The sequence below is a fragment of the Styela clava genome, chromosome 6, assembly GCF_964204865.1.
Source record: "Styela clava chromosome 6, kaStyClav1.hap1.2, whole genome shotgun sequence".
Classification (NCBI taxonomy): Eukaryota; Metazoa; Chordata; class Ascidiacea; order Stolidobranchia; family Styelidae; genus Styela; species Styela clava.
In genome coordinates, this window is record NC_135255.1 from 24,092,458 (window position 1) to 24,161,770 (window position 69,313).

General features: G+C 37.5%; 2 protein-coding genes across 6 annotated transcripts; one reads left to right on the plus strand and one right to left on the minus strand.

The window, feature by feature from the left end:
* The first annotated feature begins 2,698 nt into the window (after positions 1-2,698).
* Positions 2,699-23,320, plus strand: LOC120330897 (transmembrane protein 184B-like). Of its 5 annotated transcripts, XM_039397878.2 has the most exons (12): positions 2,699-2,879; positions 4,682-4,801; positions 5,550-5,715; positions 9,707-9,800; positions 10,544-10,619; positions 11,780-11,871; positions 12,807-12,976; positions 13,611-13,808; positions 17,125-17,242; positions 18,622-18,642; positions 19,339-19,377; positions 21,730-21,868. In XM_039397878.2, exons 1-11 carry the CDS (start codon positions 2,829-2,831, stop codon positions 19,370-19,372), a joined length of 1,140 nt encoding a protein of 379 aa, XP_039253812.2. In that variant the 5' UTR covers positions 2,699-2,828; the 3' UTR covers positions 19,373-19,377; positions 21,730-21,868. The 5 variants fall into 5 exon arrangements, with proteins under 5 accessions (XP_039253812.2, XP_039253813.2, XP_077969648.1 ...); XM_039397879.2 differs by lacking the exon at positions 18,622-18,642; XM_078113522.1 differs by lacking the exon at positions 19,339-19,377 and having other exon boundaries at positions 21,730-21,843.
* A 15,890-nt stretch (positions 23,321-39,210) lies between these two features.
* On the minus strand, positions 39,211-42,763 carry LOC144424273 (uncharacterized). Its single transcript, XM_078113400.1, has 5 exons — positions 42,570-42,763; positions 41,111-41,294; positions 39,997-40,346; positions 39,300-39,437; positions 39,211-39,252 (listed from the first exon to the last, which is right to left on the minus strand). Exons 2-5 carry the CDS (start codon positions 41,145-41,147, stop codon positions 39,211-39,213), a joined length of 567 nt encoding a protein of 188 aa, XP_077969526.1. The 5' UTR covers positions 41,148-41,294; positions 42,570-42,763.
* Between the last annotated feature and the right edge of the window lie 26,550 nt (positions 42,764-69,313).

Genomic DNA, 69,313 nt, shown 5'->3' on the forward strand with positions numbered 1-69,313 from the left:
AACAAACATTCACGTCACTTTCACTGCGTCGTTGATCGGAGCTTTATCTCGTCTGATAGAAAATACTGAGTTCTTTTTGATAACTAGAGTACCGGTAGATGTATATTTAATGATGGTAATGAATTTGATTTCTGTATGGCGAATTGTTTTGATATTGCAGTACCGTAGAAGTATCTGAAACGACCATCAGACCATAGGCGACGGCAGAACTTGTTAGACACCTGGACAACGCTACCGTCAAAGTACGTACGGAGCTTGGGACAATTCCAGTATTAAATGCACAATTACTCTGATCATATATACAAATCGCTTCAAACTTAAATGGTAGGACATAGAGGGTACGTTTTAATGAATGTTTGGTACCGGTACTGTCTGACTGTTCACTTGTTTAGAAATTCCAACTATTTCACTTCAGAATTTGGCAATGGCAACCATTACCAGTCTGCCAGTACCGGTACCGGTAATAAAATATTAATATGGTGTGGCAACTAGGAATATTCATTTTGTTATTCTTGTTTTCTACTGGTATCGTATGTATGCACGGGAGGCTAATTCATTTTAAGTTACTTACCATTACCGGTACCGTACTCTTTCAATCTTTGGCAAAGCTTTCCATCTTATATTATGGACGGTACATTTTAAAACTCATATAACTGTATAAGGTCAGAAGGTTTTGTTTGCTCTTCTTTATCAAAATCTTATCGCAGTGTTTACTGCTATGCTGATCGCTGACTATAGATTCAAAATAAACTTCTGAACTTATACTAATCCGGTAATCCCATACCAGTCGTCTTATTGCAGTATTGCAGCATTGGCTTTTCTTTTCTTCAGAGTAAATATGTAGGCTATAGATTCAACATAAACTTCTGAACTTATACTAATCCCATACCAGTCGTCTTATTGCAGCATTGGCTTTTTTTTCTTCAGAGTAAATATGTAGGCCGTCAGCCGTCAGCCCTATATACTATCCTAACGTATAGTGAGAGAGAGAGATTTATTATTTGTCAACCAGAAAAAACATAAATAAATTGATAATAATAATAAATATAAAGCAATACGAATAACCAACATACGAATAACATAGTGGTATGGTTTGTTATCTATTTATAGTACATTATGGCAAATTCTGTCACTTATTTGTAATTTGTCAGCCCCAATTCAATATCTCTAGCAGATGTAATATGACTTTTATGCTACTACTAGGTATGTTACAAAAAAATTAAAGTTCATCCGATTTAAATAAAAACTGCACCAGTGGATAGATCTAAGTACAAATAAGAAAACAATACCAAGTTTGCGAAAAACGGTCAAGAATTAACGGAGATATCGGCATTTCAGTACCGCCTGATAGGTCAAATTTTTCCATAAGGATTGTATTGCGCCGGCTCAAAAACTGTGACCGCGAGTATGTCAGACCGATAAACAACAGAATGTATCTCGGCTAGTTTTGAAGGTAATCGAAAAAAATTAGTAACGAAAAGTTATTGTGAATAGAAGAACCCAATGCAAAAAAGTTTACAAATTCTTTTTAACGATATTAGCTGCTTTCCAATTAATTATGTACGAGAAAATCTCTGAACTTTACATAACCTCTGGTCGACAACGACTTTCCCACTACGCAAGTCCCCGCCTACGCGGCAATTAACAGATTCAGCGTTTTTCATATCCGACCTTAATTGATGAACGATTAATTATTATTTAATATTTTTTATCTCGTAAGATACTTACCGCGCTTAGTGAAACGCAAAACGAGAGAAATCGCTGCGAGGAAAAATGTCGCCATTCAATCGATAACTGATGCGCATTGATAGACGCGTGCTAAGATCATACTTCCCGTACCTTGAATTAATTTGTACCGTTTCGTAAACGTATGCGAATGGACTTTTTTTAATAAGAACTTTAATGAATATGAAAAAAGAACACATATCAATGATTAATCTTTCGATGTGCGTCACATCTACGAAATATTGGGATTATTTTGGGATTTTATTCTGGCAACGGTCATTGACGCCGTCGGAAGATCGTCGCAAATCAACTCTGGAGTTGTGCATATTAGTTTGACAGTGCCTCATTGCGGGTAATAATTAACAATGTTCTGATTGAACAAACTTCATAAAAAGTGGTAAGTATCAAGTTAGGAATGACATACACGCGTCCATATATATTTTATTGGTGTCCATAGACAATATCATTAATTTGCAGTACGTATACTTTGAGCGTAATTTTTAAAAGCCCCGAATGTTGGGAAACTTATGCGCTAATGAAAAAATTCAAATACCGAAGCATAGTTGTGTATTTTATCTAAGTTATGTCAAAATTTCATGGAATTCCGAACAACAGCGGGCAGTCTGTAATCTTTTTTATGGGCGGTATTCTGACACGTCGTAACGGTACTTAGCAGACTTGGTGCGTACATTTTTTGGGGCGGAAAAGCGCGTTTTGTAACATTTCTACTACTACTGTATTAATCCATCTCATACTGCTGTACTTCCATATTTCCTTATTCAAGTCTCGTTTAGTTTCGTTTCGTAGCACAACAACACTTTATGAAGAAACAGTTACGCTTGGCCCACAAGATATTATGGTACGGAACTTTACAAACTTTACCTTCGTATTCCTGGTAGCGAGGAAGTCAGAATGTTGGTTAAGGCAATACTGCCAAATGCAAATATAATTCCATGATTCAACTCTGAAATAGAAAGTTTTTTACAGATTATAATAAATTAAAACCTTTACTTATTATTCGAGTAAGATTTAAAACAGAAGAACACTTTCTATACGTCTGATATTTGGGATATACTGACTGCAGCCACTGGGGAGATATTACAATGGCGGATACTTCCAGCCAGGCGACACCTGTGACGGATCAAGTGGTCACGGTAAGTGTTCGTCTCTTATTGTGGAAAAACTTGTTTTTTGCTTCGAGTTTGATTTAATAGTATCTTATTGTGTTTTTCATTGATATTCATGTGTCAGGTCCATCATCCTTGCATCTGAAAACAAATAACTCGCTAACTTATTCCAATATCCGACATGGTTCATTTCCCCCTGGGGTAAATATTTGAATCCTATCCTATAAGCACAATGATCGCAAGCTTGAAGCTCGATTAAAAATATATTTCATCATTACAATGCCTCAATTGGGAAAAGTGCTAGGCTATGGACCTTTCCCCGACCTTTGACCCCCGAAAAATTCTTCCCATACTTAACCATTGCATAATTTTCGTAGCTATTTCAAGAGTGCTTTATCGAGTTGGCATCTGTAAAATGGGTTATGTGTTTCAAACCATCATTATGATTCATCGCATACAACAATCTGTTTTTTAAAAGTACCGGTAAGGACTTTAGTCTAGTCTATCACAGCTATTTCTACACTAATTTTTTATTACTGTGATTAAATCAAATCTCCTAGGACGACAGATTGATCATTGGATTATCTGATTTATATTTAAGTTTCCGAAACACACTGAAACTAACGAAAAAAGTTCAAAAACGCGAAAACGAGGTAATGTTTACGACCACGCTTGAAAACCTGTCTGAGTGAGAAAAGTGTCTGAGCGGAGGTGAAAAGGGGTCATTGTTACGTCACTTTTAGCATTTTGCTGATTGGCCAATGTCACAAAGTAAACAAGGAAGTCGATGCTCGGGGAAAGGTCCATTGCGCAATCTCTTTCACCTATCAACCAGAGCTAATTGCTTTGAGTCAATCATCTTGATGTCGCCTCATTACATATTGGTCATTATCATAGCTTTTTGCACTTAAGTGGCATTTGCAACTTGTCGTGACTCTATTTTGTTTTGGCTGTAAAGTGTAAATGCCAAGATTCAGCTGTTAGCATCGTGCAATAGGATTACGACTAGGTACTCTGTGTGTTTCCAGATTGTAATCATCTGAGAAATACCATAGTGCAAGGGGATTGCTGGACTGTGGTTCATGTAACAGCTGGTCAGTTACGGCTTCCTCCACCATCAATTCCATGCTTCCGAAAACAAATACCAAATCCGTCATGGACTGGGATTATAGTTCGTGGTTTGCGGAATTTTGATAAACATAACTGAAAGATGATTGAATATTCTACAAATTGTACTAATTTAAATCTTTAATTGTTTTTTTCTTCCAAATGCTGTCTATATGAATCAATAAGTTCATTTCCTCTTTCTATGTCGTTTATTTTTTGTCTGCCTCTAGTGTTAGTATTATTATAGGTAACCACTATTTGCTGGAATTTATCTGCAGTCCATTTATCTGCTGAATCGAGATTTTTTTAGCATTTCAAATGATATTGCATGGGCCCACATGCGTACAAACTTTAAAAGGCATAAAGTAATATATAATATAATTGAAAGCAGCATTTTTTTTCGCGTAAGTGCGCCGTGAGTTTTTTTCCTGGTAAAATGGCGCCCCACGAACAAAAAGTTTAGGAACCGCTGTGCTATAGGATTAGGTCTCTGGTATTCCTCTCCCCCAGGATATTTTTGAAATTCATTCCTTTTGACCTTAGAAGAAAAATAAGGCCACTCAATTTCAGTGTTCAGTAGAATCCAGCCTCTAACTAGATTAAGGAATGGCATTGTTGAGAGAATTGATTAAACATCAAATTTCCACTGTGATGTTCATGTCCTTATGTCTCAGCATTACTGTCTTATTAATTCAGACATTCTAAAACAATCTTTTACACAGGAGAACACAACAGCAAATGCAACAGAGGTTGAATTATCGAAGATATTTCTACAGACCGTTGCATGTCAAGCGATATCCGGATTATTCTGTTGGTTGGCTGTGCTTGTCACCGGACATCAGGTATGATTGCCAATATCTGAATCTTGTGTACAACTCAGAGACAAATTATTTCTATTTGTCAATTTGAGACTTTTAATTTTATTGCCGTAATCACTTCCAAGCATTCTTGTGCCAATGGCCACATACGGATCTGAAGTAGAAAGTAAACAACGATAATATCGGTCGGAGACCGAAGACTTATCAATCGAAAGTTAGGGGATCCCCCAAAACAGAAATTGCGGTTTCGATTCATTCGCTCTTACTTCATAGTGACATTGCGTGTCCCTTCACTAATTAATTTATAACTCGCTAATTATACGACATAATTCATCCAAAATCAATAGGCTCCTAATCCGAGATATGATGAATGCACATGCAAAATTTGGAGCAGATTCAACCTCGCCTTTGTGAGATATCGCGTGTATCTAACAGACAGACAAACAAACAAACAGACAAATATCTATCAACATACTTACCGATCTTAATAAGACTGATAAGTAATAAGAAAGGACTTGTAGTTTGTTACACGATATCCCAGTATTCTCTGTAAAAATTGCTATTTCACGGAAAAAGATTATATTATTCATACACATCACATTAATACCATCTCTACCAAGCGTCTTTGTGGCAACGGCCACATGCAGGTCAAAGGGCAGGAACGTAACAGTAATTCGGTCTGATGGAAATTTACTGAAATAAGTTTTCAGCAAGGCTGTTGTATCGACTGAAATATTTTGTCTCTTATCTGAAACATTTTCTTTTGTTTCAGATATATAAACATCTGAGGTTTTACACAGTTCCAAACGAACAGAGATGGATCGTTCGAATCCTATTCATTGTTCCGATATATAGTTTCGATTCGTGGTTGAGTTTGTTGTTTTTCAATCAGAATCAATACTACATCTATTTTGACACAATACGCAACTGCTATGAAGGTAAGCTTATTGTTTGCTCACAATGTGGTGGGCATGAATCACTAAATTTTTTTAATCTGGGTTTGAATTTGTATTTTAACTTTAAAAAGGATGTTTTTTCAAAGGGAAACTTTGTTGTTTTTTCTATTTGCAAGTCATTGATTGGTACACCTTTACATATGTAAACTTATATCTGGGATTTCTAGTACATAATAGGTCAGGCACGGGGTCATTGTTTTTCTATCCCATTTCGGATCCACATTGCTACATTGTGGTTCCTATTATTATAGAAGCGTCAGACTAAGTGTTGTATATAATAAGAAACACACTATAATGATCGGTGGCATTAAGACGTGATAAACTGTTTTTTTCATATTAAGTTTTTAGCCTTCAGCCTAGTAACAACGTCTATTATCTCGAACTGACGCATTCAGAAGGTAATCACTGACCCCTGCTGCAATACATATCTATACAGAAGTTAGATTGCGAGTGGCTCAGAACACTAGTTATTAATAGGTACTCCCGAAGTATGTGCACCAGGTTAGGGTTGGGCCATAATTTGATTTTATTTTTTTCAATTTTAGTTCTATTGCGAGTTAGGGGACTGTCCGTGTTAGCCAAGTGAATATACCCCCTGCCCATAGGTTTCAGTCCTTTTACAAAACTTGATGTAAAGTAGTCAAACAAAATTAGTTACCTTCATATTGGTACACACACTTCTGGAGAGCCAGTTAATAAACTATTGAATATTGAAAAACAAACGAACAGTATAGTGGGAGGAATCATAAGTCTCAAAATAAGCAAGGGGAGGGAAAGGTTTCAAGCAGCTGTTGTAAGATATAGAAATTTATTTTCACTCTCGTGTTCAATAAGTTTAAGACGCATTGACGATGAACGTTTGTTTAATAATTAATGAGTCTCTGATTACTTCAATTTTACTGAGGCCTTTCCAAAAACCAATTTAGTGCTAACTGAATATTTGAATACATTCAAAACCAGTTATAGTAGCTAGGCGAGGTAAATTCTAAATTTGAGAAAGAATTATTTGACTAAAAGAGTATTTGAACTTAGAACTTCATCATTTTTGACAAACCATGACGTTTGACAACATCTACACTTATGTGTTATAATGGAGATTTATATTTCATATTGAATTTCTCAAAATTTCCAAAGATTTCTCAATTATTTACTTTCATAAAAATGGAGTAAATTATTCAAATTTGTTGTGCGTGCCTTGGTTCTGTGACTGTATTTTAGCGACCTCATGTTCAACCTGGTAATAGATTTCATGCTACTTCGTTTGGCCTTCGTGTTCATATATTTGACCATCACTCTCTTGCTAAACCATTCGAAGGTGCCAATTACTGTGAAACATTGTCTAATATTAATCTCAACAGCATTTCACACCTTTATTGATTACTCAGTTAATTCCTGTTCATCAGCCATTCATCCCAGGGGAAAAGTATTGATGTTAAAACTAATTGAAATACCTAACTTCCAGTCTTGGTGTTTCGAGAGTTTTGCTGCACACTAACACAAATATAAATAAGCAGAAAATGAATAATTTTAGCAATTGAGTTCTCACTGATGATAGCAAATGCTTTCATATAATTTCTAAAGATATCATTTTTCATCTTTTCTGGATTTCAAAATTCAAACCCATTGTTTTCTTTGGTAAAATCTGGTCCAGATTAGAAAATGAATTCGAAAAAATTTTTCAGAATGTATTTTTAGTCATATAAAGCTGCTGAAATATAATTCCATTATGGGTCACCTCTTCTTACTCTTATATTTTCAAAAGCCTAGTGTTGTATTCTGGCTCGGCCTGAATTGACACGCCCACTTGTGTAAACGACCACACCCACATTTGTAAACAAGGATATGAGTTAGTTTTGTTTGCTTTGCGTGAACAGTGAGTTCATAATAGGAATAGTGAGCTCATAGGTTCATTATTCTGGCCTATAAAGAATTTAAACCTATGAACAATTGCCTTAAATAAAATCTGAGGGGGGCACAGAGCTGCAGGAGGGGGCCACAGTGCTAGGCGAAAAGCAGATTTCACTTTTCTCTTTACATGAAAACTTCCCGTTCTTCCCAGTTTCATTGCTTAATGAGGTTATTTCACAGGGTGTTTTTACTTTGTTGAGCATGAATTGTTTGAACATAATGGGATTTGGAATCCACCAATCAAAATAACACTATAAACACAACTGGAATGTTAAACAGGGGGCATAAGTGCTAAAAGCCTCTGGGAGGGGGCCATGAGCCATAAAAGGTTGGGGACCACTACGCTGCCTATGCCATCATGCCATAGAAAAGATTCGAATGTTTTAAAATAAGTCTCTTTGGTTCAGATAACACAGCTGTTCGGTATACGGACTGTTCTTCCCACTGACTTTTCGAATTTTGTTTTACATTTGCCTTGGGAGTTGTTTAAAATTAATAATTAGTAATTACCAGTATGTGTTGATTATGAGAATAGATATTCAGTTATTTGTTTCAGATGCATGGACATGAGCCAGAGATATCCGGCCATCTTTGATAGTAGTGTTTTCTATTAGCTCAGTGGTTCTCAACTCTTTTTTTTCTGTTGTGCCCCACTTTTGTTGCACAAAAAATGCTGTGGCCTATTAACTTTCTCATGCTTAAGGAAAAAATTGAGAAATATGAATAAAAGAAAAATTGAAAAGATAGACACTTTATTAAATAAATAAAAGCATCATCATTCATTTCATTCAATTTCAACTAATTTATGATTGGCAATTTTCAATAGTTTTGTGGCCCAGAAGTGAGCCCACTGGTTGCATCAGTGCAATTAGATAATACCAGTAGTTTTTGGTGGAGCAAACAGAAACATTCCAGAGACTCGAAGAACCCCTCAAGCTATCAATATTCATAAAAGCGGACCTAATATTGGCAAAACAAAATGATCTTTAAAATGCAGCCAGTCGAGTCTAATACTCAAAAAAAGTTGCTGAATTAATTAAGGGGTCGGATTATATGCACAAAACTCTGATCGCACTGAAGATTTGGCTTATATGTGAATAACTCTTATTGCACTAGAACGAAATGACCGCGATTCAAACAACAACTCGAACCAACTTCTCACGATAAGAGCATGCATGCACACACATGCGGCTGGTATGCAAGGACATACAGTAATTGAGTATTTGACTCTATTTAACAATATAAATATGTAGACATCCGGATTTGAATCTTGCGAAACCCCTGGACTGTAAGCGTAGAACACGAATTGAAAGTATTGTATCAGGCTATTTGAGCTTTGTTACCACAATTAAAAAATATCGACAACGTTCTATAGAACATTTCATGCTTGACTGCATATTTTTCACGCTAGACACGGAATGTTTTTAAACTCAGTGAATTGTGAACAACAATATTTTATCCTTTTTGTCTAGTGGTTGCAACCCCTGGGTGTTTCAAAATGAATTTGAAAAAGTTTAATTTCGTGAATAACTGAATTTTAGGACAATTTTAATTTAAAAGATTTTGTTTCTGTGTGGCCAACTACTTATAATGGGGGCCTGACATATGAAATGTTGCAGAAATATATTTGTGTTAGTTTGAAACAAGACTGTTGAATCACGTAGATCCCGTTCACTGCCAAGTTTTTACGCAGTGATACTTCCCACGTATATAATTACTATTTTGATACCAAATATATTTAACCAAACACTAAATAAAAAATAAAGATCATCAATTTTTGTTGAAAAAAACAAATGACAAATGTATTTACCAATATGAGGAAAATCATTTTGTTTGTCTACTTTACATCAAGTTGTGTAAAGGGACTGAAACCTATGGTAATAGAACTAAAATAAGGAAAATCGGAATAAAATTATGGTCTAACCCTAACCTGGTACACATACTACGGAGGTACCTAGAACTTTTTTTGGGAAACTTAAGGTTGGGAAATCTTGATCTACAGTACAGCCTTCATAAAAGTAACGGATTCATAGCATTGATATTTGCTGAACTTTTGTTTTTTCAGCTTTTGTGATTTACAATTTCTTGAGTCTCTGCTATGAAGGATATCTGGGAGGTGAGAGCATCATTATGTCTGAAATCATCGGGAAACCTGTGAAGTAAGTAGAGGATGCTTACGGCCAGTATATACCGCAGTAATACTGCACATTCAGGGCTGAGTTTAGCTTTTACCACGTACGAACCGTAATCGTTCGTCCTTGAGTCAAAAAAAAAAAATTTGTAATACTGGCAGAACCAAAATTCCAATTTTTTCATAGCCTTTTTAGTCCAATGGTTCCCAAAGTTGATTGATTGGGGGCCAAAATTACCTAAATTTATATTTAAGATACCAGTATAATTGAATGGTATTGAATATACACGTGCTCAAACTTGGGTAAGGATGTAACAATTGGCGGTATCTAGAATGTAAAAAGGTGAAAACATGGATAATATACTATTTCACTTAAGTACGGCGGGCCATATTAAATCGTAACATGGACCGCGGTATGTGAGATACTGTCTTAGTCAATGCTGAAATTTTCATCACAAACCCGAAAGTATGTTACTAAGCATTCTCATCAGACAATTGAAGAAAATTTAGAAAGTTATTGTTGTAAAAATTCATTTTTTTAAATTTGTTTTATTAACACAAAAGACAGTTATGAGTTAGAAATGTTCCCGTTGAAACCAGACTTTAAACCTTCAAGAGGCGTGCCCCACTGTGTGAGAACCATTGAAAATGATTTGAGAAACACACTAAGTTGAATCTCAATGTCGTTTAGTTGAGTTCGAATCCCTTTGAGTCATTGATGATTGGTCGATGCAAGGACGACACCGATTAAATTATTTCTGTTTGTTTCAGAATGAGTTGGATCTGGTGCACGTGTTGTCTGCAGGGAAAAACTTACTCTATAAGTTCATTGAGGTTTTGCAAACAGGTTTGTGAAATGTGTTCTTTGTTATTCGAGGTTTACTAATTGTAGCTTTTGGCATTCCAGTGATTGTCTGTAACTTTGCTTGTGTCTCCTTAACTTTGAGTAAGTGCCCATAACCTTACTCTAAGATGAGTCCCCTTTACTTTTTGAGTGAGTGCCTGCATCACAATAATTCTATATAGATTGGGTAGGTCTTAGAAGCTCATAACTATGCTCAGATATGAGTATCCTTTTATCCTATACGTGCCTCAGTGTCCCCTTTCTCAGAAATAAAGAAGATGCTCACACAGAATCACAGGGGACTCATCTCGAAACGATGGAGGGGCTGCTACTGAAGTGCCAAGAGCTACTGAAAGAATTTGCACTATCTCAGAAGTAAATAAGACTCATCTCAGGGCAAAGTTATTGGCACTCACTCCGAAGTAAAGGAGACTTATCTCGAAGCAAAGTTACGCGTACTCACTCAGAAGTAAAGGAGACTTATCTCTGAGCAAAGGTACGGGCACTCACTCAGAAGTAAAGGAGACTCATCCCATAGCAAAGTTACGGGCACTCTCTCAGAAGTAACGGAGACTCATCTGTGAGCAAAGTTACAGGCACTCATTCAGAAATAAAGAAGACTCATCTCAGAGCAAAGTTACGCGCACTCACTCAGAAGTAACGGAGTCTCATCTCGGAGCAAAGTTACGGGCACTCTCTCAGAAGTAACGGAGACTCATCTGAGAGCAAAGTTACAGGCACTCACTCAGAAATAAATAAGACTCATCTCAGGGCAAAGTTATTGGCACTCACTCCGAAGTAAAGGAGACTTATCTCTGAGCAAAGTTACGGGCACTCACCCAGAAGTAACGGAGTCTCATCTCGGAGCAAAGTTACGCGCACTCACTCAGAAGTAACGAAGTCGCATCTCTGAGCAAAGTTACGTGCACTCACTCAGAAGTAACGGTGACTCATCGCTGAGAAAAGTTACGGGCACTCACTCAGAAATAAAGAAGACTCATCTCAGAGTAAAGTTACGGGCTCTCACTCCAAAGTAAATGCCTCTGGGCAAAGTTTATGGGTAACTAGAGTTATGATTTTCCCTCACTCAGAAGTGAAGGCTAATCAACCACACTTCATGTTTATCATATTTATGCAGTGAACACACTCATACATTTTTGCAGGGAACACTGCAGTTCTGCATAATCCGTCCCCTCATGGCCGTAATTACTGTCATTCTTCAAGCTAAGGGTCTCTACAAGGACGGGAACTTCAGGTAAGCTATGCCAATTTTAATTCAGGAGTCAAAGTTATATTGAGAACTGACTTCATAAAAAAATTGTAATTGTAAAGTGAATTTATCGATACCATCGATGTTTTGGCCCCTACAGAAGTATTACATGTAGTAAAAATACTTGAACAATTGTTGATTAAAAAACAACAAACCTGGTTACGATATATTGCAAACTGACTTCATACAAAATTGTAATTGTAAAGGGTCACCCTGTATAACTTTCACTCTTTTAACACGTAACCCCAGCTAAGCATAGAGCTATATTTTGAAGATTCTTTGATTCAAGAGTCGTCGTCCTTATTTATTGCTGCCAGAACATTGTTCATGTGTTGCCATTATGAATATCTTTTACTACCAGAGAAAAATGCGTGCTGATCGAAATTCAGCGTGGATTTTCCCTGATCTTGCGTTGTTGTGATGTAACAATGTGAAATTTACAGCTTTGCAGCCAAATTGTGAAATCTAAAAAGACAATGTGCTGTTTGTCTGTCTAAAATCGCCCCTTTAATTGAGACACTTATTCGCAATAAACATTGACAGCCTTCACACTAATGTTTTGTATAAATGAAATAATACTTTTATTAATATCCTTTACAATTTAAAAATTGTTAGTCAATATATTACCACTTTGTTTGGCATCCATTTACTGGGGTTTCGGGATGTTTCATAACTCTTCTTCCTTAACAGGAAAAAGGTTGAGAACCCCTGCCATAGAGCAAGGAAAGTTAGTTAATCTTGCTTAACCGCAACTGAAATTTTTTTGAAGAACTTGAAACTTTCTTGCCTGTTTTCTCATTATTTTCTCCCCTATTTGCACAATGCGCTTATCGCTGGGGTTAGTATAGCTTTTGAAATAAGGGGGGGGGGGGCCTTTTTTATATTTTCTACTGTTCCTAATCCACGTACTATTTTTTCAGCCCAGACAGCGGTTACCTTTACATCACAATCATCTATAACATATCAATCTCTATCGCCCTCTATGCTCTCGGATATTTCTATCTCGCCACGAAAGATTTACTGAAACCTTACGACCCTGTGCTCAAGTTCATTGTCGTCAAATCTGTCATTTTTCTCTCGTTTTGGCAAGGTAAGAAGGGAAGAATGAATTATGTGCGCCCCCGAAGTATTGCACCAAGATGGCGCACAACCTGAATCCTAACCTGGTACACATACTATATTCAGGTTGTGCGCCATCTTGATGCACATACTTATGGGGGTCCGAATTATGTTTACTGATAATTTGATTTTAGACATTATAAATTGCCCCGCGACGACTGTTTCAAAAGCTGTTGTATGGTGAAATTCTGATTTTGAAACCCCCAACCCTCTTGAATATCGTGTATGCACCTCCGGTCAGATTAAAAAATCTCTACAATTTGCTATAACTCTCTTTAATTTTCTTCCATTGTAAATATCCCCGTTTCCACAAGCCTGCTGTGAATAAGTCTTTCAAATGCATGCTTTTCTGAGTCAGGGTGTTGAACCTTCAATATCGGATGGCCAGATTTAAATAACTGAGTGAAAGCTCTATAGGCTTTGCAACAGAAAGAATTTGGGATTACTTGCACATACCAGATTGAACTAAAATGCTCTTAAATCGAAAACTGTGTGACGCACGCTATTAAAAATTTTCCCTTGCGGGCCGCATTTGGTCCGTGGACTGCAGGTTAGTCACCCTTGATTTACGTAACAATCAATTTTGTTATATTTATTCAACGCAGGAGTTCTTCTCAGTATCTTGGAAAGCACTGGAGCCATCACTGCTGTAACAATGGGAGGTGAACAAGCACCGTTGGATACAGGAACAGTATCGGCTGGATATCAGAACTTTCTTATTTGCATTGAAATGTTCTTTGCTGCAATCGCTTTGAGATATGCGTTCCCGTACCAGATATACAGAGAGAAGCACACAGATAGAGGTAAGTGACGAGACCAGTCGAAATTGAGGTGCACTCAAAGTATGTGTGATTCAGGTTGTGCGTCATCTTGGTGCACATACTTCGGGAGCGCCCAAATTGATCATGTATGACAGGGTTGTGCAAGCTTCAATACAGATATACAAATAACTGGGTGTAACCGCCGGGCGCACTTTCATTTAACATAGGCTATCTAGTTATGACATGCGTTTTTCGCATAAGCTAACTGTTAGGCCATTTTAAAGTCATACATATCGATTTAACTCTGGTATATGCAAAGGGATTAGAATTACTCGCTCATACCAGATTAAACTATTCTAAAAACTTAAGGGCCGCACAAGTTTTTCTCAAAGATCGTCTTTGGCCACAGGCTGCAGGTTGCACACCACTGATGTATAAGATTAGCCGACTTGTTCAAGCTCCATGCAAAATTTTTTTTTGATTCGTATACTTTTATAACTCAAAGCAGTAGTTTTTTCGAAATATTTCCTCGTTTGCCTATTTTGGAACTCTTTATTCCTCACTATGCATAGAAACTCTTTCTGCATTATTTGTTCAATCAATAAATAAAAATAATATTTCTGTATTTCCCAAAACCCCGATTGAGAACTTGAAGCAAGCGTACCATTGAGAAACTATATCGCATCGATTTGCTTAACATACTCGGAACTCACACACGTACAATTATAAATAACACATACATCTTCCAATCGAAGAATAATTTTTGAGCAAGCTTCTTACTGGCACTCAAAATCTGGCATGTTAGCCTTGTTTTATTACTGGTGAAAAACTCGCAAAAACAGGCAAAACTCTCACTGGAATATGCAAAAAGTGCATTTTTTTTACCCAGTACACCACTTTTTCCTATATGAGCTTTTATCTCACCCTGGGTTGTTCTACACCAAGTTGAGAAGAATTGATTAAAATCAACTCACAATAAACCAGAGATAACGAGTAAATTTCTATTCTAATATGTATCGAAAGATATCTTTCTAATCCAAAGCTTGAAATTAAATTTTAGGCTCTCTTCGCCTACTTTATACCAAGTTGTGTAAAAGGACTGAAACCTATGGGCAGGGAAAATATTCACTTGGCTAACACAGACAGTCCCCAACTCATGATAAAACTAAAATAAGGAAAATCGGAATAAATTATGGCCTAATCCTAACCTGGTACACATACTAAAGGAGTACCAATTTTTATATCTGGAGCAAACTTTCTTGCTTGTAAAATTTATCCCTAATGCAGGTCACATTTATTTGAGAAGTCTGTCTGCAATTAAAATTTTTAAACAAGCGTATTTAGAGTTTATTTATGTGGGAAATTGTTTTATAGTTTTATATTTTCTTGGCCATTTAACAAAGTCAATAATGGAGTCATTAGTGAGTAGAATAATTTTTGAATTTTTTGAAAGATATGACTTGAATGTTTTACTGTTTTTTTTACGCTACTCAACCTCAAATTTATCTGTTTTGTTTCCCTTAAATACTAAAACAACGACTTTTTGAAACACTCAATCTCTTAGTAACAATTTTATTTCATTTAGAATTTATTTTAGTAATTAATTCGTTTTTTGGCATCTGTAATTTTTTTGTTAAATACAGATTTCTATTGGAGTTGGTATCTGCTTTAAAACGAAAATTTGAATATTTTTTATGTTCATCTGATTTGAATTGAAAGGAAATGATTAGCGTAATCCTTCAATTATCACTTAATAATCAGATTTTAAAACATAGTGTGCAGTAATAATTGCTGTAGTAATTACTGAGGATTATCCTTACTACGAAACCTCTGACTTTGGACGTATGACATGGACGTGTTGATTGCAAAAAAACTCTTTCATGAATTCTTTTTCATTAAAATTTGGCTATTTTGCCCCCACTTTATATGCTTAATCAATCCATTTGCATAAAGTTTATATCTATCCTAACCCAGAACATACCACGAATCCTACTTCATATGCTTGCTTACTCTAACCATTTGCCTGAAGTTTTATATCTATCCTAACCCAGAACATACCCTGAATTCCACTTCTATGCTTACTCTAACCATTTCCCTAAGGTTTTATATCTATCCTAACCCAGAACATACCATGAATCCCACTTCATATGCTTACTCTAACCATTTCCCTAAGGTTTTATATCTATCCTAACCCAGAACATACCCTGAATCCCACTTCATATGCTTACTCTAACCATTTGCCTAAAGTTTTATATCTATCCTAACCCAGAACATACCATGAATCCCACTTCATATGCTTACTCTAACCATTTCCCTAAGGTTTTATATCTATCCTAACCCAGAACATACCACGAATCCCACTTCATATGCTTACTCTAACCATTTGCCTAAAGTTTTATATCTATCCTAACCCAGAACATACCATGAATCCCACTTCATATGCTTACTCTAACCATTTGCATAAAGTTTATTTCTTTCCTAACCCAGAACATACCATGAATCCCCATTTATATTATTGCTGTAAGTGGCGGACACAGGATTTAAACTCAGAAAGTAAATTACTGATTATTTTGACGGAATTTATGACGTCACATTGTGACATAACATCTGCATTATTATTTCACAATTTCCACGCATGATTGCATTTCTTATTTGAATGTTTCGTGTCAATTTTATTGATCAAAATTCGAACTTTCCGAGAAAAATATTCATTTTTCTTCAATTTTTAAAACCTTTTTCACCGGGCATGTGACGGACAAGGACAGTTTTATCCAACTCCAGACAATTAAAGAACTGATTCCTGACGTTGGCTAAATTTGAACAATAACTAACTATCAAGCTTGTATTCTAGAATAGTAAATTATTTGGTACTCCTGAAGTATGTGAACGAAATTGATTGACACCGGACATATTATGTGCACCAGGTTAGGGTTAGGCCATAATTTATTCCAATTTTTCCTATTTCAGTTCTAGTACGAGTTCGGGTACTATCAAAGTGACTCCCGTGATATTTGTATTTGAAATTATGGCCTAACCCTAACCTGGTACACATACTACGTTCCGGTGTCCGCCATCACCATTAATCTGACTCGTCTCTCCCAACGACTAGCCCTGCTAAAGAACTACGCATGCCACAACACCAGCGGTTCTCAAACCTTTATGATACCCAGGCCCCTTTCAAAGATTCGCAAAGATTTATTTAAAAATGTTTGGGGATCAGGACCTGGAAAATGGGGTCGGTTTTTTAAATTTGCTGGAGTTGGGCGGACCAATTTAGACTTAGTTCAATGTTGTCAATGTGTTTGAATCTCTAGCGCTATCGTGTGTACTGCATGCATTTGTGTTGTCCCATCCACAGGAGGAGCTAACACGCAGACGATCTCATCTCGATTGAAAGATACTGTGAATCCTTCAGACATGGTTGATGACGCAATACATAATTTTTCTCCCACCTACCAGAACTACACCCATCTCAAGTAAGAAAGGGGTTAATTGGGAGAAAGGGGTTAATTTTATACTCTTGCGTTTTTTATAAAGTTCGAAGCGAGGTCCTGAGATCTGGCAGCGTACTGATAAAAAAGAAAAGCGGGTTGTACTTGAAATGATTCCAGTCAATACTGACAAGGAAATAGCTAGGTGGGAGAAAATTCCGTTGTTCAAAATGGATTATAAATTTGTTTTTTGTTCAATTTCCAAGATTAAAATTAGACAGGGACATGGGGGGGGGGGGGAATAATGTGGTTTGTGCAATGCTGGTGCCGATGCTTAACTTCAATTTATTCTATGACCAGGGAGACATTAGTAGGTGATTTGCGGTCCAGTGGTTGGGCCATTGAACTTGACTACATTGGAGAGAAGGTTGGATATCTCCGGATTAAATCCCATCCTCGCAGTCTAATTCCAATGATAAAGAGAGTCGCTTGTGGCGAGCCTTGTTTCGAGCGTAAATTTAAAACAACATGATTCTGAATTCAGTTTGTTCTCCAAGTCCACAATTTTATTTTTTGGAAATCTTTTTTAGTTAAACGCTTATCTTGTTTTATGAGATGCAAAGATACGACAAGCTGCCATGTTACATCACCGAATCACATAGTCCTTCTCGATGCTATGGTCAAGCGAATCGTAGTCAAATCTTTTTCGGCAGCTAAATTTTGGTTTCGGATTTGGTTTTTTAAACCCTCCTTACAAGACTGAACAACCGCTGTACAATCATTTTCTAATGCACAAAGAGCTATCATGCTCATTAAAAGTCCAATTCCTTCTCAATTCAGGGTAACGCATCTCGGTCACAAATTGAACGCCATACGCACCTAGTACGTAATAAATTGAGCAGGCAATATTTATGGTCCCTTTAAAAATAGTACGTGTTGTTAAATATCAGTCGATTCTTGTACATTTGGAACTGGGCGTGTCAAACTTTTCTGCTTCCCGGGGCAAGTTTCTGATACTGATGCCCCTTATACCTAACTTGAAAAATAATTCAGGTAATAAAAAAATTATAGATGTCGTTATACATGAGAATGAATAAATCAAAGGGTGAAACGTTTGTATTATTAATAATTAAATAATTAAACTAAGCAACCGATTTAAGCTTTTGTACGCACGGCCCGGGCAGTTGCCCCTATGGCCCCCTCTAGACAAGCCTCTGATTCGAGATAAGCGCCATGATAACTCAACTCTGAGATTTACAACCTATCGCAATAGGTCGAACCATGCCCACCACTTGGCCGCAACTCACTTGCCTTGCAAAACATTTCATTTGTAATTCAACTTTAATTTTGTCTCATTCTGGGTGTATTCATCATAATTTGCATGGATATAATTTGGGAGTTTAATTTTTTTATTTAATTTATAGGGACGGTGCCCAGCCCAAAGTGTAGGTATCTGCATGTAATAAATAACTATATATACCTGTGTGCTATAGGGGTGAAGATCGTTGAATTAACTAAAGTTATCTTTCTTAAATGCTTCCCCTTCTTGGACATGAAGTGGACCTACTGTTTTGTTGTTGAGAAAAATCGCAAAATTCCACAATCAATTTAGAATTTTCAGTGCTTGAAGCAGTTGCTAGAAAGCTTTTAACTTTTCCCGCGGCACCTGATATTCGCCAAATAATTTGTTGTTTCAAATAAAGCGAACCTAACTTATTTTCTTTTGCTCAAGCTAAGGCCTTACCAGTACCGATATCTTCGTGTCCATATATTCAAGCCGTGCCTTGATATAAAAACAAACATTTTCCTCTCATGGGAGAAGTACTTATATTACCCCATTGTCATTATATCACTGTAATATTCGGTACTTCCGAAGTATGTGAACCAAAATGGCAGACACCGGAACGTAGTATGTGTACCAGCTTAGGGTTAGGCCATAATTTTAGGTACAAATAGTACGGGAGTCACATGTCTAGTCCCCGAACTAGTAATGGAACTAAAATAAGAAAAATTGGAATAAAATTATGGCCTACCCCTAACCTGGTACCCATGCTACGCTCCGTTGTCTGCCATCTTGGTTCACATACTACAGGAGTAACCAATAATCATCTCAAACTTACAACCATTTTTCATTCTTTCAGTGAACCAGCTGACGATCGTGAAAAACAGCCCTAAATTTGGTAATTTATGATGCAATAATGGTCCTTCCTTCAATGTCAAATCATTAGAAACTCACGACATTCGCGACATATTTGTGGAAAACAATATTTCTAACTCACATTGATAATATAGGACTTTAGACCAAACTTGGAACGAGCATATGATTTGGCTCAAGTCATCCAAGCTTTCAAATGAGAGTAGCAGCCTAAATTTTAATCAGTCTCGTGAAATTGCCCAAAATTTTTTAAAACATGTTATCATGATACAAAAACTGACATCATGGTAGAAAAACTGAGATGTTTAATAATAGAGGAGATCTTAAATAATAAAGGTGATGTCATAGTAGAAAAAACTGACATCATAATGGCAATAAATGATTTTTGTAAACAATCTTTAATGAATTGTATAAATTGATATAATCTAATGATTTGGCATTTCTGTGCAGACCGTTATTGCTTTAGTTCAGTGGTTCTCAAACGTTGAGGCGCGCCTTACAAGAGGACATAGACAAATTTTTTGTGCGTTTCGGTTTAATTTGATCTTGCCTGCCTTGTTTCAGATATTTGTTATTGTTTAGAGATTGGAGAGAGCCATTGTGCTTGCTGTTATCTTTATTATCTGTTATACTACTTTCGCTATATTACTATCTGTTATTTTTAGCTTATTGTTAGCTATATAGCCTATAACGTGGGACGCACAATTTGACAAATTCAAAAAGGGGGCGCGACTCAAAAAGTTTGAGAACCACTGCTTTAGACGAAGCATGTTTGACACGGTGTGGTTGGGTTGTAGTTGCATAGTTTAGACATGACTAGGGATGTCTGGTTAGTAAAAATTAGAATTTCAATAAAAATACTTTGACTAGAAAATAAGCTTGAACTTGTTATGCATAATTCTGTCAGCGACGAGAAATGTCATTAGTTTTCACCTTACTTGTATTACAACCTTGGGTGTTGCTGCTTGATAACCATTCCTGGTTCCCGATACTTCCCTTCCCCAGTAAAACTGTGTCGTCAGTTTTACTTGTAAAGGATGCATCATTAATATTTACTGGTTGGATGCAACACGACCCAACTCCTGAGTTCAATTCCCATCTAAGTAAAAGCTAAAGAGCGGTTTTAGGATGTCAGCGAAGTGTGTTTGCTGAGTATATGTGCGGAACCGGGTTAAATTATTCCGCCAGTCACGGTTCAACGATTCCTGGTGGCACTTTTGTAGCGAACACTTCTTTGCATGTAACTACTGTTCTATACAATGCCTGCTTTTGTAGAAACTGCATGTTTTAACATTGTGTTCTAAGTTTGGTGTTATTGAGTTTGCATGCCTGTTGGTCTAGCAATTATGTGTTGCGCTGAATATCACCATTGCCAATAATTGCACTGATTTTCTTGCATGACTTCACAGCTTCTAATTTAGAGGTGGAGCTTATATATTTGGGGTTACGGCATGGGGGTATATTTGACCTGTATTGGAGGGGAATTTGACCCATACTGGGGGTAAATTTTGCTGCAAGAAAGTACATGACAACCCCTGGTTAGTGCACACATAGAAAATTGCAAAGTACTCTGTTGCGCAATTGATGTTCATTATGCTCTCACTTCAGCGAGACTGCCTAGCCTAGCGTCACTTTTTCATAATTTACTTACCGATTATAGAATATATCAAAAATGGAGAGAGTGAGTTTTACTCATGAAATTTGCCAAGAAAGAACAAAGGTTTTAAATAGAGAAGGGAAATTTATTTTATCAAATTTGTTAAGGTGAACGATAGACCACAACTTAAACCCCTTGTTCCCTCAATTTCTAAACTCATACGGCTGCAGGGTGGTTCATCTAACTTTTATTCAGTTTCTATTTCAAGCTAAACGTTAGGAATTTGTCATTGGACTCAAGCCTTGTAAAACATAGAGTCTCAAAGTGCTGTTGCGAGGCCCCACGGCTGGCGTCCGCGAGCTATTCATTTCTTTATTAATACTGAATACTCTTCAATCGAGTCAATAAATAAAGTAATTTCAGTTTACTCAGAAACTTTAATCGTTGAGTAACAATGTGTTTTTATTTTTATAGGTTTATGCTCTGTTTATGATTGTCGGTGCTCCTGAAGTATGTGTACCAAGATGGTGCACAACCTGAACATAGTGTGTTTACCAGGTTTTGGTTCAGGTTGTGTGTCATCTTGGTACACATACTTCCAGAGCGATTAATTATCAACCAATTCCGTAACAGTTTGAGAACCTTGGTTGTAGAAGGCTTGATATCTGAAAACAATAAACAGGCTATCTGGGGATTCCCCAACCAACCAACTCCCACATCTGAAACTATCACTTGGCTGGCCTTATCAACTTTCCTCTCTGATTACTTATATTCTCACAGATAACGGAATTCATATGAAGAGCGTCTCCAGCTCATTAAAAGAAGTTATTAATCACCGGGATTTCATGCAAGATGCGATTCATAACTTCTCGTCAAAATATCAAAACTATACTCAACAAAGCACTGTAGCGCCACCTTGTGATGACGATCATAATCAAAACGACACGAAACCGCAGTTTCTGTCGTCAACAAAATATCAATACTCAGACTATCCTGTGGAGAATGGTTCGCATCATCGTTCTACAGATTATGATGTCAGAAATGAAACTAATTCAGTTAGCATTGTGACATCAAAATCATCCCACAAACACCCACACAGGACGCGACGAAATCCCGGACAATCCAGTGAGCGATGGAACCTTCTCAGTTCAGATGATGAAATTTGATTTTTATCGTCATTTCAACGTTTTAAATCTAATGCTTAGTTTTTATTCTTTAACTTTATATCAAATGAAATCTATTAACCCAGTTTAGCTCCCACTAGAGGTGCAAAAGAGTCATATTATCTCACCTAGGCAGAGGGTGTGTCATGGGTGGGTATCATTGGATGGATTTTCATTAGCCATGGCAGATATATCCTGAAATTGACTATACATTCTGATTCACACAAGCCCAACTGGTTATTCTTACTTCTAAGGCCCCACCCCTTTATTTGTGTATATGTATTTATATTGGTGATTTTTTCTTTATTTTTACTATTTTGAAATAGTTCCTTGGTTTGGGGCATTTCCTGGTTCAAAGGTCACTGGCGATTTTTTTTTATAATACCCATTTTTGTTCAATTCAATTTGGTGAAGTTTTATTTTTAGATTTGCTTGCAAATTACATTTCAACAAAATGAATGCAATTTGAAAAAGATAATTTTATTGCAATTTCAAATTTTTCTGTAATATGTTACACTCTCAAGGAGAAAAATGCACATGAAAGTCGATTTTTTCATGTAAAATAGTTGCATTGGATATTTGGAATCGAATCGAAAACATATTCCCAAAGCCGTAGTTGAAAGTTTATGCCTCCGCTTTTCTCTCAAAAAAAAAAAATTTTTGCTGTCGCGTAGATGAGTTTTTCCAAGATTATTTGATGCTCCAGTAGTGTGTGTACTAATCTGAAGGTACCGGTAACTAACCTTGTTCACCTACTTTTTCATCTAGTTGTGTAAAGGGACTGAAACCTATGGGTAGGGAGTATATTCACTTGGCTAACACAGACAGTCTCCGAACTCGTAATAAAACTAAAATGATAAAAAAACAGGAATAAAATTATGTCCAACCCTAACCTGGTACACATACTACAGGAGTACCGATTATTCAAACAATATTCATAGCTGAAATTTCAGAAACCTTTTGTTTTAGTTATTTTCTTACGTGGTCTATTAAATATTGATGAATCAGCAGATTTTTGAAGGTCATTATGGGAGTTTTTGAAGGTCACAGTTTTGGTAATTTGTCCGGGATTTGCAATAACTAAGATTTTCATTATTTTATACTTGTCCAAATTTGGACCATATGAACCGTAGATGTAACATATAGTTAAGGCTCGACCCATATATTTTTTGCTCTGTATTGTCAATAATAAATAGCCATTACTTTTTCTCCAAGTCTATCTCAATTGAGGAATTTTTAAAAGAGTGTTTTCAATATTTCTTGCTGCTGATGTTATGGACATGGATGTATAAGTTTATTGGAACACATTAGAAAGAAGGAAATTCTTGAGTTGATTAATAGGGTGAATTCTTGATTTTAAGGAAGTTTTAAATATGCCTAATCGAGAGCTGACATAGGACCAAGAAGGTTTCATTCAACTTCTAATAACAGCAGAAAGAGAAAACGAATAAAACAATTCGATTCTTAAGTACATCCCCGCTTCTCACAAAATAATTTTCGCTGTCGTTTAGATCAGTGCTCTGAAACCTTGCTTGCGGCACACTTATAAAATTCAATTCAAGACTCTTGAATAGAATAGCCATTTACACTCTTGCTACAGCATCCTTGCATAATATGCATACGGATCCACCTGCGCAAAGGCATAGCTGCATAGAGAGCAAGGAAAGGTAGTTAGTTTCATGCAACCTCAACTGTTACTCACACTTATAAAACTTGCCAAATTTGACGGCACACCACAACAAACATAAAATACAAGGTGTAACTTTGTTTTATATTCATATAACAATGAGAGATTTGTGGTTGTTTTAATTAGCACAATCGCTCTATATTAGGATCATAACGTGACGCGCAATCAATTTTGCAACACGATAACTAGCTTCTAATGCTTTTTCGGAGACTGTAAAGGACGACTTCACAGAGCACTCTCGCTTCTCATTTTACTTAACAACCGTTGGAAATAATTTATATTCTTGCGTGCATGAACGGCATGTTTCGTATTTGAGTGGCGCATAAGTTTACTCGGAAACATTGTTTCATTTGAAAGTTGCTCCCCCCAAATAACCAAGACTGGTTTTGGAGCATCTCCGTTACCACAGCAAGAAAATCCATATTTGACCAAATCTTCCCTGTATTTCCTTTTCACAAGTATTTTTTTTTTCCAACGTTGCTTGTGCTAGGTACAATATGTTACTCAGTATCAGCTGTTCTTTTTAAAAATTTATCCATTCTGCTAAACTTTAACGTTCCTGGACTTTTTTAATCAAGGAACACTGGGCACTGATTCTGCAAACTCACACTTTCTTTATATTCGATTACTACACGTGCTATGTTTCAACCTCGACAATAGGCTTTACAACAGGGGGGCCAATTGCGGCCCGCAGGACGATAATTTGCGGCCCCCGCATTGGTATGAAAGTTTGATGTTAGTGCGGCCCGTAAGTCACTCAGCTCAGTTAGAATGATTGATGCATTTAATATATGATCAGGACAAGTAGAGCAAAACAAAATATTTTATAATCTATCCCCCGAAAGGAATATGCAACACGGTAATCTACTAGTACCGTACCTGTAAGCAGGGTATTCGATGAACCTTTGACCCCAAAGAAATTTTTTTTTATACTTTACCATTGCTAATTCTTGGTGCTTAAGTATAAGTTTATTTCGACTCCATAATCAGCAATAGACGAAAAAAAATAGACAAAAACAAAAGTAAAAGTAACTGATTATAGAATCGGGAAAGCGAACAAAACCTCGAGTAAGGTTTGAAGCGTACAGATTTTAGATGGAAAGGTATTGATAAAAGAAGTAGTACGTGTTCGCTCACCCCAAAGTAAAAAAAAAAAAACTAATCGGTCGCAAACTGTTGGTCTAGTTTTTCCGGGTTTTAGTTTATTGATAAGAAGTCTTCTTCGAGATTAAGATAAGCGACGGTAAATCTCGCTTTCGTTTACCATGGGAATTTTATTTGCTGCGGAACGAGGGAGTGTTTTTGAAATTTATGCAAATTTCGGTGTTTTTTGGGTGGTAATAGAAGACATATTATCCCTTCCATCTACCAAAGTATTTTGAGTTAGATAACGAAATTGCTACAGCAAAATTATGCTATTGTTTGCCAACCAAGAAGCGGTAACAGTAAAGGATTTAGCGAATATTTCTATTTTTTATCACGGCTTGAAGTTTCAACACCCAAGAAAAAAAAATGCATTTTTTCTATCCGGTTTGTGACTCAAACAACCCCTTTTAAAAAAAAATTTTTTGTCGGTATAATAAAAAATATTCGAAAAATTTCTCAAAATCGGTTGCACAGACTGTCTACACAAGCCATATTCTCCCGACATGGTTCATTTTTCGCTCGCAAAGCCTTCGCCGAACGTGGACGGGGCGACGCCGATTTTGCCCCGGTTGCTCATTGTATATCGTATTCTCTCTTTGATCTTCCACTCGCCGCGTTTGTTTTCTGTTTCTTTTACTAAATCATCAGGGCCGATCGGGGCTAGCCCCGAAATTATGACGACACAATGCCGACGTTTCTTACAACAACGTGTTGACATATTCACGCATTCCTTCTCGTTCGTTGGTTGCTTGAAGAGTTGATAGTTTCCTCGCCTTCGTTTTTGTCGCTTGTTTCGCTGTTTGAATCAGTTAGAGACCTTTAGTCCATTTGCTTTCGATTTTCCACATTCCTTTTGAGCTCCTCACTTCTTTCCGGCTTCGCATTTCTTAGCCTTAGACCTCATAATGAATAAGGTTGATGCACTACTTCGCACTCCGTTTTCGCAGCTGTCGCTGGAACAAAAATTAGAGGTACAACTTCTTGGGCCTTATCAACCAAAAAATTGTTCACTGGAACAATCCCATGACGGAGGAAAGCGTCGGCGTACATTCTGCGCAGAAACTTGGTATAAAAAAACACGAATGGTTGTGTTACAGCGAGGACAAAAATGCACTTTTTTGTTTTTATTGCCTACTTTTTGCTACCGCCCGTGACTCACGTTGGTGTAAATTTGGTTTTAGAGATCTTAAACATCTTTCCGAGCGTGCCAGGGATCATCAATCTTTTATGGAGCATCTGGACAATGCAGTAAAATACAGAACATTCGGAAATGTTAATATTGCAGCACAGTTGGATGAAGGACGCGCCGTTTCTATTCGTCGGCACAACCAAAACGTCGAGAAAAACCGCCATGTTGTCGGTCGATTGATAGATGTTTTGAAGTTCATTGGTTGTCACGAGCTGTCCCTCCGTGGGCACGATGAACGGGCTGGCTCTTCTAATAGAGGGGTATTTTTGGATATGGTGGAATACACCGCATCCCTAGATATACAGTATTGAGAGATCATCTTGATGCCGCAACTGTTTCGAAAGGGACATCTAATGATATCCAAAATGATTTGCTCGACTCAAATTTATTTACAACATTTGGCTCTGGAAATTGAGAATTGCCAGTTCCTTTCGATTCAGTCTGACGAGACAACTGACATCACGTGCGTTTCCCAACTGGCTGTGATTTTTCGGTTTGTGAAAGATGGTAAACCTGCCGAGAGATTTCACAGCTTTGTACCAATCGTTGATCGCACGGCTTGCGGGATATCGGCTGTACTGAAAGAAGTGTTACAGGCTTACAACGCGAAGTCAAAATTGATAGCTCAAACTTATGACGGCGCGGCAGTCATGAGTGGGTCGAAACATGGTGTTCAAGTTTATATAAAAGAAGATTTTCCTCATGCGCATTTTTTACATTGTTATGCACACCAATTTAACCTCGTTATTAAAAATATGTGTCTTGATACCCCTCTCGTCCGTATATTTTTTGCAAATGTTTCGGGGTTTTCTTCATTTTTTTTCGTTTCGCCGAAGCGCTCTGACCTCCTTCGCCAGATATGTAGCCGCCGTCTCCCAGCTTGTGCACCAACACGTTGGAACTTCCAATCACGCGTGGTGCAGGGCGTGTCCGAAATTAGGTCTGAGCTCATTGAGTGTTTCAATGGCATTCAGAGCTCTCCGGTTTGGGACGAACGCTCTGTGAGGGAGGCGGCAGGTCTAAAGCGTCTGCTAGAAGATGGTGAGTTTTCATTTTTTCACGCTTTTTTCTTCACTGTATTCTATCACGTGGATGTATTATACGGCGCATTGCAGTCAAGGCTAATGGATGGAGCGTCTGTGCAGTCGTGTATTTCAGACTTCTGCGATGCTGTATCTCGTATCCGGGAAACAATAAAATACGACGACACACGGAGTGCTTCTTTACGCCGCGGGCAAACAACGCAGCGTCTGATTTTGTCTGCAAAGGAATGCTGTGACATTCTGGTGAATCAAATAGGCGATCGTCTGCGCACTGAACACCTTGCCGCGTTCTCTTTGATGAACCCCAAAAATTTTTCAAAATTTGCACGTTAATTTCCCATCCATTTGTTGGCTACTGTCTCCAAATTTTACCCCATGATAAACGTGGGTAAATTGGAAAATGAATTGCGATGTATATACACCAATCAAACTTTTTTGAACATCACATCAACTTGCGCGCTCTATGGGTTCCTCATAGATAACACTCTAGTAACTACCTTTGCGGCGTCTGCAAAATTTCTGGACATCATTTTGACGACGCCTGTTTCTTCCGCCGACGCAGAGCGAACATTCAGCACGCTGAAGCGTATTAAAACGTATCTCAGAAACACAATGAAGCAAGATAGATTAAATTCCTTGGCTGTTTTATCCATTCACAGAGACGTTATTTCTGGGATGCATGAGTTTAATCAGCGCGTTATTGAGCATTTTGCTTCCAAGAAACCGCGGCGTGTTGCACAGTGGCGGCGCGTGGTCATTTTGACAACCGGGGCAAGCTACTGCGGGACCAAGTCACCCCCATCTACGGTGACAGGATGAGCGCTGTAAGTTCTCCCATCATTTTATGAGTATAAAAACCATTCCATCGGTAACAACCAATCGGCAAAAGCGACAATTTTTAACGATAAGAAAGTGTCTTTAAAACCGGTCCAAGTCAAGGGATTAATAAATATAGACATAGTTTATTTTGAAACCTCTTTCAGAAGGAAAGGCAATATTTACCCAGATAAATACAATGACATATTAACAGAAACTTCGGGAAAGCAGATAAAACCTAAAATAAGGTTTAAAACGTTACTATGAAGAAAGGAAAGAAATGCAAAGATAAGGACATGCGTCGCTCATTCATAGATATATATGCTGCTAGACTTCTACTGCTTAAACATATATGCAACACGCCGCGGTTTCTTGGAAGCAAAATGCTCAATAACGCGCTGATTAAAGTCATGCATCTCAGAAATAACGTCTCTGTGAATGGATAAAACAGCCAAGGAATTTAATCTATCTTGCTTCATTGTGTTTCTGAGATACGTTTTAATACGCTTCAGCGTGCTGAATGTTCGCTCTGCGTCGCCGGAAGAAATGGGCGTCGTCAAAATGATGTCCAGAAATTTTGCAGACGCCGCAAAGGTAGTTACTAGAGTGTTATCTATGAGGAACCCATAGAGCGCGCAAGTTGATGTGATGTTCAAAAAAGTTTGATTGGTGTATATACATCGCAATTCAGTTTCCAATTTACCCACGTTTATCATGGGGTAAAATTTGGAGACAGTAGCCAACAAATGGATGGGAAATTGACGTGCAAATTTTGAAAAATTTTTGGGGTTCATCAAAGAGAACGCGGCAAGGTGTTCAGTGCGCAGACGATCGCCTATTTGATTCACCAGAATGTCACAGCATTCCTTTGCAGACAAAATCAAACGCTGCGTTGTTTGCCCGCGGCGTAAAGAAGCACTCCATGTGTCGTCATATTTTATTGTTCCCCGGATACGAGATACAGCATCGCAGAAGTCTGAAATACACGACTGCACAGACGCTCCATCCATTAGCCTTGACTGCAATGCGCCGTTTAATACATCCACGTGATAGAATATTGTGGAGAAAAAAGCGAGAAAAAATGAAAACTCACCATCTTCTAGCAGACGCTTTAGACCTGCCGCCTCCCTCACAGAGCGTTCGTCCCAAACCAGAGAGCTCTGAATGCCATTGAAACACTCAATGAGCTCAGACCTAATTTCGGACACGCCCTGCACCACGCGTGATTGGAAGTTCCAACGTGTTGGTGCACAAGCTGGGAGACGGCGGCTACATATCTGGCGAAGGAGGTCAGAGCGCTTCGGCGAAACGGAAAAAAATGAAGAAAACCCCGAAACATTTGCAAAAAATATACGGACGAGAGGGGTATCAAGACACATATTTTTAATAACGAGGTTAAATTGGTGTGCATAACAATGTAAAAAATGCGCATGAGGAAAATCTTCTTTTATATAAACTTGAACACCATGTTTCGACCCACTCATGACTGCCGCGCCGTCATAAGTTTGAGCTATCAATTTTGACTTCGCGTTGTAAGGCTGTAACACTTCTTTCAGTACAGCCGATATCCCGCAAGCCGTGCGATCAACGATTGGTACAAAGCTGTGAAATCTCTCTGTAGGTTTACCATCTTTCACAAACCGAAAAATCACAGCCAGTTGGGAAACGCACGTGATGTCAGTTGTCTCGTCAGACTGAATCGAAAGGAACTGGCAATTCTCAATTTCCAGAGCCAAATGTTGTAAATAAATTTTATACATTGAGTCGAGCAAATCATTTTGGATATTCTTAGATGTCCCTTTCGAAACAGTTGCGGCATCAAGATGATCTCTCAATACTGTATCTAGGGATGCGGTCTATTCCACCATATCCAAAAATACCCCTCTATTAGAAGAGCCAGCCCGTTCATCGTGCCCACGGAGGGACAGCTTGTGACAACCAATGAACTTCAAAACATCTATCAATCGATCGAGAACATGGCGGTTTTTCTCGACGTTTTGGTTGGGCCGACGAATAGAAACCGCGCGTCCTTCATCCAACTGTGCTGCAATATTAACATTTCCGAATGTTCGGTATTTTACTGCATTGTCCAGATGCTCCATAGAAGATTGATGATCCCTGGTACGCTCGGAAAGATGTTTAAGATCTCTAAAACCAAATTTACACCAACGTGAGTCACGGGCGATAGCAAAAAGTAGGCAATAAAAACAAAAAAGTGCATTTTTGTCCTCGCTGTAACACAACCATTCGTGTTTTTTATACCAAGTTTCTGCGCAGAATGTACGCCGACGCTTTCCTTCGTCATGGGATTGTTCCAGTGAACAATTTTTTGGTTGATAAGGCCCAAGACGTTGTACCTCTAATTTTTGTTCCAGCGGCAGCTGCGAAAACGGAGTGCGAAGTAGTGCATCAACCTTATTCATTATGAGGTCTAAGGCTAAGTAATGCGAAGCCGGAAAGAAGTGAGGAGCTCAAAAGGAATGTGGAAAATCGAAAGCAAATGGACTAAAGATCTCTAACTGATTCAAATAGCGAAACAAGCAACAAAAACGAAGGCGAGGAAACTATCAACTCTTCAAGCAACCAACGAACGAGAAGGAATGCGTGAATATGTCAACACGTTGTTGTAAGAAACGTCGGCATTGTGTCGTCATAATTTCGGGGCTAGCCCCGATCGGCCCCGATGATTTAGTAAAAGAAACAGAAAACAAACGAAACAAACGCGGCGAGTGGAAGATAAAAGAGAGAATACGATATACAATGAGCAACCGGGGCAAAATCGGCGTCGCCCCGTCGACGTTCGGCGAAGGCTTTGCGAGCGAAAAATGAACCATGTCGGGAGAATATGGCTAGTGTAGACAGTCTGTGCAACCGATATTGAGGTATTTTTCGAATATTTTTTATTATACCGAAAAAACAACCAGGGCATTGCAAGGGCAAGCAGTAGAAGTCTAGCAGCATATATATCTATGAGTGAGCGACGCATGTCCTTATCTTTGCATTACCTTTCCTTTCTTCATAGTAACGTTTTAAACCTTATTTTAGGTTTTGTCTGCTTTCCCGAAGTTTCTGTTAATATGTCATTGTATTTATCTGGGTAAATATTGCCTTTCCTTTTGAAAGAGGTTTCAAAATAAACTATGTCTATATTTATTAATCCCTTGACTTGGACCGGTTTTAAAGACACTTTCTTATCGTTAAAAATTGTCGCTTTTGCCGATTGGTTGATACCGATGGAATTGTTTTTATACTCATAAAATGATGGGAGAACTTACAGCGCTCATCCTGTCCCCGTAGATGGGGGTGACTTGGTTCCGCAGCAGCTTGCCCCGGTTGTCAAAATGACCACGCGCCCCCACTGTGTTTCACGTCATCCTTTTGATTCAAAACATTCAACCTGTTTCTCAACAGTACCGGTAGAGAAGTTTAGCCTAGTCTATCACAGCTATTTCTAGACTTATTTTTGATTACGGCAATTAAGCTACGACGCCCAAGCAATCAGAATGATCATTGAGTTTATTGATTCATACTTGAATTTCTGAAACACAACCCAAAACTAACAAATAGCATGCAAAAACGAGGTAATGTTTACAAACATGCCTGAAAATCTTCCTGGTTGACAAGTGTCTGAGCGTTTGCGAAAAAGTCTATTGTTACGTCACTTTTGCGTTTTGCTGATTAGACAATGTTACGGTATAAACAAGGAAGTAGATGCTCGGGGAAATGTCCATCGCGGAATTACTTACATTTATGTTTTTGACATGTTTTGCGTATAAAAAACAGAGGCAAAGATTTAACTTTTTAACTCTTTGAACCCTGAAAGCCGCTATAGCGGCTTTCCCGAGAAAGTCTTCTGACGCTGAAAGCCGCTTTGGCGGCTTTCGCATCCCGTTAGAGGTATGCAACTTTGAAACCTCATATCTCGCGAACCATTTATTATATTTTGACAAGTTTTACATCGTGTGAAAGATAATCTACAGGACTAAATATAATTTTAAAATTGAGATAAAATATTGTGATCATCTTATGAAAATTGGCAAAATTGAAAAGCATAAAAAACTTCTGAAAATTGCTCAACTCTAATTGACAAAACTTCAATTTGGTTTCGATTAATCCTAGTACATTATCAACAAAATTTGTAGAATTTGAAGATAGCTTTCCAGTGATACCATTAGATTGAACTTATGTTACACCATTCAAATTTTAGAAGCATTTTTATTCGTGATTTTGTTTGTCGCAAGATCGAGGCGACGTCAAGGTGACGTAAATAACGACCTAACACATTTACGCTGTTACGCAGCGACGTTAAGCAATTACGTTGGCACGTAGCACGTTTATGTTTCATACGAGAAACACTTTTCCTCGCATGCTCGTAACGTCATTTACTTAAGTTCGTACTCGTGAAGCGACTAACGACTTGTAAACGATACACAGGAAAATTTACGCATTACATCCAGCCTCAAAATTGGTTCGACTAAAACACACAATACGCAGTGTTATTGCCGTTTTAATTGCTTAAATATATGAAAAATACGAATAGCAAAAATAAGGATTTCTAAAAACGGAATGATGGAACATATCGATGGATGCATTGTTTAGCGCCATTGCTGAGTTTTATTGTGCCATATTTTCTTCTTCCGATAGAGGAATACTATCCAATATTTCATCTGGACAAAGCTTTCGTTTAAAATCCATTGTAAATATAGCGATATCAGGAATGTAGCGTATATGCAGTAATTTCGAAAATCTAATGAGGCCGCAAAATGTAAAACACTGACCAGGTGAGCTACTGGTGCCACCATGTCTTCCGTGTACCCGTTATCAGTTTTTTTCGGAACTTCATAAATGCATGAGGATCAAACATTTTGTTTTGGCCATTCATTTTGTCCCATATCCAAATAGTAAACGTATATAAAATGGCCTTTATATTCTAGCAATTTTACTATGTTCGATCAAAATTCGTCTGAAAGGGTTTTATCTGCGGCCGAGGATATGATAATGATGCAATGATGACACAATCTGCACTCAAGCTGTGAACGACCAGATGTGCAATTGCGCAATATACCTCACGCAAAGAGTTACGCACGATACGTCGCATGAACGTTATCACGACAATGTCGTCGTCACCCTTTGCGTCCTTACGCAAACTTGGCGTCAAAATAGTTGATCAATTTCGTTCGCAAACCATTTAAATCGATAGTACAAATTCTGCAATAAAATGAGTTATGCGTATGTTAAGTTTGTGAAAAAACTGATGCGTCCCGGACTCACTAAGGCTCCGTCTCGGCGGCCCTCAAGTAAATTGAGTTTGAGACCCCTACTTTACAATATACATGCTTGCCATATAGGCCTATTCCTTGTTACGTCACAAATGCACAGTGGTGGGGTGTCAGGAATTTGAATTGGTGTCTCTCAAGCTAACGTAAGAGCAGGTTAACTTTACGTCAGTAGAGTAGAGTGGTAGATTAACGCAAAATTAACGAAAGATGAAAAATTATTTGTAAAAAAAAGAGAAAAGTTGCAATTCATGTGCGGCACACCTGGCATCGTCTCGCGGCGCACCGGTTGCGGAGCACTGGTATAGATGAGTGTCTCTGCAGAGCAGGTGGGAGTCTCCATACTGGAAAAACAAGATATCAGAGACTCCGATTGCTGAGCCAAATCTCACTTGGTTGGTTGGGTCCGAGTTATTTCATTTAGATGACTTTGATATATAAGTATAGCTCCTCACTAAAACCCTTCGTATAAATATGCTGTAATATCTATGTTGGTGGAATCTGTTCGTCTAAATGCAATGAACCCGACTTTGGTGCCCCGCTAATCGATTTGAGTTGAGGGACTTCTGCCAAATCGAAAATAATTCCGGGAAAGGCAATAAGACGACTCAATCATATGGCGAACCACTGCCTTTCGTCTGGTTTCCATGTCGGGTGTAGGATTAGTCACGAAGTTATTTGTTTTCGATTTTCAAGAGTCTTGAGGGTCCAAAAAGCGTTTCAAGCAACGAAAAATTGCTTTATATGATACGCACTAGGCTAGGCCCTGTGCCCTAATCACGTGCTTATTTGGTTTGATGGTTGATCCAGACCTGACTGAGGCTGAACCGCAGGCGCGACCAGAATTTGCAACGTGTGTTTTTTTGAAAAGCGATTTTGCGGCATTTTCCGATGGTCACAAACTCGTCTTTTACAAGTCTTTTACAACAGTATTTTAATGACAACCAGTTGTTTATTGATTGCTTACAATGAATCCTTCCTTCAAACTGACCAACCAAAATAATAAGAACTTCGACAGCGAAATAACTCGGTGGACAGCTTTTTACGATGTCGTTAGATATCCGTGCTTGTACCTGGCATAGAAGCAAAATTCGCGAGTGAGCGTCATATTAATTAAAAAAATAATATTTGTACTGGCTACGTCCTTGGGCAGAAATATGCTGTTGGCGTATCACAGTAAGCATCAGTTACAGCTAGATAGACATACTGTGTCATTATTAAGTTTGCATAACTGATAGAAATTTATCATTTACAAAGTGTAGGAGTGATTTCTTGCTATCGACAAGTTCAAAAAAAAAAAATAGGCGTTATCGACTGGGTCTTATTTTAAGTGGAGGCTTATATTAAATTCATTTTTAAAATTCAGGGTAGGTCCTATTTTCAGACTAGGTCTGGCAGGAATTCTTATTTTCGGTGCAACACGGTAATACCAAATTTAACGAGATTATAAAACACTTTACGCCAGGGTGGTCTGAGGTGGTCGGCCTCGCGGGCCACACTATAATTTTTGTATTGTTTGCGTGCCACAATAGTGCTAAGAATAGGTAAACAGTGCCATACAAAACAAACACTTTTATTGTCCAAACACATTGGTCAATATTGTCATTTATCAAGCTAAAACATACAAAAAACGCCAAAAAACTCATTTAAACATGCAAACGTTTTACTATATCTACATTCGGTGTAAGACTTCAAAATCTTCACAACGGAGGAAGTGCCATACAAAGAAAATGCCGTTTTTGTTATCATATTAAGCAAGCATTGTGATATTTTCCCTTCCGTATCTAGTCAAAAACATGTTCAAATTGGTCAGCTGTTATTTCAAACTCATGTTTGCAAAATAACTTACAAATAACTGCAGATTGATTGATTACAGATTTTTACCAAATTTGAGATACAGGAGGGTAATTACTATATTTTCTGACATATAGGCAGCATTGTTTGTATTACTGTTCAGGCTGGTTGCAAAAAAAACACCCGGCAGGAATTATATTGGTCGGCCATTACATTAATATTTAGTTATCAGGCATAGTCAACCTAGGCTAATAGATTCCTCATTAGATTTTAGTTTTCCATGAAGCCGATTTTGTTAGCATATATTTCCGACCGAAAATATAGAAACCAGGTAACAATTTAGACTAGCCAACCACTTTATTCGATTTTGCTATTTGCCTCAGCTAGCCCTAACACCAGTCAATTCAATGACGTTAGTAATGTAACAATATGTCAGAAGATTTTTCTGGTTATTTTTATGACGAAACAACACCAAATTCAATTTTTTATTTTTCCTTGCGCAAATGCGACGCGGGCCACAAAAAATGAAGCGGCGGGCCACATGTGGCCCGCGGGCCTGGGTTTGGACCATCCTGCTCTACGCGAATCTCACCAGGCAAAGGGCAGTCTTAGATGAAATTCGAGATGAATGCAGTTGAGAATGCAATATTAATATAATTATGAGAATTCCCATTTGGTTGAGAACCGCACTGTGATTTGCTGATGTAAGCGCAGATATGGTGACACAGTGCACTAGATTCAGCAGTGTTTGTGATTGTAGAATTGCATTTTGTGTAAACTTTCACTAAACTATGTGATTTATATTGAGTCATCGATATAGCTGTAGATATAATAGAAACCCGTCGAGGTCGAACGAACTCCTTTCAAGACACGTGACCAGTTATTGGAACCTGGGAAAAATCCTACCTACACGACAGGTATGTTTCACAAATTATATCTGTTCACTGAAAAATATTCAACTGCTATCCGCTAACAAACACGAACTTTATAGGTTTGATTTTCCGTCGGCATACCCAGATTTATCTTAATTTTCGGCATTGGAAGGTGCCGTGTCAATGAACGCAATGGGCGCCACTGCTTGATATACGTGGGTGACTCTCTTGTTACATCTCATTTCCCGCTGACCCTTCGCTGTCGAATAAGGTTTAGAAATACAAATGCGAACCAACAATAACTATTCCCTTTTATACTGCTTTAGTATCAACACAACCATTTCACTATTTTTGCTTTATTAATCTGATTAATAATTTCTTAACACACATAATCATAAAACAGAAACAAATGACTACTGCCGCGGAATCGGGGAAAAGTTCAAACTGGTTTGCAAAGAAAATCCGAATGCGGCTTCTAACTCAAGAATAACAAAATTCGGATCAAGAAAACCTCAAGTTGATATAGCTTTTTACTTGTTTATGATGAAGTTTATTTTTAAAAAGACTATTTTTACAATTTATTTTACATAATTTGGGGCTGATAAACTATAACTTGCGATAACAATTTGACTCCGGCTTCACTATAGGCAAAAAATATTACAAACTCTGACGTCAAGCATTGAAATTTAGGCTCGGGTATAGGAGATATTTGACATATAGAAATTATCCTATGAATACATACAAAGTAAAAACACATTGTCAAATAAAAACAAAAAATTTCTGAACAAAAAAATACGAGGACTCTATAGTCTTGTCGCAAATCGTTGGGACAAGGTACAGGAGGGTATGGTTAACCCCTTAGAAAACCCACAGATCCCATGACCTTGTGGTTAATTATTGAAAATCCGATATGAGAAATGCATTGGTTATATAGAATTTATTTAAAGCTAGGCAATGAATTTATGACCAAGCATAACCTGCAGTTGCTTTAGAAATCCTGAATTCAAGATTGCCCTGTAGTTTGTCTGGCTATGATGACATCTCGGCTTCGAGACTCACATATTACACGCTAGAATAATTCGTCTGAAGCTCTTAGCATTCCAATCTTATAGGTTGCTTCATTGAATTCTGGTAGAAGCGATCAATATTCAAATTAAAATGGTTCAAATCGGGTTCTACTGTACAATAATAGAAAGAATTAAAACATAGAAATAAAAATCACTCTTTAAATAAATAGTCAAACAAAGCTCAGGAGTGCGTAACTACTCGATGTTACAGAGTCGTAACATGAATCCCAACCTCGTCGTTAGATACAAGATCAGCTCAGCATCAACTAATAACTGAGTTTCCCTATGTAGGGTGGTCACCCACATTCAACATATCAGTATGGAAAGGTTCGGTATAACTTTAGGATGGTACAGAGCCAGGCTTATAAATCTAGAGTTCAAATTTCTTGCTCGTAATAGTAGCTATATGCGTAAACTGCGTGTTCAGAGCTTTGTTCAGAAAAATTGAGCGTTCATGTGAAATACCAGATTACGTAAGTTATTTATTATAAAGCATGCTGAAACAACTGTATAATGTGAGACTGAATAAAAATAAAGTTGTGAATAAATCAGAAATGGTCACGAAAAAAAAGTTGTTGTGAAAATCTCGGGTTCAAACCCCATTCCCGCCACCTCACCATGGTCGAAGGATTTGCTTTTTCATGTTCTCGTGAATCTATTTCATAAGACGTTTCACAGTTTCATCCCAAACAAGGCTCTGTGCGAGCAGCCACTGATACATAAAAATGTGATATTTTTTGCGTATTATAAATTCAATAAACCCCTCAGTGAGGTGGTGGGCTTGGGGTTCGAACCGGAGATATTCAACTTGCGACGCCAACATAGTTAAGTTCACTTCAACTGGATATATTTGAATGTAATAAAATAACAGACTTGCTGTTCAAAATGAGCGGTTGGTTTTCTCTTTGATATGATACTAAAAGCTTGTCTTTAGCGCGCGTCATTCAAGCGTTGTGGTAATTTTCCGTTTGAGAAGTCACCGCATCCAATCAGGCCAGGCTAGGCTTGATCGATCGTTCGGTTGTTTGTTTGTGAGTCATATTAAAACATTTATTATGAATCATAAAAGCTTATAACCGTGAGACAAGGAGAATTTGCGAGATAAAACGCTTATTTATGTGAACTCACTTATTTTCTGTGATCAAACGACTCGATATTTTTTATAACTTCCTGATGTTGTAAAAGGCCCACTCTTATTATATTATGTAGCATATGAATGGAGCTTCAAAATATGACCTTATCATACTAGCTTTTGTTATTGGTTAGCGCGCAACGCAAAGTATTATTGAAGTATTTTATTGTCGTGCGACGTTTTTCTATCGCAGCGGGAAGAACACGCGTGAAATGTAAGCGGTATTTTATCACTTCCAAATGTCATAAAACGTTCTTTCTTATATTGCTGGGTAGGAAATGAGCTATTCTTCCAAACAAGACCATAATAAACATTCCAGATCTCATGATTTACACATTTATCCTACGCCTCTCATACAACCTGTCAGGTTGTGCGTCATCTTGAAGCACATAAAAACGTTATTTTTTGACTTTCAATCGCCGTAACGAGCTTGTTCTGGTATTGTCAAGTAGGTAATGGAAAAAGCTTTAAAACAAAACCCTAACCGACATTCTAAACCTAAGTCACGTGATTTTATATTTAAAAGGGGCACAAATGTTCCGGTCAGCCTAGGTCACGTAACGAAGCCAAAACCATTTGCCGTCATGATTGTACATCCCCAAGCTCAGTTCCTATACCAAACAATATTAAATATTCATTAGAAAATTATACGGAATCACAGATATCGGGGATAGGAAAGCTGATCAGGTGGTTTGAACCATTCTAGATAGAATATTACTTCTATCAATGTTGGAAATGGCAAAGTTAATTCTGAATAACAATCAAATCTGCTGCACTGGATTCATTGTGGAGATGTTTGTGTGAATGTTGCTTAGAAACCGCTTCTAAACCGCCTTCTATTCCGTCGACGAATTAAACCATTTCCCTGTACAATATTATGAGTAAATTTTCTCATCATTTTTCCAAATTATCAGTAAATTTACATTAAACTTAATATGGGTACGATTTTATACTTTTAAGCAATAATCGATAACCCATGGCCATGCCTCGATTTTGTCTGGTTTACTTTTACTATTGTTTCATTAAACATCGGCCAAACATCGTTTGTTGAGCTTTGCTCTCACACCAACAACCAATCACTGAATCCCCACACATGTACCAATATCATGTTTTGCATCCTTAAAAAAGCGAGAAACATTTGAAATTTAATGCAAACAATTCTCACCGGTTTTGAATCCAATTCCCTATCAATCATCTTAATATCTTCAGGTTCTACTCTGTAGTACAGCCGCATCTCCTCAGTGATATGAGGCAAGATGTCGCAGAATATAACAGCTTTATCATGTGGGAGTGGTGAATCATTCTATAAACAAGGGAGCAATACTCATATATAGGAACACGAGGGACAGCTTATAGCTTGACTAAAGCTTCGTTCAGAGAGAACAATCAATCAGCTATTGAATTAAAGGTGATCAAGCGAGGATATAAAACAAAATTTTAAATGGGAGAAGTGAGTGGAATTGCGACTATGTCTGAGCGGATTTAGCCTGATGTTAGAGTCAGAGCTGTATTGTATAATTTAGTAGAATCGGATATCAGACTACAATTTTGAAGTAGAAAGTTTGTTGACAGAAAATTGCTTTTGTGGAGTAGGAAGTGGTGTTGGGAGTCAAAATTGTTGTCTATTCGGATTTGAAATATTTTGTTCAGTTAATAATATTTAATAGAATTATAGGATGGTACTGCTAAAAATAGCTGTAATATTACCAGATATTACCCGTGATTCATCGTTATCAAATTTAGTTACACTGAAATACCAAGCAACACCTGTCAATCATCATGAATGAACTGTTGTTGGATGGATTTAGTGAAATAATATAAAATTCGACTCCGAATAAATAGTAAGTTTATTCAACCCTGACCTGGATATTCGAACTTTGCATTGATGAGGCAAGGAGTTTGAGATCAGATGATGTGAGAGGAACACCAACCATCTCTAGGTCATCGAGATATGAACAACGACCGAGAACAGAAGCCAGAGTGAATTTATCACTTGGAGTGAGAGGCATGTAGCTGAATCTAATCTCATGGATGGATGATTTGATGATTTCATCAGCAGCATCCCCACACTCATCGAGCGCATGCATGAGCTCGAGTAGATCTTCCCTCCTCACTGCCTTTCTTCCTTTGAACATACTTTGAAACCAGCCAGGGCGAATCTGATCCTTCAAGCTCGATAACAAGATCGATCTCTTATTCTTTAGATCAATACCTTACAAGCAAAACGTTGCAGTCAGAAAATTATTCATTGAATGTATAAGTTGGGTTTATATCGGTTCTCTAACATTTCTGCCAATAGAATCAGTGGAGCGTGACTAGTGAAAATAACTGAACCTGACAGGCGAATACCAATCAGGGACAAGCGCTTGATAAATATTAATGGGAACATCCTACCTCGCATCCCAAACAGCATTATTGATCACATTTTAAATATGGCCTTTCTGACTTATATGGCCTTTCTGACGCATTATAACATCAGTTTTCTCCCAATTCAATGCTAGTTGGACAAAATTCGGAGTTTGGAATGATTTCAAAAATCTGGATTGCTTTGGGTGTTATTGGTGAAAATCGGATTATACATAGTTTCAAACTTTTCTAAAAAATTGCAAGAATTTTATTCCACTGAGCGTCTCTACTAGTCCATTAATGATGGCTTATGTCAAAAGTTTATTTCTTCATCAGCTGATAAACTGGGAGTCAGAGGTGAAAGTTTTTCAAGCCGGAGACAGTTGTCAATAATAAATATCCTATGGCTGCGGTTAAAGCTGTGGTGGACATGTTTGGGACAGGATTTCTGTATCTCAGACTATGTAATGCAAATACGAGTCAGTGATTAAACCCACGATTAGTGATAAATAACAATGTTTCGTCTTGTTGGTTATTAAGCGAGCTAAAATAAACATATATTGAATCACTCATACTTATGGGAAACGCCCGATGACACACACAAACGATTTCTACTAACGATGACCTCACCCTGTTTAAGAATCCCAACATCAGCTGCTTCTCCCATTGCAATCTTGGATGTTTCGGAATTCAGTATAGAGCCGCATAAGATTCGACGAACTACGACTCAATGCTTCTTGTGGAGTTCGGTTGAAACAAACTTTCTGAATTCTTTTGTCGGCATTTCAGCAACGTAAAGAGCAGAAAATGCTTCCTGTTCGACCGAAAGATAGAATCGGAAAAAATACCAGAATGAAAAACGGAATCCGAATATATTCCCAAGATCAAACCAGTCTCGCAGCCACCAGATCATCCTTCCGAGTTATCTTTTATGTTTAATTAACTTTCTCGTTTGTTTCCTGAATTTATATTACTCAAATTTTACGGTTAATATATGAATATTCATAGTTCTTTAGTTAAAAACGTACGCGATGAGTTTTTCAGTATTCCACTGTGCTAAGTTACGTCTTTAATGACGTTGTATTTGTTTTCCGATAATAAGGATTTAGCTATTTCAACCCTCATAAAAACAGTACTTACGCCCGTGATTATGTAAGTTTTTTATGTACACAGACCTTATTCCACATTTGATCCAAAACTGTGGATGGATGAATACCGTCTTCGAAGAAAATTGTCAAAGCACAATTACCATGAATGTATGTCGTTGTATATTTAATTTGGAATTTGTAGCAGATATATCTACAGACGTTTGCTCAAAGCAGGATCACGAGAAATCATTCAGAAATTTAAAAAAATGTTTCCTGAGCAAAGCTACAGGCGACACCAAAGTTGGACAATGCATGAATAAGACTGCTAGATCGATTTTCATTTCGAGACGCCGGACAGTGACTAATATCTTGTCAGTTTGTGTACATTGTGCACTACTGTAATAAAACTGTTTTCAATAATTACAACGCTGCCAATAGCTTTGTGTGTGTGTAGGTGGATGAGAGTCTGTTCTGGAATAGCTTGAGAGTCATGCTACACTGACGTTATGAGATCATCAAAAACCGGGTGATTCAGTTTATCAACAAGTTTCAAACGAGATGGAGGAGAGAAGGATGCAGTTAGTGCCACAGAAACAGTTTTAATGAAAAGTCTGGTCGATGATGAGTTGTTAAATCCGACCAAATATATATTGGGTATGTTTCTATCTAACATATATTTCTGAAAATATAGTTTGATCTTAACTCGGAACCGACAAAAATTAAACAGGGCTGAGACTACTACTTTGCTATCAAAATGAGAATCAATTGAGAAAACATTATTCTGTACTTTGTATTGGAAATCAACGATCTGGCGCGTGCGAACCAGGTTTTAATTCGGAGCAAATAAGAAAGTAAGTGTAACTAAAAACGGAATTGTAATTTTTTTCATCAAATCATTGAATTTTTTTTTTTTTGAAGCCGAAACACGTCAAACCATTTGTTACATGAGTTTTTCTACTTCCACGGTACCACGCCCTAAAGCTACGCCTTAGTTTACGGACCTGAATGGACTGGTGGATGAAAAAGAATACAAAGTTCTTTTTGAAGAGCCGTTGGTTGATTCCAATTGATCTTGGTATTGGGATCATGATATCTTTCAAGTGATCAATAGTGATTCCTTCCGGCAAATCTGATTCGGCGAAAGTAACTTTCTTGTTCCTCATTCCGTCAAAAGACATTTTTTTCAAGCTGTTGAACACTTCGTAAATGGATACATCCTCTCTTCCACCTGCTCTCATATGCTCTGAATTCATGGTATTCAGCAAGACGAGAAGCAGAATGTCGGTCATTTTCTCGGGATTGAGGTTTCTGTACAGTATCAGCACAGTTACTGTAAGAACAAGAAACATCGGAATAGAGCAAAGAGAGAGTAAGCCGCGTGCTTCTTTCTTGAGACGATTCATGACATATTCGCCATGCTCTCCGCTAAATGCGTAAATGAGCTTTTTCACACTTTTTTCATCGACCTGCTAAAGCGATGACTCTCTCAGGGCGAACTTCTCCTTCGAAGAAACGTAAAACGTGTTCACGTGATGAATAGAGAAGCTTGATGCCGGGTAAAAGTTTTTGAGCGAGGATGAGATTTATAAGAAGCTTGGGATCTGCTTTATCATAGTGATTGGCGTTACCGCGTAATTTGCCAAGATCTTGAGGGGAAGCGTATTGATCAGCTCCATCAATTACGAGAAGAAACTTTTCTGGATGCAATCTGATCCATCCTACACCATGATCTCGGACATCTTCATCCAAATCTGTATCTCCAAATAATAATTTCCCGAGACTGACCTCCTTCTTAGATAGAAGATCTCGGAAGTTAATGTGACGAACAACCTCGACTCCTCTAAGCTCTGGTATCTTTTGATCAAGCACATCAACGGAGAAACTTTTAGACATTTCGGTTTTTCCATATCCGGCTCCCCCGACTAGAGCAACTCTCGATTTGCCATCCGAAAAAAAGCTTTCCATGGATATTTTTTTGCCAGGTTGCTTCTGAGTGTGCTGGCTGAAACCAAGCTCTGGCTTATATTCAGTATTCTTGGCAGCGCTTCCATAGAAATCAACATTCACTGTACGAGGACGAATCTTGATATCCGGAGTTGTAAAACATCCGATAGTTGAAGCTGGCTGTGCATTTCTCCTCGTTAAATCGTTGATGGCTTTCTTGAATATTTGAAATTTTTCTACAACGTAGATGGGAAAAATAAATTTAACGTTTGCCTTATTTCGTATATTGCACACTCATAAAAATGAACACATATGACACTTTTACTACTGTTGCACTATTTTTCAGATCTACCCCGATAATTCAACATAGTTTTTATATTGGAAGATATTTGAAAAAAAAATATCTGTTGAAAATCGCGAAATATCGCATGAAATCAATTCTCAGAAATACCTTTTTTATTTGCAAAAAAAAAAAATTATTTCGCCTGGAGATTCGTTTGAACGATAAAGAGTTCATTTCAATTTTTTTTCATCATGAAGATATTTGATTTTGAGTCCTCTTCCAATGAATAAAATCAAACAGCAATGGATATAATGTATAGCAGTTTCTTATCATTGAAATATGTTATGCTTGTTCGCATCATCCTCATGGTTTGTAGCTCTGTTCCCATATCAGTTCCCTCAAACCAGATATTCTCCATCTATAAATTGGCATATTGAAAAACTCCAGTAGTTCAATGAAACTGAATATTTTAATCTCGTATACAACATTGAATTTCTCCAGAAACCTAAAACTCGGTTCAAGAGTTTGACAGCATCCAACTTTGATTTTCCTCATTTTAAACTTTCAGCAAACCATCAGAAAAAATCAAACTTTAACTTTTTATATTGTTTCATTAATTATTTTGGCGATTCATGTCACTCAAATCACCTCAAAGCAAAAACTTCCAATAGATTCGCGATAGCGGTTCATTCTCTCACTCTGGCCTTGGACCTGACCAGAGGTAGCAAACCTATCTGACTGAAGTTTAATTTGACTTCTCAAATAGCCGATGTGAATGAAACCAACAACCAAAGGTGGAAATATGCTGATTGAATAGGTTTATCTTTTATTAACAATTTGTGTACTTTCCCTTGTTAGTTATTGTAGATTTGCGTCCCAGTTTACGACATCTAATCGCCTTTTTTTTAAATAGTATGTGATTGTGTATCGCATAGCGCATTTGCAGTTCTATCTGTTCTTTCATTTATGGGACATGTCCTGTTTGAGCATAGCAATCTCGAAACTGCTATCTATCGTACTTGAGAGAGCGTTTTACATGTTGCCTGCGTGTTTTACAACTGTGTGCCTTTAAGGGAAGAACTCCTCCTGGATACTGTTTTTTTTTTTAATTTCAAGATTCTGACACATATTGAAGCAAATAAACATACATACATCGCACCGTTTAGCTTTTACAACTGGAGATCCAGCACTCATTTGCGATCTGTAACCGAAACGCAACAGAGTTCTTCCCGACCGATAAATCATATAACAAACTCCTAACGAAGGCTCCTCTCGATACCCAGCAGATGAGTGATTTGTTTTTGAAAAACACAAGGCCTGATTACCTGCCCATCAGACCTGGCCCAGCAGTTCACTAAGCGTCTGATCAAGCTTAATTTGCAGATGTATTTAAATTAAACCTTGACAAAGTAAATCTCCCAAACTCTAAGCTATTTAGTGAGGAGTGAGCTTGTCATGCTCCTGAAGACTTCGTCGTTACTTGCTGTTGTTTACATGTACGCAAGTGATTTTCCAACACCCTGGTATTGGGTTTGTAACTGAGGCCGACGAGGTTGTCTCTGAGAATCTTTTCTGAATTGAAGTCTAGCTGTACCATTTTTGAAGGAACATATAATTTAATAAATTCATGAATAAAATATTTTCATTAAACCACCTTTTTCCTATGTGCTGTGAACTGACGTAACGTCAACCCACTAATAGCTCTATTGGTTCAGTCATATCAATTTGATTTGTATTTTAATCAATTTTGACTTAATAAAGTCAAGTCAGGCATTATGAAGCAAATTTGTGAAATTATCGTAGAAGGTGTTTCTCATATCAAGTCGCTTCAAATAACTGATATTGTTTTAATAAATTGACTTGAGTAATAAATAGAAATAACATAATCTCTCGCCCCAAAATATGCGAGTATATTTGTGAGCTTGCGTTATATCATGGTCCAACTTATTCATGAACTTAAATATGATCGAGCAACGAACTTCATTACTATCTCGCATTCTTGTAACATGTACGGATCCGAAGTCTTTGTTTTCTTCAGAAGTTATCGCGCAAAAACCTTCAACCCGTGGGGGTTTTCAGAACCGATGCGCTTGAAACCACTCGCTCGTTTTATAAGTTTGCGATGTGGTAAACGACTCTCTATTACGTTTTAAAATACTAAACTTCAAAACAAGGTCTTATCAGACTTGCTTTGTTTTATGGTTACCACACATTGCCATATTTGATCAGCGTTTTCATTTTCGCTGTGTTTGGCGTTTTAAAATATGTATGTGCTTGAAATATGGGAGATATTTTATCACTATCATTTGTCACATAATTCAACTCATCTATTATTGCGCAAGGAATTGGAGTGGTTTCCGAACAAGACCTTTTCAAACATACTGGATCTTATGGTTGAGCGCACAGCACCCGTTATAAACGGCATGTGTGATCATCCGGATCCCGATCCAAGCTTTAACTTAATCAAGAAGCAAACTTTAAACCTACTTTGTCAGGCATCAAAGTAGCAACAAGTAGGCAGGGTGAAAGTCCACACATACAGAACATACGTTTTCACATTTGGTTGGTTTGATTTTGGTTTGGTTTAAAATCGAGATTTGTGACGTCTCACCGTCCATCCGGATCTATAACCAGTAAACCATTCCAAACTCAACTTTGAATGGAACCCGATGTAATGCTGTGGTTCGCCATAACATTAGGATGGCCAGCCCAAGTTGAATATGAAGACATATTTAATACAGATTCCATATTCTTGACTGTTTCAATTTGATGTTATACTTTGTCTCATTAGCAACGATCAGATAACACCCTAGACATTCTAAAGACATTCTAAGACAGTTTTTAATTTCTCGAAAAAATGTGGAAAAATCCAATGAAATTTGTGACAACCCACCCCTATTTTGGCCAAATTATAAAACTTCCTATACTAGTTTTGTAACGAAATACCATCTATGACCAATACAAACATATCAGTCAGCTAAAACTGATCTTCATGCTGACAATGCAATCAATGGCGCTTTATCGTGTTTGTCTGTCGTATATGTAATTTTCGTATTTTAATTTTTGTTTGCGAACTTTTGGTGAAAATAGTTGAGTAGCCCTTTTGTAGTGTCCCTCCTTCAATTTTGTGTGCGAACCTTTTGTGAAAATAGTTGAGTAGCCCTGTTATAATGTCTCCCTAAAGATATATGTAAATCTTCAATTTTGTGTGCGAACCTTTTGTGAAAATAGTTGAGTAGCCCTGTTATAGTGTTTCTCTAAAGATATATGTAAATCTTCAATTTTGTGTGCGAACCTTTGGTGAAAATAGTTGAGTAGCCCTGTTATAGTGTCTCTCCTTCAATTTTGTGTGCGAACCTTCGGTGAAATTAGTTGAGTAGCCTTGTAATAATGTCTCCCTAAAGATATATGTAAATCTTCAATTTTGTGTGCGAACTTTTGGTGAAAATAGTTGAGTAGCCCTGTTATGGTGTCTCCCTGAAGATATATGTAAATCTTCAATTTTGTGTGCGAAGCTTTTGTGAAAATATCTAAGTAGCCCTGTTATAGTGTCTCCCTAAAGATATATGTTAATCTTAAATTTTATGTGCGAACCTTTGGTGAAAATAGTTGAGTAGCCCTGTTATAGTGTCTCCCTAAAGATATATGTTAATCTTAAATTTTGTGTGCGAACCTTTGGTGAAAATAGTTGAGTAGCCCTGTTATATTATCTCGCTAAAGATATATATGTAAATCTTACATTTTGTGTGCGAACCTTTGGTGAAAATAGTTGAGCAGATGTTATCATGTCTCCCTAATGATATATGTACATTTCAAAATTTTGTGTGCGAACCTTCGGTGAAAATAGTTGAGTAGCCCTGTTATAGTGTCTCCCTAAAGATATATGTAAATTTCAAATTTTGTGTGCGAACCTTTGGTGAAAATAGTTGAGCAGATGTTATCATGTCTCCCTAATGATATATGTACATTTCAAAATTTTGTGTGCGAACCTTCGGTGAAAATAGTTGAGTAGCCCTGTTATAGTGTCTCCCTAATGATATATGTAAATTTCAAATTTTGTGTGCGAGCCCTTGGTGAAAATAATTGAGCAGATGTTATCATGTCTCCCTAATGATATATGTACATTTCAAAATTTTGTGTGCGAACCTTCGGTGAAAATAGTTGAGTAGCCCTGTTATAGTGTCTCTCTAAAGATATATGTTAATCTTAAATTTTATGTGCAAACCTTTGGTGAAAATAGTTGAGTAGCCCTGTTATAGTGTCTCCCTGAAGATATATGTTAATCTTAAATTTTGTGTGCGAACCTTCGGTGAAAATAGTTGAGTAGCCTTGTTATAGTGTCTCCCTAATGATATATGTACATTTTAAAATTTTGTGTGCGAACCTTCGGTGAAAATAGTTGAGTAGCCCTGTTATAGTGTCTCCCTAAAGATATATGTAAATCTTAAATTTTGTGTGCGAACCTTCGGTGAAAATAGTTGAGTAGCCCTTTCATAGTGTCCCTCCTTCAATTTTGTGTGCGAACCTTTTGTGAAAATAGTTGAGTAGCCCTTTCATAGTGTCCCTCCTTCAATTTTGTGTGCGAACCTTTTGTGAAAATAGTTGAGTAGCCCTGTTATAATGTCTCCCTAAAGATATATGTAAATCTTCAATTTTGTGTGCGAACCTTTTGTGAAAATAGTTGAGTAGCCCTGTTATAGTGTTTCTCTAAAGATATATGTATATCTTCAATTTTGTGTGCGAACCTTTGGTGAAAATAGTTGAGTAGCCTGTTATAGTGTCTCTCCTTCAATTTTGTGTGCGAACCTTCGGTGAAAATAGTTGAGTAGCCTTGTTATAATGTCTCCCTAAAGATATATGTAAATCTTCAGATTTGTGTGCGAACTTTTGGTGAAAATAGTTGAGTAGCCCTGTTATGGTGTCTCCCTAAAGATATATGTAAATCTTCAATTTTGTGTGCGAACTTTTGGTGAAAATAGTTGAGTAGCCCTGTTATGGTGTCTCCCTAAAGATATATGTAAATCTTCAATTTTGTGTGCGAAGCTTTTGTGAAAATATCTAAGTAGCCCTGTTATAGTGTCTCCCTAAAGATATATGTTAATCTTAAATTTTATGTGCGAACCTTTGGTGAAAATAGTTGAGTAGCCCTGTTATAGTGTCTCCCTAAAGATATATGTTAATCTTAAATTTTGTGTGCGAACCTTTGGTGAAAATAGTTGAGTAGCCCTGTTATATTATCTCGCTAAAGATATATATGTAAATCTTACATTTCGTGTGCGAACCTTTGGTGAAAATAGTTGAGCAGATGTTATCATGTCTCCCTAATGATATATGTACATTTCAAAATTTTGTGTGCGAACCTTCGGTGAAAATAGTTGAGTAGCCCTGTTATAGTGTCTCCCTAATGATATATGTAAATTTCAAATTTTGTGTGCGAACCTTTGGTGAAAATAATTGAGCAGATGTTATCATGTCTCCCTAATGATATATGTACATTTCAAAATTTTGTGTGCGAACCTTCGGTGAAAATAGTTGAGTAGCCCTGTTATAGTGTCTCCCTAAAGATATATGTTAATCTTAAATTTTATGTGCGAACCTTTGGTGAAAATAGTTGAGTAGCCCTGTTATAGTGTCTCCCTAAAGATATATGTTAACCTTAAATTTTGTGTGCGAACCTTTGGTGAAGATAGTTGAGTAGCCCTGTTATAGTGTCTCCCTAATGATATATGTACATTTCAAAACTTTGTGTGCGAACCTTCGGTGAAAATAGTTGAGTAGCCCTGTTATAGTGTCTCCCTAAAGATATATGTAAATCTTAAATTTTGTGTGCGAACCTTCGGTGAAAATAGTTGAGTAGCCCTGTTATAATGTCTCCCTAAAGATATATGTAAATTTCAAATTTTGTGTGCGAACCTTTGGTGAAAATAGTTGAGCAGATGTTATCATGTCTCCCTAATGATATATGTACATTTCAAAATTTTGTGTGCGAACCTTCGGTGAAAATAGTTGAGTAGCCCTGTTATATTATCTCGCTAAAGATATATGTAAATTTCAAATTTTGTGTGCGAACCTTTGGTGAAAATAGTTGAGCAGATGTTATGATGTCTCCCTAATGATATATGTACATTTCAAAATTTTGTGTGCGAACCTTTGGTGAAAATAGTTGATTAGCCCTGTTATCATGTCTCCTTAAAGATATATGAAAATCTTAAATTTTGTGTGCGAACCTTTGGTGAAAATAGTTGAGTAGCCCTGTTATAGTGTCTCCCAAAAGATATATGTTTGTCTCCCTATTAGCAAGCCTCATGATATTTTAACAAATTATCAATTCAAACAGACCTCCATCTTCCCCCAAACTTACAGCGGCTTTTTGTCCACCCAGTGAATCATGGCGTTCTTGGTGAGCAGAAGCTTGATTAACCACAGGACCATGGTAGTTCGCTGTGAAGAAAGTGAAATATTTCATACATTGTACAACCACGTTAAATATACCTCGGTTACCGAGCCTGCCATCACCCAATTCGGCAAAAACATAAATCCGTAAATAAATTCTGTCAATACTGCAACTGGATATCCTTGTGCCAAAGTCATGGAAGCGCCGTGACAGCGTTTTGGTTTATTTATTATACACATAAGTGTTCCCAAATTTCATGTCAATTCACCATATGCTGCCAGTTACAATTTTTATATATTAAGCATATCAAATTTAGAGTCCAGCCTCAGAGAACAACAAAAATTTGGAAAATCGCACATTCTCATGCCGAATCGGGTGATGGGAATTAGCTGGTTGGGTAACCAAGGTAATCTTATGACATGCGTTGTTCGCTTTGCACAAGTAACGTCATATGCATAGATAATAAATTGGACTCAGGTATAGGCTTTGCAATTAACTTGGGATTCTTCGCGGGCCACATACCATTCAGAATGAGCCCAATTTTGCAGGTACCCCTGGTCTAAACTCATTAATGTAGTTTTCATAGGCTTTGAGTCGGTGGAATATCCTTCCGATTGCACCCTGTGATCTTGCACAGACTTTTTTGTCAGAAATCCCCACAACTCAGTTTATAACAGAAAAAACAAAACACTTACTTATGTTTTGTGTCGCAATATGTTGATCCCCAAAGTGAGCTCGATCAAACTTCCCTTTCGGAAATGAAACTGAAAGAAACGGTTGTATAAGTATTGAATTATATGGAATCACTGGCAAATTAGCAAGTTTTGCATAGTTTGTGAGAGCCTATTTAAACATTAACTTATGGATTAGAATTTCTCTGTTGGATGGAGAAATATTTAGGTGTTGACAAGGGCCTGTACTAATTGTAATAATTGTATTGATTCATTATTCAAAACTGCATGACAAAGATCCAAGGCTTCAACGTCAACAATCAGGAGCGCGCCAAACCCATGTGCTGCGGGGCAAGTTACTGAAAATAGTGCCCTTCATACCTCACTTTGATTTAGAGCATTATACATGAGAATGAATAAATTGAAGGTCAAGTAAAGAGTAAAATATTTGTATTATTAATATTTGAATCAGGGGTGTGCAACCTTTATTACAGGAGGGCAAATTACAAGTAACTAGGTAAAGCCGCGAGCCGCCCCTTTATTTAAGATAGCCTTTCTAGTAGATGCAGGGACAAAAATTTTACTTTTTGTTATTGATAATACAGCATTGTTTAAAGGTGAGTGAGAAATTGTGAGTGAAAACGCATAAATTTCTTAAGAAAACTGCTATTCAAATTTATTAATATGACAGTAGCCCTCAGATACTGTTATAGTTTATGCAAAGGTATTGGAATTGCTTGCACATACCAGATTAACTAAAATAAAAACTTGTTTCGTAGACACATCATTAAAAATTGACACATCCTCGAGGGCCTCACAATTATTTCATGTGGGCCGCAGTTTGGCCCATGGGCCACAGTTTGCAAACCCATACTTTAAATAATTAGTCACGTCACCTGGTAAAGTCTTCCCTGGTTCTTGAGATCCAAGTACATTGAACGGAGCTGGAACTTTAGAACTGCTTTGAACTGTAAAATAGAAATAAAAGTTGAGGTGGATTCATTGATACAAGGTAATTATAGAATAGTAAAGCAGGTTTTGGTTATCGAACATAGATTGCAACCTATTGTATGTGCAATTAACATGGGACCATATATCCATCCCTGTTCCTAACCTGCTGTCTATATAGCAGCCCTATAGTTCTCTACAGAGGAGGCCATTCAATTGGTGATTGGGACCATATATCCATCCCTGTTCCTAACCTGCTGTCTATATAGCAGCCCTATAGTTCTCTACAGAGGAGGCCATTCAATCGGTGATTGGGACCATATATCTATCTCTATTCCTAACCTGCTGTCTAAAGAGCGGCCAAATAGCCCTCCTGTGGATAAATATAAAACTATAAAACCCTCCTATAAAACTCCAATTTAAATGCCCATAAAAAAAACATCAACTCGTTCCCTATTCTCTTAGTCGAAAAATAAATTAGTGTTTGATCAAAGTCCATGCATCCTAAACATACCTGGCTAACTAATCCATACCCGACATGGACTGGTAACCGGACGAGAGGCCGTGGTTTGCCATATGATTGAGTAGTGGCACATGCTTTTCTATCCTCGGGATAAATAAGTAAATCCCTTCATTATTTACCAAAATACGTGCAGAAATGTTACTCACTAGCTCCACCGGGTGCCGATGCTCCTTCAGACTCATCAGAGTGGAACGGTTGAGCCTTAGATGACGCTTCCCCTTCTTCTGCAAATCTTTCAGCTAAAGAAAGAAAACAAAGAAGAAATTAGAATACTTCACAGAAGTCTGCTGACTTTCCTCTCCTCAGGGTAATCTACCACCATGTTACAATTCCACCCACAGAGTACGAGACATGGGAATCTTGTACTTATTCTTATGGTGACCGTACATTTGAACCCATGTTCATTTGAACCCATGTGTATATCCGCGGGTTCAATCAATATGCGGGTGCTAAAACCCATGGGTTAGGTTAGTATGGGTACAAATATCCGTAAAACCAAAAAAAATTCCATAGGTGCAATTGCATGCAGGTGCAATTGTCGTGGGTTCAAATGTACGTGGGTTCAAATGTAATGGAACCATTCTTATACATATTTCACAAACGTCAGAGGGCGCTAGAAATGCACAAAGTTAGGTACTCCCGTAGTATGTGTAAAGGTTAAGGATGAGACATAAATGTATCCCGATTTTCCTTATTTTAGTTCTATGATGAGTCGTGGACTTTCTGTGTTGATCAAGTGAATACTCCCCTGCCCATAGGTTTCAGTCGCTCTAGACAACTTGATGTAAAATAGGCGGACAAATGTAGTTACCTCCATATTGGTACACATACTTCTGGAGAACCCTACAATTCCTCCCACAGAGCAGAGTGCGAGAGCAATCTATGTTTCCTAGTTCTAGTCCCTGTTCCGTCGAGCCTTCAGGCAATCCATGGGATTATTATACTTGGTGAGCGTCAATGTGGTGATGACTGCTTCAAGTATGTACTTCATCGTTAGTTACTTTTTACGATTCAACATTCTATTTCTTTACAGTTCTAGTAGCTCTTGGCACTTCAGCAGCGACTGCCCATAACAAACAATTTTTTTACGCGGGAGGCTTTTCATATGGCGATGTATAGCCAATCCTACACCTGACTTGTATGGAATTTTAAAGTATATTGTCCGTAGCTGTTGACAAATGGCGGCTGCTGGTCGAGGAAATCTCTTTTGTTCCGAAGTGAGAGTGAGTATGGCATCGAGAGTAAACAAGACCTTGTTTTGACCAAATTTGTTTTAAAATGGAAACAAAGTTGAGCAGAAATTTCTTCAAACACTCACCAGGTTCCTGCCTTACTGGTCTTGGATCAGCCTGAGATGCTTCAGAATCAGGTCTGAGTGGTTCAGAATCAGGTCTGAGTAGTTCAGCGTCAGGTCTGAGTGGTTCAGCACCAGGTCTGAGTGGTTCAACATCAGGTCTGAGTGGTTCAGCGTCACCCGATATCTCCTCATCTACAGGAGGTTCTATTGGACGAGAATGCAGTGGAGGCTGGTCTGTATGGAAAGTATGAATCATGATGAGATTTTATTCATATATTGCAGAGACTTTGTAGTAAGATGCGTTTATTTTAGAGACAAAGCAAGAGACATTTTAGGCCGTTTCAAAGGAGTTTTAACTAACTTTGTCTATTCTAGCAGCATTAAGGGGCACTTTTAAGCGAAAATCAAATTTACTCCAGGGCGAAGTGCATGTCTGAAACCGTTGGTTGTTAAAATCGGATGATCAGTCAGATTTACAATTTCCATGAATTTGGAACACTTATCTGGTCAGCTATTTTATTATTCGATCTGGGCTGTAACTGAACAAGTGAGAGCAGTGAGGTTTACTACTGCATTGATTATAAGTCTTCTACCTTGCTAGAATGAAGTTTCTCTCACAAGGGCAACCTGAGCTGAGCCATCAACCCCAGATAACTTGTAAATCAGGTATCACAATCAGGTTGTCAAAATAAAAAATGTCAGAGGAACTGTATTTGAGTAACAATTTACCTTGGTGGGATTCTCCTTTTTCATCCAGGAAAGCATTTACCAGTTGCCAGATGTTTTCAGTTGTTGCTGAATCTCCTGTGTTATTAAAATAGAAAATGATAATATGAATCTGCTATTAAACTTTTGGCGCTCCAGAAGTGTGTGCACCAATATGGAGGTAACTAATTATGTTCAACTACATTACATCATGTTGTGTAAAAGGACTGAAATCTATGATTTCGTTATTGCCTACCCAACTTATCACATGCTTGATGGCTCTGTATTATTTGAACCATAAAGGGGGGATAAACAAATTATAGATGTTGTTATACTCGAAAATAAATCAATTAAAGGTTAAGTGAGCGTGAAATGTTCGTAATATTATTGTTTAAATAATCAAACTAAGCAATAAAACCCACCCCTGTAACATGCTGTCCCAGACAGCCCTAGACACGTCCCACCTGTGAGGATGACTGACATGAGATAAATATGCGTGAAAGATACAGAATATAAATCAAGGCCAGACTTTTGTGAAGACTGCAGTAAGTTGGCGAACATTAGGACAGGAGTGACTGAGTTTAGGAAAGATGTAACAAATGATTGCTTATTAATACATTCGCCTTGGTTGATGACCGATACACTACCATGGAATTTCTTTTTCAGTTTTCAGAGGTTGAACAAATACAGCAAACATCAAAACTTTACCGTTTTTCAATTTCCAGAAAACGAGCAAATCCAGATTCCTCTCTTCCACATTTTTTGCATTTTCTTTTATGTTTCCAACCTCGTGCATACTGAGCGATAAACCTTTCCCAGACAATGCAAATCTTTGGAACTGCGCTGCGTTGGCGAAGCGTTTAGGAATTGCTAGGAAAGCATCCTCGATTCTTGAACCTGATAAAGAACGGATTCAATTACATTTGCATATGAAGCCAATTATTTGAGTGACACAGCGGTGAAATGCTATAGGTCAATGTTTTATTAAGTGTTCTTGGAAAATCCCAGCATTTCTGTTAGTTAGTTAGTTAGAATTAGTTAGAATTAAAGTTAGAATTAAAAATAAAACTCAGGTTCGCAGTGTCTGCAAAGTGTTTATATTTGCAATTATTGCAACCATTTATATACAGGGCAAACAAAGATGAGGTTTTTGAGGAAATTTCTCAGAGCAATAGCATATATAAACAAGAATTTTGAGGAAAGCAATACCAGAGCAGACATGGAGACACAATGATAAAAACAAAAAACACATCTGATGTGGGCATAGTCAATCTGAAATAAGAGAGCGATGCACAAATATAGGGACATGAAGGTAAAGCAAATTGGTATGATATGCACTATAACGTCATCGTACCAAAAAAAGAAAACGATTTCTAAATAAATAAAGGTAATACTCTTTTAGCTAAAATAGAATCTTTGACCACTGAAAATTTTGTTGGTCCAGTGGTTAATGAGAAAAATGATTGTCTCATAACGAAAAGAAGAAGAATGAGAGAAAGAATTCAAACAACAACATAATAACAAAACTCGTGATGATACTTGTCGCTCTGCCGAGTGAGACAAACCTGTTAAAATGCTCCAGTGGCGCTTGAACTTATATATTTTGACAAATTCTTTGAAGTAATAATATCATATAATGGAAAACCTCCCCTAACTTACCAGTGACACCACCTCTCTCTTGCCTGAAATGTTGCTTAAATACCTCTGCTATGTTGGTAGGTGACGCTCTAGATCCTGAAACACAAAGAAGGTGGAGGCTTTTGAAAGGTGCTTAGTCTTTGAAAATAGTTATATCCTCTATAAAAAGGGAAAGGTATTTTGTGATAGAAAAGACTATTATTCATAGGAGACAGCTTTCTTGCTGTTTAAAAACTCACAATTTTGTTTAACGAGAACCTACCATGTTTTTCTTTCCAAAGATCAAGCATTCCAAACTTTTTATCTTCAACAGAATCAGGATTGTCTGCAATGATTGTTGAAACTTCTCCAGCAGTGAGCCTGAGACCATTTCCAGCCAAGGCAAACATTTTGAAATGAATGAGCGACGTGAATTTTCTTGCAATGTCAGTGAAAACATCTTCAATTCTGATGTCGCCTAGAACAATGAAATTGAGTTGAAAATTAGAGAAAGATATTCAAGTATCAATATCAAGTTCCAAGTTTTATTTTTACAAAAATATGACAATCACTTGGCGGGGTGGCGCATCATGACACCGCAAGGTGGTTACGTAACTGCTGGTCGATTACGACTTCCCCCACCATCGAGTCCATGCATATGGAATCAATATAACTGGCTAAATAATCTCATACCCGACATAGAGTGGTTCGTCATATGATTAAGTCATTCAATCGACTTTCCCAGGATAAAGATGTAAATCCTATTCTTTTACCTAAGAAGAGAAGCTATGGAGAACCAAGGCTGGTTAAAGAGTGGCAACACCCATTGTCCTAATCAAGATGATCGGGCATCTAAGTTTCGGAATTTCTAATACTTCCCATTATGGCTTTGGCGAATTATCCAACTCGCATCGCTTTTTAAGGATTGTATCAAACAGCCACTAGGCCTCTACTAGATGGATGGTGTATTCTCCATTTCAATTTGCTCGCTTGAAGGAAAAGTGCTTCTGTTGTGAGAACTGTTCGGGTAAGTTTGTAAGTGACCTAGACATCCACTTTGTTACAGTGGTGAAGTGTTAAATTGATAATAGTGGCAATTGATTACTACTGGTATGTGGCCACGTGACCGCACAGGTGCAAGTGTTAAAAAATTTGTGCAAGAATCCATGAACGAGTTTAAGTTTGATTTTGAGCAGATTAATGGTAATTGAGACATGAATTAGTTCACATTACAATCAAGGCTGAACCAAACTAGTTTCAATGAATATCGAGGTCAAATTTCTACTTCAGACTGTGTATGTACATGCATAGGTATTTCCCCCTTATAGCGATGCTTACTTGAAGACAAACAGGATTTACCTATTTAATCATATGGAGGACAACGTCCTCGTGTCCTGTTACCAGTCCATGTCGGATATGGGATTAGTTAGCCAGTACTTTATTTTCAGATGCATAGGCTTAATGGTGCAGGGAACCACTCTACGACAGCGAGGAGTCCAATGATACTCTTGCACATAAATATCCCTTATAAGATTTAATTTAAGATTTTGGTTGTATGTAGGTGGTGCTAAAGAGTTGCCTACACACCAAAATATTGTATTAATTTCTGGTTTGGTTCTTCCATGTTTAAGAAATTGATGATTTAGCTTTAGATTGCTTAGAAATTAATCCCACTTTGGGACGCGTGGGTCTGGTACATAACATTTTTTAAGAAGAGTTGGCTAATCACAGTGAGAATTTATCGACTTGGCTCAGAGGTTGGCGAATCGTGTTGGAAAAACGCTCCCCTTCCCCTCTTCAATCAACCCGGGCACGTTTGCAAATTCGCATTCTCTGGATAATTATGTTGAGTGGAGTACTGGGTTTTGTGCCTTTGTAGATTGGTTCACGTAAGCGCTGGTCGGTTATTCCACCATCCAAGTTCATAAATCCGAAGCAAACAACTTCAAAACTATTCCCATACTTGAGATGGACTGGTAACCAAATAAGAGGCCATGGCTGCCATATGCTGAAGTTATATAAGGACAGACATATATAACTTATCTAGTCAGAATAAAATGGCTCAGATTCGAAGTACAATTTATCGGGCCAGAATTGTTTTGTTAGGAGCCACATTTGAATATATATTAGAGTAGAATAACCCTGATCCCTGATTAGGTACGAGAGCATTGGAAATTGTTTGAAAAATTATATTTATAACAATGTTTTTTATATTTATTTGCAGAAATTCATTCACTGTGACATGTTACTCACTAGCTCCGTCTTGTGCCGATGCTCTCCCAGACTCATCAGAGAGAAACGGTTGAGCTTTGAATGTCACTTCCCCTTCTTCTGCAAATCGTTCAGCTAAATTAAACAAGAAATTAGAGCATTTCTCGGAACCTAAGTTTGGTTGGGACACCCCACAACATAAATTGATATAACAGTCTCCATATTACTATGAAACAAAGTTGTCAGTTCCAAAACTTATTTGGAGTGGCAGAGTATGAATGTGGCGCTAGAGAGCTACATCCAAAACAACTCATTGTGGCAATTTCTCATTTTCGTTCAAAGATCGGAAATTTCATTAATTAGTAGGAAATTAGGACAGTTGTATGAGCCTGTTGTAAATCTGTGGAATGGCACTAAATTGATAATAATATTGAGCCAAGTATTGAATTGCAAAAATACGAATAAGTTTCTGGATTCATGAGCATTGTGCATTATTACTTATCGATTCTTGTTCGGTAATTAATAGGTATTTGTCTGTTTGTCTGTCTGTCTGTTTGTTTGTTTGTTTATTCGTTTGTTTGTTTGTCTGTTAGATGCACGCGATATCTCACGAAAGAGAGGTTGAATCTGCTCCAAATTTTGCATGAGCATTCATCATATCTCACACGAGGTGTCACTATAGAGCGAATGAATCGAAACCGCAGTTTCTGTTTTGGGGGATTCCCTAACTTTCGATCGATAAATATTCGGTCTCCGACCGATATTCTCGTTGATTTTTTAAGTCATTAAATCAGAAAAGTGGTTACCTTTTAAAAAGTTCCATCGAGATTTTAATTCCAGATTATTCAATGGGTTGTCCAGAGTTCGAGTTTAGCATTTTTGTAATATTAGCAGTTGTATTTTTAAACTCACTCAAGCAATTCTGAGTTGGTGTAAATTTAAAAGGGCGCTGAATAATGTGTGAATTTTCCCTGACAGCCCTATTCTACAATATACAAAGCGAGAAACAGAATATTAGAATATATAAAGAAAAAAACTCTAATTAGGTTTAATTAAAACATTTGGGTAAAATATTGTGAAATACAAAGCCTCGAAAAAGCAGCTCATCCTTGAAACGAAGAGAAAATGAAAAGTATTCCCATCTTACACACCCATTCACAAGTCTAGGTCACAAGTCCTATATGAAAATCAGAACTCTTGTAATGAAATTACTTACTAGTTCCATCTACTGTCAGAGCTTCTTCTGGCAAAGCTGGATCAGTGCGAGTCACTTCCACTTCTGCTACATCTTGTTCAGCTGGAGGTAGTTGCGGAGCTGCGGCAACTATGAAATAATAATACATTTATTTGTGTGAGTAAATACAATGATGAATGGAAAATTGTAATCATTGACAAGAAAGTTGGACAAAAGTAATTCCAGCACATATTTCCATTTAATAAATTCTCTAAAATACAAAATAAGCACTTAACTACCCGGAATGCCTGAAAGTGGAAAAAATTCTTACCCTTCTTCCAGGTTGATAAAAATATACTTTGGCTCCGAATCCCAACTCGAGAAAAATAAATGCTATTTGAAATGTTTTATTTTTCACTTCAAACTCGCACTTTGAAAAATTTGACAACTTCATATTCAACTACCAAGAGTTTGAGAATTTAAATATGATGCTGCAACGTTGGTCAAAACAATCAATCATCCCTCTGTTTGATTGTATGTATGTATTTATGTTTGTGTGTGCGTGAGTGTTTTATTTATCTTAATCCCTTTGAATTAGCAATCACGTAACCCTTTTTCTGACAACACCTTTTAATCTAAAATCCGTACGTATTGATGAGAATACAATAATGCAATTTAACATTACATCAATTCTAATCTTCTCATGTTTCAATCATCAAACTTACCGGCTTTTCTCAGTTTCATTTGTTTAGAAACAGCATGAACAGCACATAGAATTGGCTGAATGTTCGTTGGTATCTCCTCATCTTGCAATGATACAATAGATTTCGGAGGCAACGGATCAGGTTTGACTGTAAAATTTTTTTATTCTGAGCTATACTCGATCAGATATAACTTGATCAAACATCACAAATATAACTCCTGCAACATGCTTTCACAAGATTTGATTTAATAAGTTTGTTTATTTAATTTCACAGATAGATTACTGACTAGACTTTCTGACTGCTTACGCAAAATTCACTGTTGTTGCTTCAATTTTTCACATGACAACATACTGTATTTCTGAGTTACAAGTCGAGAACTCTGCATTCTCGAGTCAAAAGTCGAGTCGCTGCACTTCCGAGTCACAAGTTGGGTCCCTGCACTCCCGAGTCACCAGTAGAGTCTCTGCACTTCCGAGTCACAAGTCGTGCCCGTGCACTCCGAGTCACAAGTCGTGTCCCTGCACTCCGGGTCACAAGTCGTGTCCCTGCACTCCCGAGTCACAAGTCGTTTCCCTGCACTCCCGAGTCACAAGTCGAGTGCCTGCACTTCCGAGTCACAAGTCGAGCCCTTTTACCACCGAGTCAGATTTTTGAGTCAAAAGTTGGTTACCAGTCAAGATAGATTTTCAACTGGTTAACCGTTTCTGGTCGATGGTATGGGAAGCCATGACTACAATGTAGTTAAATGAACCTCCGTGCAACGACAGGATAAATTGGCAATTCCATTCCTGGAGTCGATTATTTCAATTAACACATGATATTCAGGGGTGTGATGCCGAGCATGTTGAGAATTCTCAAAACAATTAGTTGAGGTATTTGACAGTCTGCCTGCCTGATATTAATTCCAGAAATGACTATTTTAGTAAAAAACATAATGCATTTCTGTATGATGCATTGCTCCCCAACTATCAGACCTCATTTTGTGGAAATAAAGGCAACAAATTGTGCATTATATCACTTAATGTTACTATGTCAAAATCTGATTTATTGTGAGAAGTTACTTACCTGTTCCCTCTAGTGTCGGTGCTTCTTCTGGCAATGCTAGATCAGGGCGGGTCATTTCCGCTTCTGCTACAGCTTGTTCAGCTGGAGGAAGTTGTGGAGCTGCGGCAACTGTGAAATAATAATACAGGTATTTGTTTGGGTGGATAAAATGATAAGAAAAATGCTATAAAAAGACCTTACAAAAAAGTTAGACAACGTAACAAAAGTAATTCCAACCAAATTTTCCAAAATAATTTTTTTTTAAATGAGTAAATTAGGTTATACGACTGCTTTTTTTAAACCCCTATGATGGGCTGCAAAATGTATTCAACTCTCAACTTTTATGAATATTGAAAAGGCGACTCGAGTTACCAAAGTGATTTGAGTTAGCTACATAAAATGACTCGAAATCTTATTCAACCAACCATCAATCTTTGCACTCTGCTTATTGATAATTTTATTTTAAAATTATTCTTAGCAATTCCCAAATATTATACCTCGGCCAACTTTAGACGCCATCTGAACTTTAGTCCCCTGATCCACTGACGAAGCACCCGCTTCTTGATGACTCTCTGATGCTCCAGATACATTGGATCCAGGTTTTTCTATTATTCGAGATGGTTTGTCAGAACAAGGGTTTAGAAATCATCATGGAGTATTGTAGAAACTAATTCTATGGCTGGAATTTTAATTTTCGAGTCATTGCTCTACCTAGTCATTCTACTCTCAAGTCAAAATACGGGTCACTGACTCCCCGAGTCACAAGTCAAGTTACTGCACTCCTGAGTCACAAGTCGAGTTACTGCACTCCTGAGTCGCAAGTCAAGTCCATGCTTGCCATAGTCACAAGTCAAGTCACTGCACTCTCGAGTCACAAGTCGATTCCCGGCACTACCCAGGTCACAAGTCAAGTCATTGCACTTTTCGAGTCAACTCAAGTCCTGAGTTTTTGAAAACATGACTCGAGTCAAGTCAATGAGAAGAATAGGGGACATTTACAGTCACACAGATGTTAGTGATAATAAACTAGTATTGGTGTATTTGTCTTCGTCAGGAAACTGGTCTTTGAACTAAGGCTATGGCTAGAGCTTTATAAATATACCTGCATTCACAAAGCTTTGTTCGGAGCAGTGTAGAGAAATTCATAAAAGAAGAATGAATTCGTACTCACCCATATTGAGATGAAATTGTTTGTTTTTTTTCACAAGGATTTTAAAATGTTGCAGTTAGTTAGCAAATACTTGGATACAGGCTGAGAAAAAAAATGAACCAATTTTTATATCACGAGTGGGAAAATGAAATGAACTCACAAAGTCTTGAATCTTAATTCTATATCGCGCTTCCATCATGTTTCATGACGTCGTAAGGTATGCCCCCATACATTCGAACTTCCGGTAGTTCGGCATTAAATGTTGTTTCAACTTATTTGACAAACTATTTGACTCAATTTTCTACAATAAAAAATTTGCTCAGTTGTCCTGTCCATTTTATCTCACTCAAAATCTCCATTTTATCTAACTGTGTCGTCATCATATCTTGGGTTAAAATCTCATTCCCACGACCACAGATCTAATAAATTGAATGCCAAAGCAGCAGCTTTGGGCATTTCAGTGGTACCGTAAATTCGCTTAGTAATCATTCTCCTTTTATTTTTGTGTGAATGCGCGTAGCCCTGCTTAAAACAATACCTCATTGAGTATTTTTTTAAAGTGGTTTTATTCAAAACGAGCTCGAGTTACTGCGTCCAGGCAACTCTGAATATCGGAAAATCGGAGCGTGTAATAAAAATCGCAGATTACAATGCGTTGTCATTTTAAGTCAATGACCTCGAGTGGACTGATTGGGTATTGGGTAAGTATTATCACCCATCAGGCCCGACCACTGCGGCGGCAGTATACATCGAACTTCAATGTCTCCTCTCTGATTCTGAATGCAAATTCTAAAATTCACGATTATCAATAATATAAAGTTTTTGAATCGCCATTTCGTATCTGAGCAAAAGACAATAAAATAAGGGAATTCATTTCCTATTACAAAATCTTAATTTTTGCTTTTTCACTACTATCTACCCAGATTGGGAAGTGCCAAATTTGAATGATGTGCGGCACATTGAACAAGTTTTCATTATAATTTGGTGTTCCAATAAAAATAACAAAACTTTTTGTTTTGTGCCTGGAAATACTAGAAAGCCTGTGTTGTATTTGTATAAAGTGCAGCCGGAGGTTTCACTCAGTTATTTTTATCTGTCTCTCCTGTATTGATGGTTGCACATCCCTATTTTAAATGATTTTTGTACTATGTATTCTCACTGCAACATGATTGCCCCCAAGCAGCGAAACCCAGCCTCTTTTACTCTTATCGGCCTTGCTGACCCCGGCAAAACAACATAATTCGAATTGTAAGCATTTACATTAGTTTATAGTTACTCGATAAGTTGTTAAAATTTCTCTAGCGCTTTTGTCCGGGTTTCCCAACGATTCTATTTCAAAAGAAATCCAGCTTGAATGAAAAATTTAACGCTTGCGACAAGAATAATACGTGCTGATGGGTTTGGTTTCAATTCATAAACTGAATTTCATTTCATGCAATATGGCAAGACTGTTTGACCGCACAATGGAAATAAACACCAAGCAAAAGTAAGACCGGAAGTCGCATCGTGAACTGTTGCTCTGGCATGGGCCAGACATATGATAAAGATTGTATGTTTGGTTTGGTTTGGTTTAGTTTTCGAAACGTTGACTGCTTGGTATACCAGGTAGCCCTGACGTAGGTACTGTTCTTTAAATACCATATTTAGTTTCGACTTTATTCTTTTTATCATGTTCTGTTAGACTTTCCCAGTATGCTGCAACGCGATGACCAGTATTGGTTTCCGGTATATTCATTCGCCCCAGAGTGCGATTTTGTTTTATATATTTTTAAATTTGTGTATGTATATCGTGCGTATTCCTAGCACGGTGAAGAAATAAATTACTGATTACTGGTTCAACAGATACGTGGGAAATATTCAAATTACAAACAGCGGTGAATCCTGAAACTTTCAATTTTTTTTTAACGTAAACATCACATTTTAGCAGCAACCTGTATGTATAAAACATGAGTTTAACATACCTTTCCACTTTTATTATGGACTGGTGAATTTTCTTTTTTAAATGGAAAAATTCATTTAAAGTGCTGAATTGTACGTGGAAATGCAGATCTTATGCGACTTTTTACTTTTGTAATCTATTTTCACGTGTTATCATAATGCACACAATCTTGAAGGAAGACTCATCATGTTTCTTAACCTTTATTCATGAATTATCAACATGCTCATAAGCTTAAAGCACAGATATATATAAGGTATCTCATCGTGTTTATACCACAATGTGAGTTTCGCGATGCATTAATGTCTGGTATTTTAAACCTCATTTAAAGTTCTGGCGACTTTCCAGAATCTCTGTCCTGTGAGTTTGTCTTGTGTGTTGTACCTTTATGGGGTTCGAAATAAAGTATCTATATGATCGTATTGCTTCCTATAGCCCATGTCTAAAAAAGTGAAAGTGTTAAAGAAAATATCTTCATGAAACTGAAGCACAAAAGTTGGATAGATTTGGAACACGTGACAAAATGGTCGACTTTTTCTAGAAACGACATTACGTTGCTAAAGCGAAAGATTTGGATACATTAGACTGGTCATGATGTATATTATCAGCTTTAATATTATTTTGTTTTGTGGGATTTGCAGTGAGACACAAACTCGTACGTCTTTTTCAACAATATATTGCTCGATTCATGATCATTTCACCAATAATACGGCGTTTCTTGGTCATCAATCTTTCAAACGAACCATTTGAGATGTATCAAACTACGCACTTGTATAGTTAGTTATGGTATCTTCAGATGTACTGATTGCTGGTTGTACTTGGCCTTGTTAGGAGCGAGTATTCTTGGTATAATAAAAAAATGACAACAATATTTCACGCTGACTACGTTCTTGGACTACGCTGAACACTCATTCAATTCCACTTTCCTGTTTCTTTGTTCATTTACAGCGACAGACCTATTTCGTCGATATCGGGCATCTTCTAGATATATCAAGTCGCCTAGACCAGGGGTTCTCAAACTTTTGGTGTTGCGGAGCCCTTGAAAGATTGAATATTATTCGCGGAGCCCCACATTAAATGTAAAAATTGTTACTTTCAGATAAACATTCTTGAGCAAGTTAAATATACTTTACTTATTTTAAATGCTGAACCTTTTTTAATAGGGTTAACACAAGTCATAAATAAATCAAAATTTTATACTAAAGCTGTAAATTTGACACTTGACGAACATATATATTAATAAATTAGGGGTCGAATCTTTCTTTTTTAACATTTTTGGAAGACTTAAAGGCCGCTAATAACGTGCGCGATTTCATTTTGTTACAATCACCGATTTTTTCGTCAGCATGGCGTGTTTCAAACATCTTTACGCCGGTGTTTATTCTCCCTAAATCAAAAATTTCCCTCGGCATATATATACATGTATTGTTACACAATGACGACGTTAATTGCTTCATCGGCGACGAAATGCTAAAAATAATAATTGATAAAGAGGTAAATCCGCAACTCAAGTTTCTTGATTGAAAAACGGCATTCTAAAATATTAAAACTGAAACTTAGAATGAAAGATCACACGTTTGGTTTCAGCAGACTCACCTCAGATTGAAAAGGCTTTTATAGACATTGTAAATCACAAAATTTGGTGTTATGTTAGGTTTTCATCGTAGTATCTGCGAAATCGAAACACAGTCAATTGTGCGCGCGATGTACCTTTTTTCCCATTCTGAAACTACCGACGGAGTCGCACGCTATCAATTGTGCGCGCGATCCGCGATGTACCTTTTTTCATTCTGAAACTATCGACGGAGCCGAATGCAATAAAATAAATTTCAATTGTTCGTATTTTGCCCGGACATTGTGATTTTTTGAACGCCGATATCTTGCTTAAAAATAATCTTAAGTGCGAAAGAACAAATCAAGTTTGACAAATCTCAAGATCGCAAAAATACGATGATCACAATTACATTATAACGACGAGACACGTGAAATGTTCGCATCGATCATGGATTCATTATTTTACGCAACAGAAATCTCGTTATCCATTTTTTTAATCCCGAAAAATGTTGCGCGGAATTTTTCGATTTCAAATTTGAACCACCTCCCTCTTAAGAATCCTGACTGCGCTCCAGCTTATAAATAATAATTTTCAATTCCGCCTCTTTTCCATATTTCTAGGCTATATTGTTGTTAGATTTTATCAAAGCTGTTATTGCTTCTTTGAACAGTTACAAAATTTTGAGTCAGTATTTTGAAAAGTAATCGAATAGCTCGCGGAGCCCCTGGGTTTCTCTCGCGGAGCCCTGGGGCTGCGTACGGAGCACTTTGATAACCTATGGCCTAGACCTAGACGACGTACTTTGACTTTTTTAATATTTTTTTGTTTAAATTTTTTTTGTGCCATTGTTAACTCCTGTTGGTCGTAATCACGAGTTTTGTTGCTTGTTAACCTGTATTGTGTTTCCGTGCCTCCCTTCATCCTGAAATTCACTTATTTTTACATTCTGTGCGTATAAAGCGTATTTTCTTCATGGCGGGAACATCATTTTTCAATACTGGTTGAATATTTATTGTCGCGAGTGGGCGACAAAGAAAATTTAATATAAAACTGATAAATTCTACCATTTGCCTATCGACTATTGCGCCTAAAATGGCGGCCTTGTGGAACTCAAGAATATTCCCAAAATTTATTTACTTTTTTAAATTTTACCTTAAGTTTTTCTGGGTATTCATAACCAGAAATCATTTTATTTAAATCTGCGTATAACATATAGTTATTTTGTTAATATGACGAAGCCAAAGAAATGTCGAATATCTAGATTTTCTTTCACAAAACATCAGTTTTTCGTTTTGTCTGACTTCTTGAGACGTCGGAGTGTTTGTGCGTATTCAGGGGGAGGATAAGGCTTTGTCGACCGCTGAGAGTTAGCAATATTTCCGCGGTGTTCGGTTTGTTTCGAAGATTAGGAGTTTTAGATACCTTACTAGTCATTTCAGTTAATTGTGATATTGATTCCCGCCTTTTTTAATGGATCACTGTTAACTATCTTTGTCCTATTATGAAGTAACAATGAGTCATCTGTGACGCGACAGTGGTTAGACAGGACGCCATTTTTATAGTGTCATCATGTGTTTGTTATTTTATCTCGAAATTTAACAGAACTGTACTGTACTATGTTTATTGGTCTCCCAATGGTAAACAATATAAACATGTTGAGAATGATTAATATTGGAGGAGGATTACCACATTCAGCCATTGGGCTAAACACATACCGGTACGGTAGAGACATATGCATGTATCTGTGTATGTGCAGCATGTACCCTTAGAATAAAATATTTATAATCACATACCGGTACCGGTACTCTCAATATTGAATAAATAATATAACATAAACTGAAATGCAGGACACATGGCTTTGATGGCCTAAGGCAGTTGTGTGACAATCAGCGGCGCGGCGACAATCGGCGCTGCGGTGTGGCTCAACGGGCTAAGCGTTAGGAATACGCTCGCCACCGCACCTCTAATTACTCTGCGTGGGTTCGCAGGTTCGAATCCCATGCAGGGATGGTTATGTGCGAGAGGATTGCTGGACTCCTCGCCGTCGTTGGGTGGTTCACGTAACCGCTGGTCGGTTACGGCTTCCTCCACCACCAAAGTCCATGCTTTCGAAAACAAACAATACAGTAAAAACTAATCCCATACCCGACTTGGAATGGTAACCGGACGAGAGGCCGTGGTTCGCCATATGGATAAGCCGTCTTATCGGCTTTCCTCTCCCCCGGGATAAATATGTAAATCCTATCCTATCCACTCATTGCAGCATTGTAACAGGAGTGGTCTGTAGTTAGTAATTTCCAGGACTTCTATAGCAAACAGCTTTGCCATACTGAATGCTGGAATGATTGGGTTTCATGTAGTTTCGTACCTAACACACTTCTAATGGGCGTAGCATAACAATTTTTTCACTTGTCAATCCTAACCCCCACCTGACTACGCCATCCAAAAATTACGCCACAATGACGTAAAAGAGCCCTTCAAACTATAAGAACTGTCAACCAAGATGCGCTCATCTGCGCACCCGAAATCGAACAGCTATTTCTCTTGTTTTCTCGTCACGACGACCGCTGACGTTGGTCAGTTCGTCATCGTTGATCGCCCATGCCGATGCCATTTCGAGTGATTTTACGTATATTTGGCAAGCTCTGTGACGTGATTGTGATATAATAGTTTTTGGAGGGAGTATTCTGTTAGGGGTTAAGATCGACATGTGAACATTTTTTCATGCTATGCCCACTACAGCACTAGAAATATGTTAGGTACGAAACTACACGAGACCCAAATGATCATGGTGGTATAAAAATTAAATGTCAGGGTATGTTATCACTCAGTACATATCAAATTGAATACGGTATTTATTCGATTATAACGCGCAAAATTTTGAACTGAATTTTAGGCAAAAATCATTGCTGCGCGTTATACACGAGGTCTGAGAAATGCGGTATTGAAAATGTGGTTTTAAACATCTGAAACGTGCGTGCGTTCGCGCATGCACATTCCAATGCAGGACGATTTCGTGCAAGCACACGCACATGCGACAGCTCAGCGTGCGTTTGACATTCGTGCAAGCGTTCGATTTCGTGCAAGCACACGCACATGCGACAGCTCAGCATGCGTTTGACATTCCCGCTGCGTTGAGAATATTTATTTGCCATTATCGTACTGTACTGTAGATACCCATTATCTATTATGGCAAGACAAAAACATTCTGCATATAGGGCTGCATTCAAACTGGAGATTACTGCTGCTACTGCTTACCAGTAGTTAGTAGAGAAAAAATAAAAAAAAGAATTTTATACCAATTTTCATTCAAAATTTAAAGGTGCGCGTTATACACGAGTGCGCGTTATAATTGAATAAATACGGTATATACGATTAAATTGAGAGAATGGTTACATTTGGGTTAATGAATTAAAATTCAAATTTTGTAATTATTCACCTATCTTCAATTATTTAAATTGAGAATAATCTGTGTGGAACCACCACCTCACATGTCAACCTCACTCAAAATAAATTAGGTAGACAATTCTTAACCAGGAAGCTCTGAATCCTTCCAAAATATAATAGTGATCTGTTTGTACAGAGCCTT

Excerpts from the sequence above, each read along its gene's own strand:
- LOC120330897 (XM_039397876.2), top strand. The coding sequence starts at position 2,829 with ATGGCGGATACTTCCAGCCAGGCGACACCTGTGACGGATCAAGTGGTC. Across the intron at positions 4,802-5,549 it reads TGCTTGTCACCGGACATCAG|ATATATAAACATCTGAGGTT; the intron begins GTATGATTGCCA and ends CTTTTGTTTCAG. Across the intron at positions 12,977-13,610 it reads TTTTCTCTCGTTTTGGCAAG|GAGTTCTTCTCAGTATCTTG; the intron begins GTAAGAAGGGAA and ends TATTCAACGCAG.
- LOC144424273 (XM_078113400.1), bottom strand. The coding sequence starts at position 41,147 with ATGGGAGAAGCAGCTGATGTTGGGATTCTTAAACAGG. Across the intron at positions 40,347-41,110 it reads TGTTGGGATTCTTAAACAGG|GTATTGATCTAAAGAATAAG; the intron begins GTGAGGTCATCG and ends TTTGCTTGTAAG. Across the intron at positions 39,253-39,299 it reads GGGAATTGGATTCAAAACCG|GATGCAAAACATGATATTGG; the intron begins GTGAGAATTGTT and ends CGCTTTTTTAAG.